General features: G+C 42.1%; 1 protein-coding gene across 6 annotated transcripts; it reads left to right on the forward strand.

Annotated features, from left to right (window-relative positions):
• Positions 1-6,112: 6,112 nt before the first annotated feature.
• KCNG2 (potassium voltage-gated channel modifier subfamily G member 2) lies at positions 6,113-59,158 on the forward strand. 6 transcript variants are annotated; one of them, XM_081873431.1, is made up of 3 exons: positions 6,113-6,133; positions 44,381-45,213; positions 55,904-59,158. In XM_081873431.1, the coding sequence occupies exons 2-3, from the start codon at positions 44,458-44,460 to the stop codon at positions 56,726-56,728; spliced, it is 1,581 nt and encodes a 526-aa protein (XP_081729557.1). In that variant the 5' UTR covers positions 6,113-6,133; positions 44,381-44,457; the 3' UTR covers positions 56,729-59,158. The 6 variants fall into 6 exon arrangements, with proteins under 6 accessions (XP_081729557.1, XP_081729552.1, XP_081729554.1 ...); XM_081873426.1 differs by lacking the exon at positions 6,113-6,133 and adding an exon at positions 7,247-7,588; XM_081873428.1 differs by lacking the exon at positions 6,113-6,133 and adding an exon at positions 7,931-8,086.
• The last annotated feature ends 1,790 nt before the right edge of the window (positions 59,159-60,948 follow it).

Genomic DNA, 60,948 nt, shown 5'->3' on the forward strand with positions numbered 1-60,948 from the left:
TACTGATTTAAATGTCTCCTTCTCTAATCTGTTGCCACTGCTCTGAAGGTAGTTTTGGAATGTTCTGTTATGATCATTATAAAGGCAACCTGCTGCTCTACAGGTATTTATGTGTGGAAATCAGAAGCAGACATTGCAAAGGAGAAAAATAAAAAATTCCAGGTTTATTCAGATAAGTATAAACTGAGTGATTGCATCTGATGTTGAAATGAAGATCAAATGCAGGAAAGATGTTGTATTGTTTGGTGTCCTGCAGTGTATTAATAATATAAATAAGTCAGTTGCCTTGCTTGCAGCAAATAACATAGTCAAAAATTTTGCTGTCTCTGGATGTCTGTTGTGTACTGTGAAATGTACACAGGTGGAATTTTGGAAGCAGAGTGAGGCTTCATGAAATACAGGATGACCTTGAGTATCCTGATCTGAAGGAGTCCCTTAAAAATCCCTAGGCTTAGTAATGATGTGTGCAACAGAATAATGCTGACAGGAGGTCCTAAACATTACATTCTAAGTTATAAATTAGTTAAGACACTGGAAGCAAGATTGAAGATGATGCCTCCCTCTGGTCACTTTCATATTAAACTTTAAAGACTTTACATTCTAGAAATGTCCATGGAAGTATTCTTGCCACTCTAGAGTGTCTGATTTCTCTCATAATAATTTTTTTGTTGATGCCAATGTCTATACTACCAGATAGTCCAGCAGTAGTTTAAACATATCAGGGAAGTGACATGAAAGAGAAAATATGGAAAGATTCAGTTGAGGCCCTAGTTCTGTCCCCTCAAATACAGAGTTGGCTAGGGCCCTTACCAAATTCAGTTTTCCTCAGCAAAATAAAGAATGTGAAATAGGATGTCAATGATGGATAGGTTGGGAAGTCCATACAAGACTATGATAAGATGATGAACGTATGTAAAAAATAAACTGGAAAATGCACAAATAATATAAAAGAAATGATTTCACTTCCTCATTTACTGCTTGAATTCTGAGTAAGAATTACAGGGAAAGTGCATGTGTATGGACATTATAGGGGATAAACATTACAGAAGCAAATATGCAAGAACTCTGTGAGGTAGGAAAGTATGTTTCATCTACCTGAACATGCTTGTGCTCTCTATCCTAACACTGTTCACTTAAAAATTGTTAAAGGTCAGATCCTAAACCAGCCAACTGTTGTTCCATGTTTTGGATCTGAAGCAAGGTTCTCACACCTCTGTATTATTAGTAAACTCAGTCTAAGAGTTGCAGCCACATACCAGAAAAATTAATCTGTCTTGAATGGTAGATTTAGTCTGTTGTGGGACAACCTAAGAGGAGGGGAATTGGTTAAGAGCCATCCGCTAGTCTCTAAATTATGACAAATGTTTTTTTCATTAATATGTAATACCTGAGTTTAAACAGCACTTTTAGTTTTGAGCAATAGTTCTTTTCCTCCCATAGCAATTCAACATGAAAATTCAACTACACCAAATGCACAAAGAAGCCTCAGAATGTTGCCATGACTGAATACTTTAAGTGAAGCACAGGCTAAAATATATTTGGTATGGTTTTAGTTTACCAAACTGAACATTCATCTTCTTATTTCTGGGTTGTTGAGTATTTGATTCTTGTGTTTATCGGATAAGGACAAGTGATTGTGATAGCTATAACATACTTCAATATGTTATTTGCTGTGTGGCAACCCGTCTCTTAATGATTCCTGAAAATATAAATCTACTGTGTATGACAGTAAGAAAAAATATGCCACTATGATTGGAGTAAAAATAGCCTGGATTTCTATACCTTTCACAGTTGCAAAGAAATGGGAAGATTCGAGACAAGTTTCTGTCTCTCCTGTGGTTGCATTTATGACCACAGTAGCAACAGAAGGACTCCGTTCTGATGTCTGGTGAAATGGAATAATGTTTGCTGTAGTTTTATTAATCTCCAGTAAGCAAGTTCTCTCCAGTGGTTCCCATGGCTTAAAAGTCAAGGTGTTTAAAAAACCAAATGGTGGCTTCTTTCCTTAGCAGTGGGAACTGCAATTACATAATGTACAGTTCCAACTTAAAATGTAGTTTCCTCCACATGGCCAAATGCAAATATGAGAACGTGTGGAAATGCAAAAATGGCTGTATAGATAGGGTTTTTGATTGTATAGATAATAAATAAAAAAAACCTGACACAATAAACATTTGGGAAAGATTCACTTGTTCAATGGATTTAAGTGTTTGTATGCCTACTACTTCATAAAGTGTAATGGAATGTAAGTAACTGAATATACCGTATGTTAAAAATGTATGCCTCAAAGTGCAAAAGTAGTTCAGCTGTAATATGGGTAAATTGCTAGCCAAACATTTTACCTTCAAAATCCAAACCAGTATATGCTTGCATAACAAGCTGCTCAGATTCACTGACGGGCGCAGCAATAAAACAACTAGCACATTTGCAACGTTAAGCAGAGTCCAGCTTGGGTTTTAAATTGGATGGGGAACCACAAGTTGAGATTCCTGCATCGCAGGGAGTTGGACTAGATGACCCTTTGGAGTCCCTTCCACCTGTACGATTCTGTTGTTCTGTGATTCTATGCTCCCTTGTCTGCAGTGGGAGCCGAGTTGTGGCGCCTATGAGTGTCTGTGCCTGCTGGTGGTGTTGCATGTGGCTTCAGTTTGCTCATCCGCTGGCGACAGCTTGCCCTTTGCCTAAGACAGCGAAATGGCTTGTGCTGGCCTTCCTCCAGATCCCCTTACCCTCTGAAGTGAGCCGAAAGAGAGCATTTTCAGAGGTGGCACACATAATTTGTAATCCTCTCCCCAGCAGGGTTTTCCTGGTAACTACATTGCTGTCATTTTAATGCCAGGCAAAGAGTCTATTATTCTCCCACTTTTAAAAAATATTTCAAGCCATGGTTTGAGTTCTATCTTATCTATCTTTATCCGCTGCTTATTTTGCAGCTTTTTTGGTGCCGTCACTGGTTGCATTATTTTTTTATTGGCACTTGATCAGAAGGTGTCAATGTGGTGCAGTTGTTGAAATGTCAGTCTAGAATCAGAAAGACCTGAGTTCAGATCGCCATCTAACCACAATGCTCAGCGTTCACCAGTTCTCAGCCTGGTGAGAATCTGCTTTACAGGGTTTTTTTGAGCATAGAATGGGGTAGGAGAACCATGAATGCTTTCTTGGGTTCGTTGGAGGAAAAATGGGGTATAAATGAAATAAATAATCTTGGAGATGGGACCAAAAAGGCATTCATATTTAACTTTCCATATGTTCTTTATTACAGTGATACACAAGTTTCTCAACTAAGGTGCCACTATTCTGGATAAGATCTGAGAGAATATTCACTTAAGTCCTATCAGTTAAACTTTCTCATTTCGCTCTTCTTTGAAGGCGACTTAGTTCAGATTACCTTATAGATGATATATGACACCTGCAAAGTTAAATCAAATATTTGGATTAGATACTTTTATGTGCTAGAAATGTAATGCTTGACAGGCAGGCTTTTATTCTGTTTTGTGTAGGTGTTCTTTGATACAAATATGATGGTTTCAAGTGGTTAATGTGACTGCTATTTATGTATTTATTACCTAAAATTGTGCTGCATTTTTTTTTTTTTAAAAAAAGAAGCCTCCACCTGCAGGGTTACAGTCTAAAAGTAAAAGTAAGACACTTTAAGGAGGAAAAAGGAAGGTCAATTGGGGAAAGGCCGGATGAACAGATGTTTCCTGAGGTAAAGGCAAAGGGACCCCTGACCATTAGGTCCAGTCGTGACCGACTCTGGGGTTGCGGCACTCATCCCGCTTTATTGGCCAAGAGAGCCGGTGTACAGCTTCTGGGTCATGTGATCAGCATGGCTAAGCTGCTTCTGGTGAACCAGAGCAGCGCACGGAAATGCCATTTACCTTCCCGCCAGAGCGGTACCTATTCATCTACTTGTACTTTGACGTGCTTTTGAACTGCTAGGTGGGCAGGAGCAGGGACCGAGCAAGAGGAGCTCACCCCGTCGCGGGGATTCGAACCGCCAACCTTCTGATCGGCAAGTCCTAGGCACTGTGATTTAACCCACAGCACCACCCATGTCCCTGTTTCCTGAGGTGTTGTTTAGTCGTTTAGTCGTGTCCGACTCTTCGTGACCCCATGGACCAGAGCACGCCAGGCACTCCTGTCTTCCACTGCCTCCCGCAGTTTAGTCAAACTCAGGCTAGTAGCTTCGAGAACACTATCCAACCATTCGTCCTCTGTCGTCCCCTTCTCCATGTGCCCTCCATCTTTCCCAACATCAGGGTCTTTTCCAGGGAGTCTTCCCTTCTCATGAGGTGGACGTTTCCTGAGGTACTCAGAGGTAAAAAAAATTAAAAAGAGGAATAGAATCTGATGCCTCTCAGGGCTGCAAGGACATTCCAGGGCTAGAAAGCAGCAAGGGAAAAGGGATAAAAGGAGAGGAAATACAGCAATCTTAGACTTAGCTAGAAGATTGTTACATATAAAGAGTCTGGGCTTAAAGATAAAGAGCAGGAGTGGGCAATATTTTTGCTGCCAAGGGTCTGCATGCTGGCAGACAGAGGCTACTTGGATATACCTAATTCAAAATAAAGACTAACAGGATTCAAATTTCACCATGGCTACCTCAGGTTTTGCAGTCTACTTAGAAGTAAGTCCTAATGAGTTTGATGGTTACTCTCAAATATATACACAGAAGGGGTTTGGAAGTACAGTGGTACCTCGGGTTACATACGCTTCAGGTTACATACGCCTCAAGTTACAGACTCCGCTAACCCAGAAATAGTACCTCAGGTTAAGAACTTTGCTTCAGGATGAGAACAGAAATCGTGCAGCAGCAGGAGGCCCCATTAGCTAAAGTGGTGCTTCAGGTTAAGAACAGTTTCAGGTTAAGAACGGACCTCCGGAACGAATTAAGTACTTAACATGAGGTACCACTGTACGAAAGTTTATTACAGCAACTATTCTAGGAAGCATACAGTAAAAGTAATTCCTTTCTTTAGTACAGACAGCACATACGCAATGCTATCCATTTGTTCTCAGTCAGATGGTATCCATTTGTTCTCAGTCAGATGGTATGTGTGTGGAGAGGAAACTTATTTTCCCCAAGCCATAACACTGGGGATAAAGTAAACTCTCATCAACTCTGATGAGATGGAAGAATAAGGCCACATAAAATGAAGCTTCCCCACCTGTGATATAGAGCAGTATGGTAGGCAGTAGGTAGAAGCAGCTTAAACTGGAGATGAATTACCAAGGGAGTTCAGAGGAGAGGAGAGTATAAATATTTGAATGAGCAGCAGAAAATATCAACCAAGCAAGAGCATTTTAAGACAGTGGCTTAAGAGTAGAAACAGCAAGACCCAAATGTAAAATGTTCTAATAAGCAGTGAAGGAAATAACAAGAAATTGAACTAAACTTGCAGTAGTGGCTCTAGAATAAAGAGAGGAAATTCTCAATATATTTACCAACTGAAAACAGCAAGACTTGCTTGACAAGACTATGGGCAAAAGGAGGTAAGATTCCAAACCTGAGAACAATAAGCAGCCCTTATGGTATCATCAAGAACAGGCTGAGATACAGGAGAAAGAGAAGATTTTTAAAAGCCAGACAGTGGGAATAAATACTGCTGAAATTTGATGTTTCCGTACTGATTTTAATTACTGTATGTTGAAGGTAATAACTTGTAAGTAATTTTGCAAGTTATTACTAACGTGGCTGCAAAAATTGTGTTGGCAGGAAATGTGATTCATCCCTACATTATAGAAAGGCTTTTCAAGGTTTGAGAAATCGCACAAATGGACGAGCTAATGGATATGGTTCACCAGAGCAACGGGGGGAGTTGTTCCTGTTGAATGGTATAAAAAGCTGACTCCTTTTAGCTAGAACTGGAATGCCAATTGTAATACCTCGAAAGGTCATAGGCACCTACTTAGCATTTCATAAACGATTGAAAAACACGCAGACCCAGTCTCTTGCATGTTAGATAATGCCCTGCAACCGCTTGAACTCTCAGAGGAATGTGTCTCACAGCAGCACGAACTCTCCAGGTATGTTGTATAACTTTGAGAGTGGTGGGAAAGCAGTCGAGAGAGCTGCAGAGCCTGGGGCCACCACGCTTGTGACACGAAGGCGAGAACATAACGGCATCAAGTGAGACTAATTGTTTTATTCAGTCTCTTATGAAAGAAAAGTCTATTTAAAATCTGCAGACCTGTAGAACTACTTGCTGCATTGGGGATGGGTGGGGCCTGTCAGGCTCAGGTGTTAAAACAAAAAGCTACAGGATCGTGGTCAGGTTGAAAAAAGAGGTTGAAGGAAATTGGTCATGGCTTCCTGTTCGATGTGGCAGGGCGAAGGTATATGGTCATGTTGTGGCTGCTTTTCTTTATTTGGGCACACGTTAAGTCCTGTATAATGGTTTAATTGACACAGAAATGAAAAATGACTAAATGTATTTTGGGGGAAAGGTTCAACATGTCCCCCGTCCCCCCCATGGGGCTATATTGAAAGCGAGGAGAGCACTTTGAAATCTCCTTAGGTTAATGATTAACTAACTGATGGTTGTTTCTCTGGTAGCTAACATGTGAGTGTTGTAACCTGAGATCATGTGAGAAGTACTGGGTTGCAAAATCTCCCATTGTGAAGTGTCTTTTCTCCCAAACTCAATGAATGTGTAAAAGAAACTCTCCTGAAGGGAGAGTAAACAGTCTGGAGGCTGGTATGCAGGCTGTGGGGAGAGAGAGAGAGAGAGAGAGAGAGCTTTGCTTTTAGATCAGCTTGGATCATTTTCATATTTTGTAAGATGCTAAGCCTATGCTGGAAATCGTATGAATATTTGGGACCCGTTTCATTTGATGTTTTCTGCTTTATTTCAGTGAGTTCTGCCAGTAAAGGTTTGAATATTTTTATGGGTGTGGACAATGAGGAGCGTTTCTTATGCTTAATATCTGCAACACGTTGAGTGCTCGTCCAGAAAAGTTGAGACCCTCCAGTGCTATGCTCACGAGGCGCTTTCCTTCTCGTTGCTTAGGACTTCGTAGCAGCGGGGGAACCGCCAAAAAAGCCCCTTCGGGGCGCGCGGGAGGAGCGAGCCGCCCGCTTTCCCGCCCTCGCCGGCCTCCTGGGGCGCACGCAGCGCTCGCGCCCTCCGCAGCCCGCCCAAACGCGCGCCAATGCCCGGCGAGGCGCCCCTCCGGCAAGCGCGACGTAGGCGCCGCTCCTGCACCCGACGGCCTTCTCTGCGGGGCTTCTCGCGGCAAGCGAGTGTGCGCGCAGAAGGCGGCGCCTGAGGCGAGGGGGCGCGGGGCGGCGTCCTGCTCTCCCGCCCCGTTTCTGGGCTGCCTCCTCCGAGCCGGCAGGGCGGCTTCCTGCTCTTAGTGCCCGGACGGGATTGGGGAAGCACCTGCAGCGCGCCGCCGAGAGGGTGCAGCTTGCCGGGGCTTGAAGCGTCGCGAGGAGCCTGGGCAGGGGAGCGCGCAGCCTCGTCCCTTCCTTCCTATCCATCCGCGGGGCAAAAGGAGAGAGAGGGGAAAGTCCGCTTTTGGTTGCTGCCGGAGCTTGGCGAGCGGCTTCGCAGCTAAGCAGGAGAGTTGCTGGAAAGTGGAGGTGAGCGAGCCAAGGAGCCGGCGCCGAGGCGTGCGGGAAGTTTGGGTAGGAGCTGCGAATTGGCCAGATCCGTTAAAAAAGGGGCTCCGCGCGCAGCCCGAGCCTTGCGGCGTGATTCCTCGGCTGCAAGTCCCGCTTGTTCCCGGCGAAGACCTCGTAGCATTGCAGCCTTAAAGCGCGAGGATCGTGCCGTAGCTTAGCTAAACGGGCTAGCTATGTGCATGAGATCCGGTCCAACTTGATTTCAAAGAGAGAACCAGTTGCAGCATCTAAACGCCTCCTGCTTTTTTTAGGTTACCAAGATTCTAAGAAAACCCCCAAGTGCTCCCTTCCTTCTTGCCGGGTGCAAGGAACTGGGTGGCGTAGATTGTAAAGCCGTTAGCAGGGACTTTCTCTGCTATTTTTCCTCTCTTGAACTCCTCCGATTCCTGCTGAAATGCAATGCTGTGATGCATCGCCTGTTATCAGCCTAATGGTTCATCACATGTAATAAGTCGAGTGAGTCTCCTTGCTTTCTTCTCAATGCCTGACCTCCGTTCCTCGTTAGGCAGGAAGAAAGCAAACTTCAGGAGCTGCTATAGTTGATATTTTGCATTCTGGCTTAATAGACAAGGGCATAAAACAAAATAGAACCAAAAAGTGAGATTGCTTACTTTCTCTTTTTTTCCCTCCAAAGACCTCACTTTACTCAAAATCTGCTCAGTGGCAGGACCAAGGTGTGTGTGGTTTAGAATAGATAGTCGCGTCTTGCATGGTATCTTTAGGGTGGTCTTGAATTCCTTTGGGACGGGGTGGTGACTTGTAGTTTCTGTGACCCAGAGCCAAGCTGCTGTCAGGTTCTCATCACCTCCTCCATCCATAAGATAAATTACTGGTACTAGTAGATGCCAGCATGGGAAATGGCACCCACTTTACCCCCATATGAAAGTAGGCTTTCCTGGAACTGTGATAGGTAAATAAATTAAAATGGTATCATATAATTTATAAGTGTGATACGCATTAAAAAAACAACACACGGTTGCATGATGAAAAATTAGTGGGTTTTATTTTTAGAATGAGACCGCTATGTGTGTAAGCTATAATTGATCATCACTGTTTTGGCTTTCAGATAATTGGGCTTGGTTGTCATCAAAGTGCCTTTTTGTTTTCCTAAAGTGAATTTGCCTCTGCATTTTATAATGTATGGATGAGCATGGATGAACCAAGTGACTCTTAAGAATAAAACTTCACTTTTATCAAATTTAGGAGAAATCGGTCATCCTTAGAACGGAAGAGCTCAGTATGTTTTTCAACAAGGGGTTATGGTGTTTTCACTTGAAAACTAGATGCCAAAATACTGTGCATATTATGCTTAGTATTTATAGAATATACTTTCTGGTTGCATGCACTGTGTTCACTGTACTGTGTGTAACAATATAATTTAAGATTTCATCTCTGTCGGGAATCTAATGCTTGTAGTTTAGCTCCCTTGTGTCCATTGTTTAAGGTCTCATTTGAAATTTAAGTGACAAAGAGGACTTGAACTTGTTTTGTTTGAGAAAGCCTTGTAAATGGTAAGAGCTAATCTTTCAAGAGCTGAAAGCATAAAGTCAGCTGCTTATTTATATTCAGGATAAACTTGTTTCAGTTATTCTGTACATTGGTGTATGTGTACATGAGACACAGTCCTTTTTTTGTCTTGGTCAAGCCCAGGTAAAGTTAAGGGAGACCTTAACTTGGTTTATGTCTTAGAGCAGCTTCTCAGAATTTGTTCCCTGCATGAGGTTGCCACCTGCAGAGGCAAGCAATGTCATTATGGCATATATATATAGTTGCACGCCACCCCAAACTCTTGAGTGGTGCAATATTCCAAGTTCTAGGTGCTTACACAGGGATCATGTTTCCTTCAGAATGAGGGTCAGTGGAGATGGTCTCTTTATGATACATGGTTTATTTACACATACAGTGGTACCTCGGATTGCAGACACTTCGGGTTGCAGACGCTTCAGGTTACAGACTCCACTAAACCCAGAAATAGTACCTCGGGTTAAGAACTTTACTTCAGGATGAGAACAGAAATCATGTGGCGGCAGTGGGAGGCCCCATTAGCTAAAGTGGTACCTCAGGTTAAGAACAGTTTCAGGTTAAGAACGGACCTCCAGAACGAATTAAGTTATTAACGTGAGGTACCACTTTATATACAACCTGTGATGGGGAGGATCACAGCATTAACACCCCAAGAGGGCCTTGTTGCCCCCATAGTCACAGCCTTGGATTCAAACAGAAATCAAACATCTCTCTGGCTTCCCAGCTTGTTGTCCCCACCCCCTTCTAGCTTCTAGCTCCTATCACTCAATTCTCCACTCTGGCCTTATGTCTTTCTAACTACCAACAAGTTGAGGGAGGGAGGGGGCTCACCTATTTGCCCTCTGGTGCTGAGCCACTTCCTTTGTTAATGGCCTATTTCCTAGGCTATATACCCTCACCAGGAATTTCAATCCTTGCTTATATTTTAACACTTGTAACTCTTGCTGGATCCAGAGATTAGAAGGGTTGCCAGCATACAGCCTACTCCCCTCATCCCAAACTCATACCACTATCATAAAAAAAGGATCCTGGCTGCTCAGTCCTATGCAGGTCTACTCAGAAGTAACGTGCATAGGGCTAAGTAAGGGTGTAAAGGACTGTGGCATAAGTTTGCCTGTTTAATCATTTATGACACATTCTGATTTGACAATGGTGTAACTGGAAATGAGTCTAGACTCAGTTTCGGAGATGAGATTAAAATTAGCTGCGAGAAAGCAATTGACTTCCATCTGACTTCATGGACCATTTTACGCTAAGAGTTTCTCCAAGTGTTTTTCATGCATATCCCCCCCCCCCTCCCCGCAAGGCCCTCTTCTAGTCATTTTATAGCAAGCAATCTTGACTTTGTACCTGCATCTCCATTTTCACGCTCCTTGATGTTTCAACAGACTTTGCTTGTAGAGTATGTCAGATCTCACAAAGAGATATACCCCCTTCTGTAGTATATGGGGGGAAATGTTTTCCATGTTATGATACAAAACATCTTTCATTTGGTAATATCTGTTTATTACCTCAGCCAATGTATTTTCACAGTTGTCGATCCATTGGCAAATGGCATTTTCCTTTTATGGAAAGTTATTCAAAATTTATTTATTCATTTTTTAAATTCCCAGTTATCTCCCTCTTTCTCCCAAGAAGCCCAGGCCAGTGGGCATAATTTTATTTTATGTTTCTTTTCCCACTGTAGGTTAGGATGAAACATGGTGCCTTGCTCAAAGTGTCACTGAGATCTTCGTGGCTGAGCAGATCCCAGCCTGATCCAACACTTTATGTGCGATCATTCAGACTTCTGGTGACACCACACTAGCTCTCCATTTATGTATTTTATTATTATTCTACAAAGTCCTGAGTACAATTCACAGAGCAATCCTGTACATGTCTACTCAAAAAGAAACTCTGCTAAGTTCAATGAGCCTTCCTCCCAGAATGTGGATACAGGATTTTAGCCAGATCCTGCAGTCCTGTAGCCCCTGATATGATGATCCAGCATCCATAGAAAGCTTCTTCTTCTCCAAGTTTGGAGAGAGAGACCCGATATTAGATGTTCTCTACCTACCGCTGCAGAAACATGCATGGGTCTTTTTCTACTTACATTGGGGTATTCTAAGGACACACCAGGAGGAGGCTTGGATCGAAAAACACAGAACCAAACAAGAGATGAAACTATGCCAGCCCAGGAACTGGCATATTTTATTTCCCTCTTGTTCCCAGTGGGAGGAAAATTGTTAACAGTCCCACCACCAGCATCCACACAATAAACAGAAAAGGATGGTCCCCTGACCTCACTTCCATCCTGCAAGGATGATAGGTCCATTGGATTGCAGTGGTTCAGCTACCTTTGGTAGTCTACCCTTGCACTGTTAATGCATTTTATTTGGTGGAAATGCCAACGAATGACAGCAGAAATGAGAGAACATGCATCAGAATTTACACACACTGTGCCTAATCATGTGGAATGGAAAAACAATTTTATTCAGGTGTTTTTGCGCTTTTTTTTCAATTAGTTTTCTTTTTCATACCAGTACATTTCAGATGAGAAAACATGGAGCTCACAACACCTTGAGACAGAATATTCTCACTTGATATGTTTTGTTTCAAGAATGAGCTTTTCATTACTTTTTTTAAAAAAGGTAAACCTTTCATTTTTCAGAACTGAATATGGCTTAAAAATTGGAATGCAGTAAAATATAAGATTGAAAGACTGCATCAAATAAACAAACATGTAATATAATTTAAAATATAACAGCAACGGGAACACAGTGGTATTGTCCCTCCCCCCAAAAAAGTTAGCAATACTTTAGAATGGGGGTGGATAACTTGTTGTCCTCAAGACTCCCATTCCCATCAGTCCCAGCCAACATGGCCAATGGTCAGCGATGATGGGAGTTGTAGTCCGATAACATCTGGAGGGCCACAGGTTCCCTGCCCCTATTTACAAGGTAAGTGGAATGATGAGAGGGAAAGAATTACTTTCACGCAAGATCAAGGAATTAGATTTTCTTTGTGTCTCATATAACATTTGAAGATGGGCATTTAGACTGTAATTCTATAATCTTGGAGTAAGGTCACTGAAAACGAGGATTGCTAGATGATGTAGGATTGTTCTGACATAAAATCCCAGTTCATCCTTGGGTGTTGTCTCAGGGTCTTCTTATATTGCGTAGTTTCTTGAGGCCCCTGGAGTGGGGGTAGATGTAATAATTGGCAGTTTTTGTGGTGCGTTCCAGATAGCATTGTCCTGTATCAGGTCTGTAGTTTCGTAGCATCCAGCCCACAGTATTGAGCTCCTGCAAAGGTGCAATTTTGTTCGTTGGCTCACCCATTGCCTCAGTGAGCAATGTAGGAGTAATGGGGACATTATTGGTTAGTGCCTATAGCATCAGTTGAGGATAGTCGCTTTTCAGCTACAACAGCTCTCACAGCAAATTAAAAAGGAGAAAAATATTATTCTTGCATTAATTAACATTAGCGTTTGTTAACATTAGTGTTATTTGCAAACCTAACCAAGATATAGAATAGAAAAGATTGAACAGTCAGGTGGTAGCTCTGTCCTTCTGGCTCCTCCAGAAGGGTGTTGAACTCAGGAAGCCAACTGCAATCTCTTCAAGAGTCTCAGCCTGCTGCTTTTTTTGCACACATTAATTAACTTAAATATTAATTAGCTTAAATATATGCAGTCTTAAAATAGATCATTGCTTGCAATTGCCAATGCAGTTTTAGGCATGTCTATTCATTGGTGAGTCCCAGATATGTGTGTGTAGGACTGGAGTCTTAAGAATATAGTCCTGTGCATCTTTACCTAGCAGCAAGTCCCATTGAACTTAAGTGGGGCTTACTTCTGAGTAGAAGTACACAGGATTCTGCTGCATCTAGAGTGTGCTGCTTCTTACTGGAAAATTGAGTGCAGGTTAAAAAGGTGACAGCCCCAAAGAGAAAGGAACCCACTCTTTAATGTTTGAGTATGACATAATGGGTTTAGAAAATTAATGAGAGCTGCCTGATGGAAATAATAAGAGTAATATCCAGATGGCAGGCTGGATCTGCTCTCAGTTTACTGTTTGCTGAATGGGAGGACAATTGGGTACTTTGAAAAACAATTTTGTTTGCTTTTGTTTTATTTCCTGTATTATTCTTTTCATTGAGCCTGTCCTTGCCCTGTCATCGTGGCCATTCTCAGTGTTGATTTATGGGAAACTAGTATCAAGTTATATTGATTTAAATCAGGGGAGTTTAAGTTATTGACTTAAATCCCAAAGAAAATGGGACAGTTTAAAGTTCTGATTGAAATCAAGTTTCTAGATTTCTGATTTATATTTCTGTACTGAGTAGGGCATCCTAATGTATACATATTGCTTGCCATAACAAGTAAAACATATCTGCTTGCAACTAAACAGAGATGTTATATTATCCACTACAGAATATTGATATCTGCAGAATTTATGTATTTGCACTGCAGAATTTATATCTGCATCCTGTAGCAACTTGATAGAATTTTAAAAGTAAAAAAAAAAAATCTGATCTAGCGTGTTTTAAAGAGATTTATTTGTTTTTAAATTGTTGTTTATTTATCATTGAAGTTCTATTTTTGTTCACCCTGGCTAGTGGAGGAGGAAGACACAGCTTGCTGTAAATCAGGATAAGCAGTGGATCTGTTCCTATAAAGGACGTCTTTATTTATTAATTTTTGTCGTTTGTATCTCAAGAGTTGCCCCAGTAATCTGTAAACCACTATGGTGCAGGTATGAATCTTTTATGTTCTTCCTGTCCAGCAGTATCTACAGTACTTGAATCTACATCAGAGAGAAAGAGAACAGATGATCTCCCAAATTCCACCTAAAAAAAGTTCTGCATGTATTCTATTTGTGTGTTTCTTTCTTCTTCTTTTTTTAAGAAATACTTTCAGCTTTTAAGTTAACCTCTCTCCAGTATAAGCGGTATAACATATCTCTGGGGTACACTGAGTATATTAATAGTTTAAGGCTATATAAAGTTTTACACATAAATTGATGCATATAGTTATGTTTGGTTTACATTTCTGAAGTTTTCTCCACCATCGTAGCATCTAGAGACTTAATTATTTCTGAGGAAAGCTCAGATGGTGGAGAACAAGGCAGTTGCTTCAGAGAAGTGCTGATACACTATATAGCCATGCACAGGCTGCTACCAATCCCTTGTTATGCAAAGAGAAGAGAACAAAAAATACACATAAAAGGCAACACATTGAGGCTGAACAGATGGCCCCAGGGAGACAATTTAGAGTAGGACCTATCTCATGAGGGTGTTGCCTACACTGGGATTGCAGGACCCTGTACAGCACTAGCCACAATGACTATTCTTAAACAATTTGCCAAGTGTGGCAGGAGAGGATGCCAAGTGTGGCAGAGAGATTCAACGGCAATCAAAGAAACTCATATTTTTTGGCTGTACAACCAGAAACAGTATCCATGCCTCTCTTCAAGAGCGTGAGCTAGTCTACAGTTCTCCATGACATATTGTTGTGAACAGGGTTTTTCAACGCTGACAAATATGAAAGATGAGAAAAGAGAAAGCCTTCTTTATATTGATGAGATGAGAGTTTCTTTGTCTCAAATTAGACCTAATATAAATAAGATTACCTGGCAAAAGTAAGCTCACACCTCTCATGGGATTTATATACATAAGGTACGTAAGTAAGAGGTTTGTTTATAATTATATTTGGGGAATGATACATGTTCTTTTGTAGCTGTTTGGGTTTATACTTTCTGGGTATCCCGTGATCATATTATAAAGTAGTTGTGTTCTATGTTATAAATCAAGCACTTATAGGAGTTGTTTGTTTTCCAATGTATTTCTTTCTTATCAATAAAAAAAAGGTGTGACATGAGCAAATTTTTATTCTGAAAGTGTGGCCTAGGAAAAAAAGCTTGAGAACCGCTGGACTGGAGAAGGGGAACCTGTGGCCCTCGAGATGTTAGTAGACTCCATATTTCATTGGTCCAAGCCAACATGGCTACTGATCAGAGATTTGTAGTCTACCAACATCTTGAGGGTCAGAGTTTCCCAATCCCTGCTGTAGATGTCATTTCCTATATATATTGCTCAATTCTTCATCATCAAGGTTCTGCAACTGAAACAACCCTCATGACCTTTTAGGCCTAATGCCAATGTTGCAGACTAAAGCATGGCTTTGAACTGAGAAGATTATTTACTTAATGAGGTCATAAATTGAAGTGATATTCAATGGACATTCCTTAGTTGAACATTTTTATTTAAAGTATAGCAATCAAGATGATTGCCTCTGATGACTTTAAATGTTACTTTGTCCTAGGCTGACCTTTTGAGGAAAGATGCTAATCAGCAATGGGAAAATAATACTAAAACACAGAGCTCCAGAAAATAAATGTTGAGACGGGGCATATGTATCACAAATTCATGTCACAATGTTGTAAGGGTTCATCCTTTTGTTTAGGATGACCAAAAATTGCAGTATGTTTCCAGTATAGTTTGCAAAACTATCTAGCATTGCAATCATTACCAACCAATTTCCTCAAAAAGTTAAGAATACCCAAAGTTGACCCTTCTTGAATTTGATGGATATTACAATTCTTGGCATCAGCCAGAGATTTTAGAGTATGATCCCCCCTCCTCTGACAAATACTGCTACTTCTTAGCAGTTCAAAAGCATGCCTGTGCAAGTGAATAAATAGGGACCGCTGCGGCAGCAATGTAAATGGCGTTTCCGTGCGCCAGTAGTGGTTTAGTCATGCTGGCCACATGACCCAGAAAACTGTGGACAAACTCAGGCTCCCTCAGCCTGAAAGTGAGATGAGCGCCGCAACCCCATAGTCCAGTTGCCTTTGACTGGACTAAACCGTCTAGGGGTCCTTTACCTTTCCCTCCCCCCCACCTTATTAACAGTACTGTGAGGCTTTTGCGAGGCTGTTCCAGAATAAGTAATCTGATAATTTCTTACCAAAAGTGTAATCAGTATTGCTGAATCATAGAATTGTAGAGTTGGAAGGGACCTCAAGGGTCATCTAGTCCAACCCCCTGCAATGCAGGAATCTCAGCTAAAGCACCCATGACAGATGGCCATCCAACCTTGGCTTTAAAACCTCCAATGAAGGCAAGTCCACAACCTCCTGAGGGAGACTGTTTGCGCGTTTTAAGAGCTCTTACTGTCAGAAGGTTCTTCCTGATGTTTACTCGGAATCTTCTTTCTTGTAACTTGAAAACAAGCTTGCTCCATCCTCTGTGTGACAGCCCTGTAGATATTTGAAGATGGCTATCATGTCACCTCTCGGTCTTCTCTTTACCAGGCTAAACATACCCAGTTCTATCAACCGTTCCTTATAATTCTTGAGGTTTCTAGACCCAGCTTGAGAATTACTCTACTATAGATACCGGTATTTTTGCGTTTTTGGTTTTTAGTTCCTCAAGAAAATGTTTTATGTTGTACTACAGGATGGTTTCTTTTTAAAATGACGCAATACATTGGGGGGGGGATTGTTTTCAAGAGTTTCATTCTTTTTCTGTTTGGTTTTGAAAACTTTTCTAACACCTCTTCTATTTCCTCTTCTATTTTGTTAATGTTGTTATTAAGAGCAATCCTCTCCGGTTGTAATCGAACACTGTTGCCATATCATATTCAGAAGGTTACAGATGAGTATCTTTTTATGTTGGGGCGGTAGCTGACTTAGAATAACCCATGAATCCAACATCTGCAGGACTCTCTGGTAGAGACCCCTATTAACCTTGATAGTACTTCTTGACAGATTAGTTTACTGGTAAAATAGATCAGCCTTCCTTGATGTTGTGCCCATCAGCTGTGGCGGCTGGGCTTGGTGGGAGCTGTATTTCAAAACATCTAGAGGGCACCAGGTTGGGAAAGGCTGTCTTAGTTCACTGGCACAATCATTTTGAGATGCCCTTTCACACTTTGTCAGAACATGTCTCTCTTGACGGAGACAGCTGAAGCAGGAAGAAAGACAACTAGAGCACAAGTAGTTCTCATCTTTCTCTGAAGCTGGCCAATTGCTAAATATATCATTTTCGAAAGACTATGCTGTGGCAGTCGTGGCTGCAAAGTAACTTCCCTTCTTGGCTGCCAATATGTCTGCAAAGTCTTGTACAGTAGAGCTGTTTAGTTGGTAAATGAAAGAGAGAGAGCAGACCAAATGTAAACAGAGCAGACAACAGCAGCAAAAGACAATACCTCAGAATAATATGGAAAAATAGGACGTTTAACATTGGACATCTTGCTGTTTCACTAAATTTGTATATATTTTTTCAGTACCACCTTGAAGCTTTGTCATTGTGTTTGCTTTTTCCAGTTGGTGCATGACCTGGTAAGACCCAGCACTCTTCATCTGAACGTTGAGTCATCATCTGTTTGCTGGAATGAATTTGCTGTTGATGGTGCAGGCAAAATCTTTTGAATTCATTTCAGCTTGGGAGTCCCAAGTTAGGATGCAGAGTTTGAATGTTCTTCACCTCAGTTTTGTCCTGTTCTTTTGGATCATTTCCAGTCTGCCTCTCTCTTCCTGAAGCAGACTCGATTGTGGGGTAGTATGTGCCCTGAGTGCTCACTGGAAGGACAGATCATGAAGCTGAGGCTCCAATGCTTTGGCCACCTCATGAGAAGAGAAGACTCCCTGGAAAAGACCCTGATGTTGGGAAAGATGGAGGTCACAAGGAGAAGGGGACGACAGAGGACGAGATGGTTGGATAGTGTTCTCAAAGCTACCAGCATGGGCTTGACCAAACTGCAGGAGGCAGTGGAGGACAGGAGTGCCTGGCATGCTCTGGTCCATGGGGTCACGAAGAGTTGGACACGACTAAATGACTAAACAACAACAACATGTGCAACTTAATGGAGACTGGGTTCTTTGCTGTCTGGGGTTGTTAATGCCTCATTAAGAGAAAGGAGGAGGTCAGCTTTGCAAATTCAGCTCTGGCTCAAAAAACTACTCTTGCCAACTGTGGCCCTATCGCCAGCCTTTCCTTTTTGAAGCAGACTATTGAACAAGCAGACGCTATTGAATTGCATCAGGTTTCTAGAACCATACCAGTTTGATTTAGTAGTCTGGTTATGACCTGTTATTGCCTTGATGGAGAACCTTTTCTGAATTCCAGAATCCAACCAGAAGAGGGTTCAAGTTAGTTTACAGTAGCAAAATGAACACTTTTGTGGCACCTTAAACTTAACACATTTACTATGGCATGAACTCTTGTATTCCAACCTGTATCAAATTCATCTCCACAAATCAATCAGAGTATCATATTCAATCAAAAGCAGGACATCTGATCTATTATTTGTTTATGCTCTGATAACCCAGTAATACTTAACAAGCTGCCCTGGGACTTATCTTAACTGGCTCACAGCCCACAGGGAGCATATTGCTCTTGTACCTTTTGCCTACTTCTCTGACAAGCCATAAACCACACACAGAGTGCAGATCCTGTCTTGAATAATAATGGTATCTTCCTTCTGCCACTGAAGTATGTTTTATTACACACACACACCCCGAACAGCATATCAAAAAGTATTGGCTCTACTCAGCACAGCCTAGACTTGAGCATGTTCCTTTGGGACCTTGTGAGAGGAACAGATAATGTGTGTGTTTTCTGAAAACTGCCATTCCAAATCTATATAACTTTTACCATCTTCTGAGTCATCAAATGTCTCTAGTTGGCAAGTCATGTGGATGAGCAGAGGTTCTTTGAGTGTTTCATAAGGTTGCCTGTAAAGCTAGTTTTTAAGTCTCAGCATTGTCTTTTCAGTTTCCCTCTTTCTCCATTATATGCTCTCTGAAAAGTAGAATATTGGCCATCACTTTTGCAGTGTTGCCTTTCCAGTTTCACTTTGTGATAAAGGTAATAGTTTAACACAGAGGTTTTCAACCTTTTTGAGTCCACAGTTCCCTTGACCAACTACATGAAGCCGGCACTCCCCCTCCCCATAAGATTTATATTCCACTTGATTGTCAAGAAAAACTGCAACTTTGGGGTCCACAAAGCAAAGCATAGCCAACTAACAATGGATTGTGGCTTCCTGGGGGCTCCACAGCTCTTCTGTTATCCACATCAGGCAGACCCCCCCCCCCCGGTAACTTGCCTTACATGGCCTGTGGGCTGGATTCTTCTTGGTCACAAGTTGCAGAAGTCTGTTAAAAAACCATTGCAGTGCGGAGGCTTAATGACCTGGTTGTATTGCAGCATGACCTGAATAGCTCTAGTGTATACCAGAGACCGAAATAAAGAGGCAATACTTGAGTTTCACCCTTCATATGTGCTGGGTGCTGCATCCTTTGGGTTTGGCAGAATGAGTACAGGAAAGCTAAAGAATGTCTAGTTGGACTTCAGAGAGTTCCTTCAGTAATTCTATGAGGTTGTGAAGTAGAAATGCCTGATTTATTCAGAGTCTGTGTTGTCCCATGCTTTCTGCATCTTCCACAGTTAGAGGTTCCACAGGTAAAGAGCACTGGAGCTTTATCATGTCTTTGTAATGACTTACATTAGATCATAGGATAGCATCAGTTGCTGAAAGAGAGTGACAGCACCTTAAGAATCTTCAGCAACAAACATTGGTAAAATACAGCCCATCATCAGCCAGATTTACAGGCATATAGCCACATTTCTTTTATTAAAAAAAAACACAGATCAGACAGTATATGGAATTGTGATAATTAAATTATTAAGCTATTCACAGTGATAATTCATTAAAACAAATAATTGTTGTTTGTAACCAGGCAGCTTGACACTGGTAGGCTAATTAACACAATTAGCTTTTCTCCAATTCAGTTTACAAGTGATAGTAAGAGTATCCCTCTGGAACGAGTATATGGTGTATGTGCGTGAGAGACTATTTATTGTGGAGATGGGACAGTTAATTGTGCAAATGAGAACAGGGGTGGGGATCCAAATGCAGAATTAAGTCTTTTGTCTTCTTTAAAATCTTAATTTTAAGATTAAGTGCACAAACCTATGTATATTTACTTAATTAACTTGATTTCAGTTAATTGTGAATAGGAGTGCAACCATATTTTTTTTGGCCTTGGATTCTGTTGTCTTGTTTCATATTAAGTACACTGAAAACTTGGCTTTCGCCCAAGAGTGGTTAGTCTCTTTTCACAAAATGCCTTTGATGATATTATAAACGTTAACTCTTGGGAAGTAGATAGGATGTCCTTAGAGGAATTCTTTAAAGTCTGTTTAGCTTTTAATTTTGATATCTAATATGCTTTCTTTTAGAGTTGCCAAAGGCTTCCAGCTTCCAGTGTTTAACAAGAACATTAATAATAATAACTTTATCAGTGAAATGTAGGAAGACCTACATACCTGGTTATATTTCTGTGTTATTACTGATATACCCTTTACCCTCTGCAATAGACGACCTTGATCTGCCCTCTCTTCCATTCCCCACCTGCCGCACTGGCTTTTCTTATGTGGTATTGACATATCCTCATATGAACCTCAAAACCAGGTTTGTTGACAAGCAGGACTTAGGAAGGCCTCATTGCAGTCATACTAAAAAGTTTAAAAGTTGCTCTCTAATTTATATAAATGTGCATTTTAAAGTTCAGGATGTTTACCTTTAATGCTGCTATTACATGATGCAGACTTCAAATCTAATAATTTTTGTAGATGCAATAGCAAAGAATATTGGTTCCAAAGGGCAGGGAAATAACCACACCAGCTTCAGGGCAGTGCTCCTTTTCTTCCCTGTGCTGGGGGTCCCTAAATCTGCTCCAGACATGCTCCTGAAACTCGCCTTTCTATGGAGCATCGCCAATGGAGCATCCATGGTGGCAGAGCTTTCCACTGCCAGTTAAGGGAAAATACCAGCAGCAGAACACCCTCTCTGCCCTTGGAAGGGGAGGGTTGCACCCTAACTTATATAGAGCACCAGCAGATACATTGTTTTGCCCATTTTATTTCTCTAATTCTCTGCAGTCAGCACATCCACAACATTCTGTACCAAATCATAATGGTATAGGTTTTTTTTTAACTCCAGTAAGAATTTTTGGAAATAATAAAATAGTTATCTACTGTAGTCTCATAGCTGTAAATTATTCAAACCCCCTGAGCTTTATTATCCCAATAAGTCCATCCAGTAATTTTAATAAGCATTGTATTTATCCAGCGTTTGCTGTAGAATGCTTATTTAAATCCCACAACACGCATATTTGATACAAACTGTCAATAAAATATAAATAAAATCTATTACGTAACTAGATCTTCATCTTATTCTCTCACGAAGACCATTTTTTCCCTGTTACCTGAATATAAGAAAATCACAAGTTGGATCGAAAACTGTTATATATTTTAATAGAAAATGTACAGAGATTTCAAGAGAAGTCATTTAAAAGCTATTTCCTAAAGGTACAACAAAAGTGAATGCCAAAAACTGGCTGCAGGGTATATATTGCCTCAGTGTTTCCATCTGCAAGGGAAATTGGTTTGTGTCTTCATATTTGCTGACTGGAACTTTGTAGATAAAATATTGTTAATAATAACATTGGACTCTGTTAACAAATGACAGAATGTTTTGTGCTCCCACGTATAAATTTTAACAAATTTAGCAATAATGTAAAGACGTAAAAGAGAAAGTGAGCCAGAACATACAACTTGGTTTAGGATCTAAGGGCACAGACCTCATGGAAACAGAAGGTCTGGGAGAAAATATAGAATTATCATATTGCCTGCTTTAAATGGTTAGTTATGGGGGATTGGCAGAGACCGGTTAACAACAGTCGCTTAACCCCTGAACATTCTTTGGTGAGAGAGATTGGCTTGGCTGAACTTTTACCATCATTCATTCTATGTCTTCAACAGAATAGTCCGAAGGACTTTTCCCAGGCAAGACCAAATGTTGGAGATTATTGTGCCCTCCCTTTCTTCCCACATCAGTCTGTGGCACCTGTGCAGATTCCTCTCTTCTGGTTAATCATACAAGATGTCCAGGAAAAATAATTATGGATAGATTGGAATGATTAATTTGTGTAGTCATCTATACACAGATGGTGTTAATTGGCCTGCAGCCGGATGCAAATTTACAAGGAATTCACATTGCCTTCTTGTAAGTCATTTGCAAGAAATAAATTAGAATAATGATAAAATGTGAATGACTCTGTGGTTTACACAATAAAAAAATTCCTTCCAGTAGCACCTTAAAGACCAACTGAGTTAGTTCTAGGTATGAGCTTTCGTGTGCATGCACACTTCTTCAGATACACTGAAAAATTTTTTCAGTGTATCTGAAAATTTTTCAGTGTATCTGAAGAAGTGTGCATGCACACGAAAGCTCATACCTAGAACTAACTCAGTTGGTCTTTAAGGTGCTACTGGAAGGAATTTTTTTATTTTGTTTTGACCATGGCAGACCAACACGGCTACCTATCTGTAACTGTCTGTGGTTTACAGTTATTTAAAAATGTTACATGTGCTCTTCATTTAAGCATATAAAATTACTTGCACAAGAACAAGCGGCCCCCTTGTGATACTGTAAATCCTCACCGGCCTTTTTTGGTCCAGAATTCTTTGCTCCAAGCCCATTTTGTACTGGCTGGTTAGCAAGTGGCAGCCATTCGCTGCTGCTGGTGCTGGAGGCAGGATTTACACTTTCTCCCTCCCCATATATATTAACATTTAACTCTGGAAAATATAATTGCTTTTGGAACAAATCCTACTCAAGAGGGAAATTGAAGAGCAGCTGATAAAACCCTGAAATGAAATTAAAGCATTAAACCTGGTTAGTTTTGCAGATTTTTTCTTTTCAAGTTCACACACTGTTCTCTCTGGAGAACACAGAAGTGTGTTGACCCATAATAGATTGTTTTCATGTGCTAATAGCTTGGCAAGTGCGAACTTAATATCTGTTTCTAAGACTTTCCAGATAGCTCACAGTCATATTGTTAGTCGTCTCTGAAAGTAGCTGCCATTGCACATTAGTCACTATACAGTAGTTAACTTCACCATAAAAGCTAAAATAAACTAATAACAGTCTTCCTATTTGTTCCTTTCCTTTGTCAGTAACCTGGTTATTGCCTGTCTGCCTTCCTTGGCTAAGCCACATCAATCTAAACCAAATCTGCTTAGAGGAGACAGCAGACCCAGGCAAAGTCACAAAGATGACTTCACAGTGACAGACAGAAATTGGTATTCACATAGATTTTTCATTTTGTTGAATGCCTGGCCTGTATACAACTAACAGTCCTTTGGAAGTTCAGGTTATCATACTGTACCTTGGCAAGAAGTGCTATAAAAAGGATGGTAAATTATTATTTTTTAAAATTAACATTTCTATACTGTTCTTCAGCAGAGGATCATCACAGGGCTGTTTACAATATAAAAACGCAAGGCTCAGCTGTTGCTGTTCCTCCTCCTTCATTACTATGTTCTGCAAAATAGGAAGCCTAAATTCTGTGCCACAAGAAAATAATAAGAATAAGAATAAAATAATAATAATTTATTATTTATACCCCGCCCATCTGGCTGGGTTTCCCCAGCCACTCTGGGTGGCTTCCAACAAAACATTAAAAATACAAGAAAACGTCAGACATTAAAAACTTCCCTAAACAGGGCTGCTCTTAGAATAAATGATGCAGTTGCAGTTATTGTATATGCAGATATACTTATTTGTGTAAACTTTTAGCTCCCTTGCTCTCTACGATTGTTCTGTAACTGACTGAATGGCATTCAACTCAGAGTAGATCTGTTGAAATTAAGAAGACTAACTTAGTCACATTTATTCATTTCAATGGGTATAATCTGAGTGAAACCTAGTGGGTACTACCCACTGTATTTGCCTTCAGTGGCTGAACTTTCAGAAGGCTTGTCGTCTGGGAATTTTTCTTAACCAGCTGCCAGCACCAGTCACTATTATGTATCCAGCTCCTTATGCAACAGACACTCCTGGTCATAGGGATAATTGTTTTACTAACATTCTCTCACGATTGATAGTTGATTTTAATAGGTTTCATGTAAATGTGTGTGTTCTTAGCTAAAACCTTCCTTTGCATTGTGGTGTCTGGTGTTCTTACGTTGTCCTTTATACTGTACTCTGTTTAGAAGTGAGCTACATACATACACAGACCACAATATAAATGTAAAGCACTCTTATACTACTTGAAGAATCCTGGCTTCTCCCAAAGACTCTCCCAAAGACTCTTGGGAATTGTAGTTTGTTAATGGTGCTGAGAGCTGTTAGGAGACACTTAACAAACTACAGTTCCCAGGTTTGTATTGGGGATACTGTAGCATAAGTGGTATAAGATTGCTTTAAATGTACTGTTTGGATGTGACAACAATGTGGGTAATGCTCACATTTTGTATATAAAGGCCATTCAGTCCACTGAACATTTCTTCAGGACAGAAGTGGGAGAGCTGTAGTCTTGATTTCCTCCATATGTCAAAAGTTTCTTGTCTCAGAAGAGTAAGCAGGCTTGATATGGAGCTGAGTTTTGGCCTAGTTCTTTCACTGATGTGCAAAACCATAACATCTGAGCAATGGGACTAAGAAGGGACACATTCAGCCCCAGCCTGTGAACTGAAATTCAGAAGAAAAGGTTTTAAGAAAGTGCCAACAGCTTCTTTACTTAACAGTAGCATGTATTTCAGTTTTCAAACTCTTAAGGTATGTTTTACCAATAAACAGCATCTGTTGCAATATTCTTTAAACAATAAAGGAAAGAGTATAATGAGTTCCTTTCTTTTTTAAACATGGCTAGTTGCTTTTGGTTGTTTATAAATAAACTGCATAGATGGCAAACTTTGCAAGTTTGCATCTGTGTAACAAGGGATATAAATTTAAAACTGCTAATACTGTATTTATAAAATTCTTTATAAAACCTGGGCCCTGTTGGACTGTTGCTATGCATTAATCTGCCACAAACTTTTTATAAGGACTTCTGTATTACAAAGAATTCTAAAGTAAATCAATTCCTGACAGATGCTGAAGTATTGTGTACTCTCCTCTAATGCTGGATTGAGCAGATGAGACCAATAGTGGGTCTAAGGGCTGCAGACGGAAATGAGGGACAGATGTCAACCTGGGAAGATCCTAAACCTCTGCTGCTTATACCCATGCATGAGAAAGGCTTCAGGGATAAACCCCGAGGAAAAATCCATAATTTGTGAATAAATCATGGAAAAAATGAAAGATTGGGCCAGTGTGGAGGTTCTTAAATAGTAACTACCAAATATGCTGTTCAGAAGAGTGACTATTGTTTCCTTTCAGACTTGTTCTATGTCAGATTTCTTGCAATGTGCTGAAGCTTGTGTTTATATTATATTCTCTTCATAAAATGGTCTACTGTTAACATAATCATGAATAGTTAATAGGTTTCCATTGTCATTTTGGCAAAATCATGAGAATGCTAGAAGTTTCTAGATATTTCCCCAGTGAGCAAGAACAAACTGGGCCAAGTTAACTCTCTCTTAGCTTTATCTTATCTTTCTTGTGAAGGCAACGAGCATGGGCAGGGATCCATCTACGTGTGCCGTCTAGTGTCCCTTGGAGCAATGGCTAATAAAGCCATTTTTACAAAATGGGCTCAATAAGGCATTTTTAAAGTGTAGTTTAAAATGCCTTATTGAGTCTGTTGTGACGTGGGGTTTGTGATTTCAGCTTTCTTGACATAATATGCTGGAGACAGTTCTCTAGTAACACTTCTTTATTAAAGCAACAAGACTAAGACTTGAGGAGGGGAGAGCTACATTTATAGGGACAGGGAACTAGCTAGAAAGGATACATTTTGGAGGGAACAATATCAGGCAATCACACTCCTGCCTTTTGGAGGCAACCAATAAGACAGAGGATCCAAATACAGCAGCTTAAATGAACCAATAGTAGCTGTACCCTCTGGAACCAAAAGGCAGTCACTTTACCCTAATGCAAATACAGACAATAATAATACAGATATAAAATCCTTTGACTCAATACACAACAGAGTCTACCTTCCATTAGTAGTATGGCTTTCCTAGATTACTGTACAATAACAGGATGATGTATGGTGTAGAAGGCACACACTCAAAGATGGCTCTCAGACAGGAGTTTTTGTCTAGGCCTTGATAACACACACACACAATCACACCCTTACACTGTGCTGGTAAAGGTTTGGGTTAATAAGAAGTGCCTGCAGCTATAAAACAGGGGAAAGGGGGCTGGTGAACATTTAAGTCTCCTGTGTTAGTTTTATATGTAATTCATATAGGAAGGAATTTGGGTGGGTTTTTTTGTTTTGTTAACATGAGGAAGCATTAAAAAATGCCCAACCTCCTGCTGTCTACTCTGATATCACACCTTTGTTACCTTGTTCTGCTGATGGTGTAGTTTATAAGTCCTTAAAGATCTTGTACTAAATAGTTTGTTGGAATATATATAGAGAGTGCTATAGTTCTCTTATAATGGCAATGGCGCCCACCTGCATTCCAGTGAATTCTGGCTGAAAAAAAGCCCTGGAAATCAACCAAAGTACCTGTGAACCTACTGCAAGGTGAACAAAAAGATCTGGATTGTTATATCAATTCTGTATTTCCTTGGTTTATATTGTTTAGCAATCATAGTTAGATCTCAGTTTCCTATCAGTTATCTATCAGCTGGCTTAATTATCTTGTTAAAAATTATTTGTTGATACGACTGATGGACTCAGATGCTTCTTTGAGAGGGCTCCAAATCAAAGATAGACACTTCTTAAACAGAAGTTTTAAACTTAGAAAACTTTATCACTGAGCAGTGAGGTACTATATGGCTTGTATATTATGGGAAGGCCAGCTGTGTGGTTCAATTTTGTGAAATTATGCCCCTAGGTATATCTTTGCAACCCCACTCGAAAAATGATTGTACAAGCCTCGTGAAGGATGTATATGGAGAATAGCGAGGCAGCTTTTGACCTGCAGATGATTGCTGATGATGATTCCAGTTTGACCATAAGATCCTTCAGGGAATTTGCAAGAGATTAAAGCTGGAAAGAAAAACAAGCTTCTCTTCTTTACGAAATGATTGCCTTTGAGCTAGAGATCTCCAAGACATACAAACTAAAACAGGATGTTATTTATATGAAGCTACTTTCCAAAAATGTTATGGCAATCTCTCAAATAAAGCTGCATGCATCCATTGTCTCTCCCCACTGCCCCTGATTTTTTCCCTTTAAAAATTCTGAAAATCGTGTTACCAGCCATCAGTAGCCTGAGCGGCTAGGCTACAAGACTGCCAGCTGCCTTGAATGAACATGGAGCAAGTTGTCCTGGGAATAAGAAGGCTTGATGTCATTCTGTCACTACCGGAGAGAATTATGGAGAAAAAAAGCACGGCTACCCCCTATGCTTACATAGGGAAAGCTATTTTTCCCCCCATACAGTCTGGCCTTGGGAGAGATGGGATGCTCCTAGGTGGACTTACACTGTGTTCATTCAAGGTTAATGGCAGCAAGGAGTCCTCTGTGCTAGCTGCTCAGGGTATGAGCAGCTATTTTCAAAAGTTTTAGAGAAAAAAATGGGGGCAGAAGAGAGGCAGCAAGGACTAGATTTAATGGGTCTGCCCTTCCTAAGTAGCCGGCTTTACTGATTTTTTCCCTCCCCTTTGTAGCCCCCATGCTACTTTGAAAATCCCTACCAAACTTTGCAGTTTCTGTGACTGCAGTGAGAGGGAGTCAGCAGCCTGAAATTGGGAATCTTGCATAAGGAGGTACAATATTTTGGGATTATTTCCCTTCCCACTGTACCTCTGCATGACACATCTCTGGCCACCGTGTCTGATAGTTCCTCCTCAAATCCTTGCTAAATTGGGGGGCACCCCTTCTCATTCTGCTCAGAATGGGCCCTTAATTTCTTTCCAAGAGTTTTGTCCTGAAAGCTCCACTCTGTGCATTGATTTTTGTAGCCATCTATGTTCTGCGTCCAGGACTGTCTTCTCCCACATGAATATACTCAATTTTAAGATCCCTTGAGAAGCTCTTATTTGGGTCGCCCACCCCTACCCCCGATGGTGGAGTTATCAGAACTGGACCTTCTCAACCAAGGCTTTAGGAATTCCTCTGGTGGGGTGAGGGAAATTAGACTGTCTCCAGTTTTTTAGTTTTTTGAGGATGTTTGGTGTGACTTGAGTTCAGAGTACAGAGTTCTCTCTGCTGTCGATCAATTCTCTTGACTTAGTGTTTTGTATTTTATTATGTTTTAGTTGTTGCTTTAATACGTGTTTGGTATTTAATGCTAGTGTTAGGAAACCTCTGAAGACACACGGTTCTCCTTGGCCTTGAAATGCTCTTGTTGAGCTGCTGTTGTTTTGTGGTTTACTGCTGGTTTTATCTATTTGTTGTGTTTTATTGTTTGCTTTTATCTGGTAAGCTGCTTTGAGAGGGCTTTTGCCCTAAATATCTTCAATAAATAACTCAAGTAAATAAGCTGCCTCTTAGCTCCAAAAGGGTGGGGGGAGGTGTCAGTATTTTTGAAAACATTTGTTTACTATTCCACAATAATAATAAAAACGTTATGTGCATGTGTAGGATATAGCTTTATGGCAATGTTGGAGAACCTGTGGCACTACAACTTGCATTATTCCTATCAGCCATGCTGGGAAAGGGCTGATGGAAACTGGAATTCATTGATATCTGGAGGGCCACAGATTTATCATAAATCATTACTTCATCAGAAAATCTGAAGATGATGATAGGGGCAGCTTTGCAGATATTTGATAGAAATAAAAAGCAAGGCTAGGAAATGAGAAATGTAATGAAGTAGTTTATGAATAGCAGTGAACTTACGGTTTTGGACAATTTTAACTATAGTGCTTACATAGCATGAAATTAATAATATTAAGTAGGCAACAATTGTCCTTTATCCTTTGAATATGACAGTAGCTTCCTTGCCATCTCATTGTTGTAAGGAATAATTCATTATAAATAGTTGCATTTTCACTTGTACAGCTAATATATATGTGAGATAAATATATTTAATGGCAAGTTAAGATGGTAAATAAGAATGCACGCTGGGCCCACATTCAGTTTATATATTTTTTGTTCTCAGGGTCACAAATACGAGAATTAGTAAGACTTTGATGTTAGAAAAGGGGAAATAGTAGCACTGGATCTTAGTAGAGGAAATTTCACAAAATGATAAGCAGTGCTGTTTAAAACGATAAGAATGGCAGTGCAGAGAAAGCACCGGATTTTCTTTTAATCTCCATTTTTTATTTGTAACAACAAAGAGATAGTAGTATCAGAAAATTGGGAATTATTTTTATGCTATTTTAGACCTAAGCTGTATAAAGAAGGCTGATCGTCGAAGAATTGATGCTTTTGAATTATGGTGCTGGAGGAGACTCTTGAGAGTCCCATGGACTGCAAGAAGAACAAACGTATCCATTCTTAAGGAAATCAGCCCTGAGTGCTCACTGGAAGGGCAGATCGTGAAGCTGAGGCTCCAGTACTTTGGCCACCTCATGAGAAGAGAAGACTCCTTGGAAAAGACCCTGATGTTGGGAAAGATTGAGGGCACAAGGAGAAGGGGACGACAGAGGACGAGATGGTTGGACACTGTTCTCGAAGCTACAAACATGAGCCTGACCAAACTGCGGGAGGCAGTGGAAGACAGGAGTGCCTGGCATGCTCTGGTCCATGGGGTCCCAAAGAGTCGGACATGACTAAACAACAATTTCAGCTGCTACTGTTTCATGGTGTCCATCCCTATCTGAATTTCTCAAATAAACTGTATTTCATTAGATTTAATAATAACTGCATGCCTGAATAGAACATATTTCTGCTGTATCTGAGCAACAGGCATGTGTAAAAGTAGAATGAGGTCTAAGTGAATGCCAGCAAAACACACACATTTTTTTTTCCTATTCATGGTCCTTCCAACAAGAAAACGTCTGCAACTTACTCAGGATACAGAGAAAGTATCAGTCCCTTGAATGCTCACCCTGCAGCAAAATATGCTTTCCATTACTGTTTATGTAGAAGTGAATGAGCACTGTGTTAAATGGGTGAGTAGTGATTTGACAGAACATGGTGCATGTTTGCCCATGTTACTCTTCTTAGTCAAGCATCATACACTAGAGGTATAAGCAGCTCTTTGTTAAGAATTCTTTTGATATTTTTTATCTACTACGTTGCTTTTAAAAAATCAATAGTGTATAGTCTGGGGTTTTGTCCTTTATCTAGGATTTAATTTCTGGAGTTTTTGCCTGAAAGACTTCGATTCTTCTAGTATGTCATACCGTGGTGCAGCTGCTGCTGCTGCTGGAAAATTAAGAGTGCTTCAGTTGATTTTCTTAAAAAGTTCTATCCTCCTAAAACATTTTAGATCTACCTGTGTCCCAGTGGGAGGCATCTGCTATGCAGAAAGCTAGGAGCTTGATTGTAGGCACCCCATCTTTGCATTCATCTCTCTCACTTGAGATAAGATCCTTGGTATTTTCAGTGTCGATTTAGGATTGGAATGGAAGCATGCAGTGTTTTAAGTGGGCCCAATAATGTGAATATCTGTTGAGTAAATAACATGAATGTTCTGTAGGTAGGTAGGGACACCCCCCCCAAAAAAAAAACCCATTCCGTAATATTCTGTAGGTATATCTATTTGCATGGATGGATAAAATATTAATTTCATAAAACTGCATTGTTGTGATGATTCCATTTTATTTTGAGCCTGTGGCCTAGCTAAATTGGAAAGGCCCCTGCCTACCTTTTACAGTATAGAACTAGCTGCTTTCAGGTACTGCATTTAGTGGGTGTTTGTTCCAGAACACTGAAAAGATTAGAATCCATAGTGAGCACTGTATTCATTGGGGGGGGGGGGGAAATCAGCTAGGCCAGTGTTTCCCAACCGGTGTTCCGCGGCACACTAGTGTGCCGCGAGACGTTGCCTGGTGTGCCGTGGGAGGGAGGCGGGCGAGTCGGGCGGCGAGAGGCGGGGCGGCGGCGGCGAGCACACGCGGGGCGGGGAGCGAGCTCCCTCCCACATCCCATCGCCCCGTGCTCCGCGCTGTTGTAGGCCAGCCCTGCGCACCCGGGGGACCTCCCCCCGAGAGCGCAAGGCTTGCGGGCGTCAGCTGGCAGCGCGGAGCACGGGGCGCCCTTCGGAGGACGCCCCGTGCTCCACGCAGGTGTCCGCAAGCCTTGCGCACCCGGGGGATCTCCCCCCGGGAGCGCAAGGCTTGCGGGCGTCAGCTGGCAGCGCGGAGCACGGGGCGCCCTTCGGAGGACGCCCCGTGCTCCGCGCTGGTGTCGGCCAGCCTTGCGCACCCGGGGGATCTCCCCCCGGGAGCGCAAGGCTTGCGGGCAGCAGCCTGCAGCGCGGAGCACGGGGCGCCCTCCAGAGGACGCCCCGTGCTCCACGCAGGTGTCCGCAAGCCTTGCGCACCCGGGGGATCTCCCCCCGGGAGCGCAAGGCTTGCGGGCGTCAGCTGGCAGCGCGGAGCACGGGGCGCCCTTCGGAGGACGCCCCGTGCTCCGCGCTGGTGTCGGCTAGCCTTGCGCACCCGGGGGATCTCCCCCCGGGAGCGCAAGGCTTGCGGGCAGCAGCCTGCAGCGCGGAGCACGGGGCGCCCTCCAGAGGACGCCCCGTGCTCCACGCAGGTGTCCGCAAGCCTTGCGCACCCGGGGGATCTCCCCCCGGGAGCGCAAGGCTTGCGGGCGTCAGCTGGCAGCGCGGAGCACGGGGCGCCCTTCGGAGGACGCCCCGTGCTCCGCGCTGGTGTCGGCTAGCCTTGCGCACCCGGGGGATCTCCCCCCGGGAGCGCAAGGCTTGCGGGCAGCAGCCTGCAGCGCGGAGCACGGGGCGCCCTCCAGAGGACGCCCCGTGCTCCGCGCTGGTGTTGGCCAGCCTTGCGCACCCGGGGGATCTCCCCCCAGGAGCGCAAGGCTTGCGGGCGGCAGCTGGCCGCGCGGAGCACGGGGCGCCCTTCGGAGGACGCCCCGTGCTCCGCGCTCGTGTTGGCAAGCCTTGCGCACCCGGGGGGCGCATGGGGCGCCCTGAAACAGAGGGTTCCCCATGCTGCGGACTGTAGCCTGCCGCCGGACGCGCGGGGCGCCCTGAAGCAGAGTGCCCCTCGCGCCAGGCAGACATGGGCCAGCCCCACAAGCTCGGGGGACAGCGGGGAGGCGCAGCACCGCCATCCCACTGTTCCCCGACCTGGTTTTTTGGGGGGGAAATAAAGGGAAAAAAATTTTCCTTTATTTCCCCCATCAAAAAAGTAGGTGCGTCCTATGGGACGGAGCGTCCTATGGGACGAAAAATACGGTACTTACTATTTCATAATAAAGTAATTATAAAATACTTTCTTTGTGTTTATTTGATTCCTATTAAAGAGAGTTACTTTATATATAGTCAATATAGGCACAGAGTTAATTTTTTAAACATTTTCTAATGGTGGTGTGCCTCGAGATTTTTTTCATGAAACAAGTGTGCCTTTGCCCCAAAAAGGTTGGGAAACACTGAGCTAGGCATGCATACCCTCCAACAGCCTGGGAACCAAAATTAGGAAGATCCTGAGCGAAACGAGACCAAAAATCAAGAGGAAAAAATGAGCACATTTCAGTCTGGCGCTCTGGACTGAACGCTGGACTGAAAAATGGGCTTTTTTTCTGGACTGGCATTCAGCTGACATGTTCCAGAGTGCCAGACCAAAAAATGGGACATTCCAGGATCCAATTAGAAGCTGGGATTGGCTTCTGTAATTTCGGGATGTCCCACTTAAATCAGGACTTCTGAGCGGTATGGGCAAGGCAATCTTGAATTGTTTTGTTTTGTAGGCAGATGAAAGAGGATATTGGTAAATATTTAATGAAGAGGAAAATTAGTCAAAATCTTAATAAAGATACTGAAAAATGAGTATATGTGATTAGATGATATTATGATGAGGGCTCCTCTGAAGAGGTAAATGGTTTTGATAGGTTTAGGATGGTAACATTGGGTTGCAACTGCTAAGATTGCTGTGATCCTTTGATTGGTGATTAGAAATCACAGGTGTATTTGGGGAGTGTATAAGAAACATTGCTTCGCAACCGCCTCCTTATTTTTGAGGCTGAACCTATGCACATTTGTCTTTCAGTCAAGGCCTATATTTTCAGTTGGAACATGCATCGCTTTATTTTGGGTTCCAGTGAGGGATACTTCCAATCTAAGGACTCAGCTAGATTGGTAAAGAAAAAGTGTTTTACAGTGGTGCCTCGCAAGACGAAATTAATCCGTTCCGTGAGGCTCTTCGTATAGCGGTTTTTTCGTCTTGCGAAGCAAGCCCATTGACAGCTTAGTGGATTAGCGCTATTAGCGGTTTAGCGGCTTTTAGGGGATCAGCTGATAAGCGGCTTAGGGCTTAGGAAAAGGGGGGGGGAACCCCGCAGGAACTCGCAAGACATTTTCATCTTGCGAAGCAAGCCCATAGGGAAATTTGTTTTGCGAAGCACCTCCAAAACGGAAAACCCTTTCGTCTAGCGGGTTTTCTGTCTTGCGAGGCGTTCGTCTTGCGGGGCACCACTGTATATGCATTGTATATGTGATATAACACTGTGACTCCAGATGGCGCTGTGGAGTCCCATCTTTCCCTACCAGATTTCCCTGTATGAGTTTACAATGCATTTAACGGAATCACTTCTTTGACATGTCTATATCCAGCCTAGGAACCCCTTTTAAATTTCTCCAAAAGTATATAGATAAAAGTCTCAGTCCTGCAAGGTCTGGTGCTGTGCAATTTTCATGCATTTAAAAGGTATTTGTGTCAGATATCCAAAGTGTCTCAAATTCATATTCTTCTCTAGGGATAGCCAACATGGTACCTATGGGTGCCTGTAGAGGCTTTCTCTTACACCCTTGGTGCCCCCTCTCCCTGCTGAAAATGGAAAGAAGGCTTGTAAGAAGCATTTGATTGTGGCTGACAGAATAGGTTGTGGTGAATGTAGTGTCCATGGGAGTTTATCCAGTTTGGAAATGGGCCCAAAGGTTGGCAACTGATACTCTTCTCTATTGGACATAATGTGAGCCTGCTTGCTTATTTGCTTCTCTACGTTTTACATTTACTGAATAAATAATGGTATTTACAAGCCTGCAGCTTGGTTTAGAAAACAGGAATGGAAAAGATAAAATTTAATGCATTTCTCATGCCTAGTGCAGTCCTCGTTTTAAGAGGTTATGTGTGCCTCTTAAACTGTGTAAAAAGTACACAGGACTGTTAAGATTAAGACCAACATTCTTATAGCCAGTCCTGTGTAGCATTTATGTCTAGCTATTCAGATTTATTTAGAATGGTTAAATGGGTTTTAATTCAAGCTGTTGTTCTTTATTAAATATGGCTTTGTGCATTATGAAATGTGGATTCGTAAGATTTGTGCATTTCCAGGGGGAAATAACCCTACCGTCCACCTCTTCTGTAACCTGGTGGAATGGCTGCTGCTAGGTGACGAGTTAGCGAGAGGTAGAGTCAAAGGCCGTTAGTGTCTCAGCAGAGCCAGTGGAATTGTCCTGCTTCTTATCTCTTCCTCTGCGGCAGCCGTCTTTGAGAGGTGGGCTTGGGAGGGAGAGTATATCACCTATTATACAAATGGCAACCGCAAGAATGCTGGTTGGTTATAATTTGTAAAATAGTAGAGTTATGGTTCAGTCCCTGGAGTTTCACAATTGACTTCAATATAGGATGTAGGCTTTAATTGTTATGGCTCAATCATGAATATATTTTACTAGGAAATAAGCTCTGCTGATTTCCCATCAAACATCATATTCTACATGTATATCATCTTTCCTCACTGATGCATTCTTCCTAGAATTTTTCATGAGATTACTTGCCTGTTGTTTCCCTTCCCACTAATAGTGACAGCTTCTGTACATACACTGCTAACCACAAAATGATCTTGGCTTATGATAATATGTCAGACTTCCGGTTTGCATTCTTTAGTTGACCACCAGAGGTTTAGCAGAATGCTCTTTCTGCCCACTCCCTTTTGAAATAATTGTAAGCTTATCCACTTTTATCCACTATTTTCCTTGCGCTTTGGTTCCCTCATAGATCTTGCAGCTATCATTTACCACCACAAAAATGCCCCCATAAGCACTACACAGAGCTAGCAATTTACTGTAGGAGTTTCGTGAATCATAAAATACGGGAAGGCATTCACATCTCTCCCTTTTTTTACAAAAGGAAGTCATTTCAGCTTTTACAATGTCAGCTAGCTTTATAATGTGCACTGCTAACTATATAGAATCAGCACACAGGGTTCCAAGTACTTTTCTGCTGTTTTTAGTGAAAGATTAGGGTGCCCAACATTTAACTGTTTTTGTTCCTTCTGTCCTTGCATATGGAAAGTTCATTAACGCCATATCGGTGACTTAGATTTTAGGTTAAGCTAATAGAGCTGACACATATGAGGCAAGCAGAATCTTAAAAAATCAGCCTATACAACAGTAAGATAAAATTTACAATTAAAATTATTCATTATTAAAAATGGGATTAAAAGTGTGTCATAATTTACGTTCCTTAGGCAAAAGCCGCAAGTTTTCTGCAGGTGCTGTTTAGGTTTTTAATATTTGTCCTAACTAGGGTTGGGGAAATTTTTTTGATTCAGTTCACATATAAAGGTGAACCTACCTAATTCACACTTTCTAAAACATAGCCATCCTTCAACATTCATGCAATGCACTTCTCCTGCCAAAGAATGAACCTGCTGAGTTAAGCCAGTGGCCCATCTAGTCCAACATCCTGTTTTTACAGTGGCCAGTCAGATGCCTGCTTAGAAGCCTGCAAGCAGGACATGAGCACAACAGTACCCTGAACACTTGCAGTTCCCAGAAACTGATATTCAGACGCATACTGCTTCTGACAGTGGAGGTCGAACATAGCCACTGTGGCTAATAACTGTTGATAGCCTTGTCTTCCATGAATTTGCCCATTCCTCTTTTAAAACCATCCAGGTTGATGGCCATCACTGCCTTTTTGTGAGAGCGAGTTCCATAGAAGAAGAGGAGGAGGAGTTTGGATTTGATATCCCGCTTTATCACTACCCTAAGGTGTCTCAAAGCAGCTAACAATCTCCTTTCCCTTCCTCCCCCAAAACAAATACTCTGTGAGGTGAGTGAGGCTTGAGAGAATTCAGTGTGGCTAGCCCAAGGTCACCCAGCAGCTGCATGTGGAGGAGCAGGGAAGCGAACCGGTTCCCCAGATTACGAGTCCACCTCTCCTAACCACTGCACCACACTGGCAGTCTCAATTACAAAGCAAATAGTTTAGCTATGCCCTGCATGAATAAGTACTTCCTTTGGATGTCCACAAGTTCTGGTATTATGAGAGTGGGAGAGAGAATTTTCTCTATCCGCTTTCTCCATGCCATGTGAATTTGTTACCAAGGGAGCCAGGATCTCTTTACACCTTGGGCACACCAATGAACTTCTGCCCACCAAGGAGATAGCTGTATATGTGACGGACAGTGCTAAATACTGGGGTAGGGTGGGGTGGAAACCTGCACCTCTGTTGGCAATCTGCACAATTGTTTTTTTAGTTTTAAGTTACTTTATGGACAGCCTAGGTTTTCTTTAGATAAAGGAAAGGAGGAGCAAAAACGTGTACAAAAATGCACATACGATGCTAAAGTGTGCATAAAAATGCATAGTGAAGATAGCATTAAAAATGCATTATATTAAGGGAAATTGCTTTGGGAAAAATATGTGCATTAGGTAAAATTGCACACAGAAAGGATATATTAGGAGTAATTCACCCTAAAGTGCTGATCAATTTTCATGAGAACTTTTTTTAAAAAAACAAAATGCATACTGATGTGCACATTTGGAAGAACTGATCTTCAGATTGGAAAAATGAGAAACAAGAATTGACCAATTTATCCACCCCTAGTTCCAACTCAAGAGCTCATTTCCCTGCTTAACTGATTCTTATCAGGAGTATGAAGTAGGAGCTTTCCGAGTTTTCCTTTCCAAAAAGGGGAAAGTGGTGAGGTAGCCAGTAAAAGCATGGTGGGGCACTGCCACTCACTTTACCTCTAGCCAGTAGCATCACTGCTTCTTCTCAAGAGACAGAGAACCCTTGCATAATTGGTGGTCCCACTGTAAATAGGATTGTTCATGCAGCCTAATTTGCATGCAGGCTGTTTCAGGTTCATGAGAGCCTGTCTTGCTGCTAGGGTCAGATGAACACATTTATGTTGTGTTCCAAAACCTTTCTCAAAAAATTGATTGGATGGGGCAATCTGTATTTCTCCCATCTACAGACATTTGATTCAGACAACACACTAGATGTATGTGCATGCATGGAAGGATAAGAACTGTCTCTAAGAACAGGTGAGAGTTTTTGAGTTTGTCTACTTAGATTTTCCGGGTCATGGTTGCTGAATGGATGTGTGTGTGCCTTTGGTACAGATTCCTCTGAATGCATCTCTTTTTTATATCATGAACTAGGTCTCACATTATGGTACAGCATATCTCTTAGTAACATCTGTTGAAAAGAAGGTGCTTGGCTGGTTTTTTTGTTTGAAGGAATTGAAAGCGCAGATTATTTTCCCCCAATTGTAATAGGATTTTCAAACATGACACCATTGATGGGGTGAGAGGAATAAAAACCTTGGCAAGCATGAAGTGGGGCATTTTGAACTGACACAGAGTGATTTCAATATGTGTAGCAGAACAATATATGCTTTTTGAGAAACAACATATCCTTTGCAGCTGAAAATAAATGCACAGAAACAAAACCCTGTCACTCACAGAGATTTTTTACAAAAAAAGGCCTCTATAACAGGTTCAGTTTGTTATTTCTAAAGAAGAAATTATGATGTTTTCTTCCATCCTATTGCATTCCAAGTTGGAAGTGGAAGGCAATTTGACATATTTCCAAACAGATGAATGCTCTTTGTATAGAGGGCATGCCCCTTTAGTAATGAAGCCTTGAAAATTATACTTGAAATGTGAATAACCAGCTTGTGCTTTGTGAAAAATCCCTGATTATTCCTTGAACCAGAAGATTTGCTTCTAAACTCATCAGTTACAAGGTAACCTTCCTATTTCAAGGGTCCCTGGAGAATATGACATGCTGACAACTTATGCCCTGGTGTTGCTAGAATGAAGTTCTACCGCCATTTGCAACAATGAGGCATTTGCCTAGCTATGTCTGCCTGAAGCATGTTCTTTTGGCCTTTGGCCTGTGGAGTTCTGCAGAAACACAGCCATGACCTCTTCTCACTTGTTACAACCACAAATTATTAATTAGCCTCTGGTTCCAACTCCAGCAACTATTGCAGGGCAGTTGAAATGTGGCCTTTTGGAAAGGGATTACACTGGACATAGCAGTGGCACAAAGCTCTTTGAATGACTGCTGTAAAACCACTCTACAAACTCACATTCACAGACTTTCCTTTCCTCCTCCTCCTCTTCTTCTTCACATTTTTCTAATGTGGCATCTTCTTCGAAGTAGTTTATGCCTACAAGACTCACTCTCAGGCAGTTGTTTAGTGGGTGAGCATGTGGAGATGTTTACTATGGTTGGTGACTTCTCAGAGGCCGTGACATTGCGCTTCTAACAAATGAAGCAAGTGAGGCTTTTCGTGAGGCATATTGATAAACTTAATGGAAAAGCTTCACCTGCTTAATTTGTGTATGCCACACTATACAGTAAAAGGTAGAAGATGGTTGTTAAAAAGATGGCGACCTTAGTCTGTATCTCAGACACACTGAGATCACAGCTGTCAGTCGTCAAGTGTCAACCAGTCCTGGGGTTTCCATGATGTTAATATGGCCCAATTATATTGGCCCAATACAGATGACAACTCACTAAGCAGTAAGGTTTTCCCTGAGAGAAGTCAAAAAGTGGAGACTTGCTCTAACCCATAATAAAATAATTTAATGCCCTAATGCTCAGATTACTAGATTGAGGTTTGCTGTAGGAATACCTCTAAAGTTACTTTTCTTGTAAGTGGTGCGTGATAGAATTATTATATGGTAGTATTTGGTGCTGTTATGCAATTGTATCTTGGGGAGCAGTGCCAAAAAATAAAATAAGCCCTGCTAGCATAGATCTGGGCATGTTATTAGTACAGGTATCTCTACTTGTAATCCATTTCATTTGCAGCATCCTATATGATACACCTGGAAGCTTTTGCATTTTAGGTTAGTGATGCAACTTCAGTACTACCCAAGGTTTGTCCTCAAATCACCGTACTTTTCTGTCTATAGGACACCCCCATGGATAAGACACCCCCTAATTTTTGGGACTCAATACAGTGGTGCCTCGCAAGACGAAATTAATCTGTTCCGCGAGTCTCTTCGTCTAGCGGTTTTTTCGTCTTGCGAAGCAAGCCCATTGACGGCTTAGCGGCTTTTAGCGGCTTAGCGGATAAGCAGATAAGTGGCTTAGCGGCTTAGAAAAAGGGGGGGGGAGGAAAAAAAACCCGCAGGAACTCGCAAGACATTTTTGTCTTGCGAAGCAAGCCCATAGGAAATTCATTTTGCGAAGCACCTCCAAAACGGAAAACCCTTACGTCTAGCGGGTTTTCCGTCTTGCGAGGCATTCGTCTTGCGGGGCACCACTGTATTAAGAAAATGGGGGGAGATTATCCAGAATGGGAGAAATGCCGGAAAAAAGCTCACCCAAATTCCAAACGCTTGCGATCGAACGCAATGTAGAAACCTCCTATCATATTTCCGATCGACACCAGCAGCCGCCAGTCCCACGCCCAATTGCCGCAGCAGAGCCCAATCACCAGCTGCCATTGTCACAGCAGCGCCCAATCACAAGCGGACATTGTCACAGCAACACCTAATCACAAGCGGACATTGTCGCAGCAGCGCCCAATCACAAGCGGACATTGCCGCAGCAGCGCCCAATCACAAACAGACGTTGTCGCAGCAATAACACCAGTGACAATCTACTACTCAAGACAGAAATCATTTCCCTCTGCACTACCCATGTTTAAGACTACCCCAATTTTTAAGTGTTGTTTTAAGGTAAAAAAACATCGTCTTATAGACGGAAAAGTACAGTAGCTTCTGTGATGTTTCGCTACTGCTAGGGCATGAATCAATCAATGTTATGACAGTGTGATATAGAAATTGCTTATTGTGAGTAATAATATTTCCTAGCTGATGCTGTTATATGACACTAATCACTGCAGGCTACCATATACTCTGAATGAACTCTCCTATTTCTCTGGAGAGAACTCCTCACATTCTGGTTTTTATGTATGTTTCATGTTTGTGGCTTTAAATCACAACAAAATAAACTGTGTTTTGAAATGCATTCTGTTCCATGGGACTCTTGCTCATAAGCTTGAACAGGCTTACGGTATATTATATTCTGATGTTAGAGAAAGAATTGTATTTGTATGTTAACCTGCAATTTATGTATCTACTTTCAAGCTTGTTTTAGGTTAGTGTCATATTAAGAGTAGAATGGCTCTTATTCACAGACATTTGCCTTGATCTACCAAAAGAGATTTGTATGTGGATGCAGGCTTCCATGTATGCGGCTGATAAATATAGCACTGCATTGGTATTCATATTGCAAAGTTCCTCTGAGCCCAACTGAACTGTTTGGATGCTCCTTTTGATCTAGATTAAGGGGAAGTAACATGAAGAAGTTAACTTCAAGGTACAATCAACATGTTAGGTAAAGGTAAAGGGACCCCTGACCATTAGGTCCAGTCGTGACCGACTCTGGGGTTGCGGCGCTCATCTCGCTTTATTGGTCGAGGGAGCCGGCATAAAACTTCCAGGTCATGTGGCCAGCATGACTAAGCCGCTTCTGGCAAACTAGAGCAGCGCACAGAAACGCCATTTACCTTCCCGCCGGAGCGGTACCTATTTATCTACTTGTACTTTGACGTGCTTTCGAACTGCTAGGTTGGTAGGAGCAGGGACCAAGCAACGGGAGCTCACCCCGTCGTGGGGATTCGAACCGCCGACCTTCTGATCAGCAAGTCCTAGGCTCTGTGGTTTAACTGGTCAATTAAATGTTAGCAATGCAATGGATTATTATTATTATTTTTTCCAGATATAGGTACTCCAAGACTGAAACTCGTTTGGTAGGAAGAAAAAGGGCCAGAGTTCCATGAGAGTCCCCATCTTCTCTGGCTATCCCTGGCTAAAGGCAAATAGCAGTTCCTGTATTTTAGAACCAATGTGGTACCCTCCAGATGGATTTGAACTGCAACTTCCATTTTCCCTGACCACTGGCTACATTAGTCAGAGATTATGGGAGTTGTAAGCTAACATCTGGAGGACTCTACCTTGGCTACCCCTGCCTTGAGAATATAGGTTGGGGCCATAGGTCAGTGGATGTAATTTTGCTTCCCACCTTTATATTTTGAGTCATATTTGGCAGCAGGAAACATTCCATTCATAACAGCAACAAGTGCTTCAGCAACTTTTTAGCTTTTCCTCCATGCCTGTGTTTTTAAAATATTGGGAATTAAATTATCAAGTGCCTGAGGTTGTCGAGTGAAGATGTAAAACAGCTGTAGATCTAATGCATTTTTGTCATTAAGTTTATATACACAAATGAAAGACTATAATCGTCACTGTTTGTGGAATGGAAGTAGCAAGCCAGACATACCTGTAAAGTAAAATATACACACATCAGCATTCATGCCAAAACAAGATTGTTTACCATATTCTTTTGGTGTTTAGATACATGAACACTTGTTCTAAGTATGCTGAAATGGAAAAAAGAAATCATGTTCTGGTCTTCTCAACTCTTGAGATACAATGCAAGGAATACATTGGAAAGATGGCACCCACATATTTAGCTCTGAATATTTTATCTTAGACGAAGCATGCAATTGTGTTGACAGTGCCCTTTCCTAATGTAAGTTGTCTGGACTTGTTTGTTCTTCATGCACTTTGCAGTTATGACACTTGCTGTTTCCACTCCACTTGTGCTCTGCATTGTGTGGCTTAATTGGTCTAGGGCAGCTTTTTGTCTCTTCATTAATACATTTATGTTGTCACAGTGACTAAACATTATTTCGTCTTGTGTAGTTTAAGCAAGTTTAGGTAAACATTATTGTTTAGATGGTTTGATTAAATTACTTTAAATGTTTAAAATATTTTTAGTACATGTACAAATAATATTTTTAAAGTAAAGAATACACAATACAGTGGTACCTCGGGTTAAGTACTTAATTCGTTCCGGAGGTCCGTTCTTAACCTGAAACTGTTCTTAACTTGAAGCACCACTTTAGCTAATGGGGCCTCCTGCTGCTGCTGCTGCCGCGCCGCCGGAGCACGATTTCTGTTCTCATCCTGAAGCAAAGTTCTTAACCCGAGGTACTATTTCCGGGTTAGCGGAGTCTGTAACCTGAAGCGTATGTAACCCGAGGTACCACTATATAATAAATCACATTCCACAAACTTACATCAGTATATCTCACTAGTTAATGGATGGTTAAAGTACCTTTTGTCATTGTAGATGAGCTTTAAGGACCACTTACTGATGGTGAGTGGTGACTGCAACCCAGGATGATCGCAGTCCGAGCCAGGGACAAACTTTTGGTCCCACACGGCCTTGCGGGGGGACAAGACTCCCTTCTCCTCTGGCCATGTGGGTTGCTGGGGCATGTACCGTATTTTTCGCCCTATAGGACGCACTTTTCCCCCTCCAAAAATGAAGGGGAAATGTGGGTGCGTCCTATGGGGCGAATACAGGCTTTCGCTGAAGCCTGGGGAGCGAGAGGCTCTCGCTCTCCAGGCTTCAGGAAGCTCTGCGCAACCCTCCGGAGCCCGGCGCGAAGCCGCGTCGGCCTTCGGAGGGTCGTGCAGAGCTGCCTGCCCTCCCGGGCTCCGCACAGCTCTGCGCATCCCTCCGCAGCCCGGCGCCAAGCTGCGCCGGCCTCTGAAGGGTCGCGCAGAGCTGCCTGCCCTCCCGGGCTCCGGAGGGTTGCGCAGAGCTGCCTGCATTAGGAAGCCTCAGTGCGCCCGGGCTTTGCACAGCTGTCCGCAATCCTGGGGAGACCGGCGCGGCTCCCTAGGCTTGCGGATAGCAGGCTCTTCTGGGGGCTGGGGTCGGGGGAAGCTCGGGCCTCCCCTGCGCCAGCCCCGTGCCTGGGGGGGGGAAAATATTTTTTTTTCTTTCTCCCCCCCCCCAAAAAAACTAGGTGCGTCCTATAGGGCGGCGCGTCCTATGGGGTGAAAAATACGGTATTTAAATGGAGCTATCATGGGCAAGTAAAGGGGCATGGCTTTCATTGTGGACCTGAGTGAAGACTTCAGCCCCTAGTGTTCACTTGGGTCTGCTCATGAGGCGTATAAAGAAGCATCACCCAGACTCACCAGCTCAGTTGGACCTGGATTCCCTATCCTCCCATCCTATGTAGCATATGGTCCTGCCTGAAGGTGAGAGGGCAGGTCCTTCATAAGACCTTTCTATGGAAATAGTTGGTTGCATATTCAGAACCAGGGAGACAAATTGGGCCTGTCAGGCAGTTTTGCCTACCTCATGGTGGGTATCCTTGGGCTGGAGCCTTAATCTAGGAGGGGGGGCTGGGAGCCCACCCTCTCCTGCTTCAGGTAATTGGGGTTAACCCATTAAAGGGGTCCAGGTGCAGGTGCTCGCCAGATGTCCAAAGGAGGCCAATGAGCCATGGAAACACACACCCCCAGCTGAATGACGGTCTTAGAGGGATCACCCGTATTGTCACATAGCGATTCTTAACCCAGGACAGACCCTGCAAAATATTAAACCAGCAGTCGGGCTGAATGATTCAGGATATAGTGGTACCTCTGGTTATGAACTTAACCTGAAACCATTCTTAACCTGAGGTACCATTTTATCTAATGGGGCCTCCTGCTGCCAGCGTGAGATTTCTGTTCTTATCCTGAGGTAAAGTTCTTAACCTGAGGTACTACTTCTGGGTTAGTGGAGTCTGTAACCCAAAGTGTTTGTAACCCGAGGTGTTGTAACCCGAGGTCCCACTGTACATACCCACTGCCTATGTCAAAGCCTACTTACATTTGTAATCAATAAAGTTGTGGTCTATTTGAACCCAAGATGTTTGTCCAGTGTGTCTATTGTATCATCCCATGCTTTGGACCTTGCTGGCTGCAGGTCTCCTGCTCCTGATCCCGCAAGCTTCTCTTGCAAATGATGTGTCATTGCTTATTTTATGTGCTACATTCAGATGTTCAAAAATCCTGTTTTCCTTTTCTCTAAGGGCAATAGGAAGTTAGAATGATTGCAGCAGAGGTGCTCAAAGTTTTAAGAAATGCAGATGAGATTTGTTTTGTCATATAAAAATGCTAACTCTGCCACTCTTGCTTTCTTTTTAGACTGGCCTTTTGTGTCCCCACCAGTCAAGAAACTACCATTTCTTTGAATAGGCTAGGCACCCCCATGAACGTAACAAATGTATCAGGAAATGGCATTGCTCCCTGGGCCCACAGATCCCGAATTCACCTCATATTCTTACAACAACTTGGAGACGCTTTGCGAAGTGCAGGCAAAGAAAGGATTCTTCTACAAAAAGGCCACACTTCTGCGTCCTGGGGAAGACTTGTGTTGCTTTGCCCACCGAGAGGACCGAACTGCGTATGTGATCATCAATGTAGGTGGCATCAAATACAGAATCCCATGGACCACATTAGAGAATTGCCCCTTGACCAGGCTTGGGAAGTTAAAATCGTGTAACAACTACGAAGAGATCATGGATATCTGTGATGACTATGATGTCAATTGCAACGAGTTTTTCTTTGACCGCAACCCGTGTGCCTTCAGGACCATCATGACTTTTGTGACGGCTGGGAAGCTCAGGCTCCTGAGAGAAATGTGTGCCCTCTCTTTCCAAGATGAGCTGGTTTACTGGGGGATAGAAGAGGAACACCTGGAGTGGTGCTGTAAAAAAAGGCTGAGACAAAAAGAGGAAGAGATGGCGGAGGCTGCCCTGTTTGAAGAGGAAATGCTAGCTAGTGAAGAGCCACAATGTGCCTTCGAGGACAGTAGCCGTTTGCAGTTCTGCATGAGAAAGCTCAGGGATATGGTGGAAAATCCTCACTCGGGGATCCCTGGAAAGATCTTTGCTTGCATATCCGTTTCCTTTGTTGCCATCACTGCAGTTAGTCTCTGTATTAGCACCATGCCAGATCTCAGAGAAGAAGAAGACCGGGTAAGTGAACAGAAATGCATTTTATAAAAAGTAATGATGCTGAAAATAACATAAAGTGCTGGTGAAGTTTCCACCTCATCCCCAGCATACATCCCAATTGGTGCATCAGTTTCTGTTTTCTGTAGATGAAACCTAGTACATTATTATGGAGATACTAAATTTCAAAAATTAGTTTGAGCAGATGTCTCCCAAAGTTCTGTTGCCTAGCTGCTGCTGTTGTATTGCAACCTTTGGTTGGATCCAAAGGTTCTCTTCTAGTGACAGAAAGAGCTTTGAGAAATTGAAATGCCGTCTATGTAAGCAGAGTTGACTGAGACTTGCTCCTTGATCCAACGTGTGTCTACTAAGGCTGCATACACACAACAGTTCATTCTAGAATCAGTGGAGACTGAGTACTTGCATGTGTACAAAATTCTGACAAGTTTTAAGTGAATTGTTTTTCAGAATTCTTACTTAAAACCTTACAAAATTTAATATGCTGTTAGACCTTTAAAATATCCCCTTCTAAATTGCTTACAAAGTTTGCCACTTCCCTCAGCACAAAAAAGACCACACATTTGATAAGTAAAACGGTTTACTTACAAACTCTTCAAAGTTCAGATTTCATAGGCTTTCCTATACAGCAGCAAGAAAAGACAGGCAGTATAACTTAGGTTCCAGAATGGTAGGAGTTTCTAAATTATTTGTATAGAAACACAAAGATGGCTTGCTCCAAGTGGTCTAAGCTTGGAGCATTCTGCTTAGACCTTCTTACTGGTAAGGTTCACAGGGCAGAAGGATGGTGGAAAGTGGGAGAACAAAGAGTTTGGTAGCCCTTCCTCTCAATGTGAGCGGATGTGACCTAGCTAAGCCTAGTAGGACAGCTTGCTCTATGGTGCTTAACCCCTTCATTCATTAATCAGTGTTAAGCATGTTGGTTATATGAGGCTGATTTATCCCACACATACAGCCTGAAGCACTCCAGAGGTGATTATGTCCTCGGGCAGTGACTGCTGACAAAGTTTCAAAAAGTAATTTCAGGATAAAACAAATTGTCTATGATAATAAGCTGGTATAAAAATGTAATATCCTTGAAGCAGCATATTATTGTAACTGATGGTGACAAGCAACAAAGGGCAAATAGTTAATTAATTAGAGCAGTGATAAACTGCTTATTGATATGCCAGGGCAAAGCATAAAATGGAACATCGTTTTACCACATATATCAAAATCCTAACCTGTTGCTGCCATACTACAAAGGTTTGATTTTCAGGGGTCTGATTCTGCTGTAAAGGGGCAGCTGGTGGCAGAATCTCATGTAACTGCAGATTAAGCAGCAGCCATTGACGTGTTGTCCTGTGAAAGTGGGGGCAAGACTCATTTGCTTTTTCAGACCTGTGGCAGCCATCTAATACTTAAGGTGGTATTGGGAAACTAATACAGTGGTGCCTCGCAAGACGAAATTAATCCGTTCCGCGAGTCTCTTCGTCTTGCGGTTTTTTCGTCTTGCGAAGCACCCCTATTAGCAGCTTAGCGGATTAGTGCTATTAGCGGCTTAGCGGCTATTAGCGGCTTAGAAAAAGGGGGGGAGGGAAAAAACTCGCAAGGCTCGCAAGACGTTTTCGTCTTGCGAAGCAAGCCCATAGGGAAATTCGTCTTGCAAAGTGCCTTGAAAAACGGAAAACCCTTTCGTCTAGCGGGTTTTTCGTCTTGCGAGGCATTCGTCTTGCGGGGCACCACTGTAGAAGAGATAGGCACTTCTTAATACTTTTAACCAACTAAGCAACCTCCTGCCTGCTTCACTTGGTTAATAATAATGGCTTGCTTTTAACTGTCTTCTGACCACTGTTTTACACAGCTGAGAAACAAATAAATATATTTATTTGTCTGTCTGCTGTTTTGTTTTGTTTTGTTTTTACTAGTTTAGTACATCTTTTCAATATGCAAGTTCTGATATCTTTTTTTACCAAAATGATTTGGCTTTGATTACCTGTTGCTTTTCAAGAAATACTGACCTCTGCATCTGGTTCTGAATAGCGGAGAGAAAGAAGAAATTTGGTTAACAAAAGAAACTTTGCATTTAACGTTCACCAATTCCTCCCCCAAACTAAGGCTGAAAAGGAAAGAAAGAAGAAGCTGCCTAGCTGGCCTATTACGTATGCAGAGAAAGGTACTGTGTGCCCATATCAGCGTTTATTATAATGGGAACAATGCTGTTTAAGTAACATCTGTGCAAAGGAGCCTCGCTGCTAGATTCTCTTCTCAACTTACAAGTGAAAAACTGTTGCAATTAATGAAATTTTAATAGGAATATGTGGTTCAGTAGTCTTGAATTGGACACTGTGTTAGAGGAGGAAGATTTGTAGGTATTAACCATTATAACTCATACAGAGAACTTGATACTGTCGGATTTTTTATTATTATTATTTTTTGCATTATACTACACATACTTTATTACACTTCTTGTTTTCCTGTTTTGTGCAGCAGCCATGGTAGGAGATGCATGTGAAAACAAGTACTCTGTTTTAAGAATTGGGAACTAGAAGCTTTGCTTCATAAAACAAGCACAGACCTTGTTTCACATCCAACTGGCAATTTTACTAAAATGGTTTCTGTTGTTTATATATCATTTTGATATATAATCTACTGTAACTAAGTGAATCAGTTTAGGCTATAATTTGAGGATCCAAGAAGTCAGAAATCTGTGCCCTGGTATGTCATAAAAATATGTGGAACTGCCTTTAACTAAGTAAACCTGGACTCAGCTCTCTAATGCAGTTCTCTAGCCATGCAGTGTATACAGAACTGCATATACTGGGGTGAAGTGTCCATAAGAATGTGTATATTAGTGAAAATAACATGCAAAAAGGCATTATTTTAGGGGAAATTGCATACAAAAGTGTATGTTGGGATAAATTCTCATGCAAATGCTGGTTAATTTTCATGAGGACTTTAAAAAAATCTCAGACTGATGTGGAAATGTGGAGAATTGAACCTAGGGTTCAAAAAATGAGAAACTGAAGTTGGCATATTTGTGCATCCCTACCGTCTTCATCTGTTTTGGTAGACCATACCTACAAAAATAATAGGAAGTGCTAAAGTACCCTTTACCAGTACAATATACGGACAAATCTGCGCTCCATAGAAAAAAAAGGATCTGTTTTCTGACATGAATGAGGATCACATAACCAGAGTCAAAATGTGGAGGAAAAAATCAGATATGGAATTATGAAAAACATTGATGATGATGAGAGGCAGGACTATGATGCTGAAAGCACTTCAGAATTCAGACCGTCGGAAGCCAAAACAAAAATTATTACAATTTGGAAGACAATTGGACTTTTTTAAAAAGTTTTTTATTTTCATTGGATTTGATTTGATATGTTAATTAGATGTTCTAATTGGAAAATTAATAAACGCTTTAAAAAAAATAAAAAAATACCCTTTACCACAACTAAGAGCTGGGACATAGTGCTATAAGGACTTGTGAGAATACTGCACCCAGGCTAATATGGATTTAGGAGTTGCCACAGTGTGAAAGCAGCTCTGTCAAACCAACCTTGCAAAGAAAATGACAGCCTAACATTTTAGGCAAGTGGTTGCTTTATAACCTTTGTTGAGAAAGCTCCTGTCAATTTGTGTCTTTTCAATGGTAGTGCTGGGACTAACAGAAGAGGGAATGCCTTTGCCAGTATTGGCACAGAAGAGCGAGCCAAAGCCAAAGCTCGCTCCAGTTGTATGTTTTCAGTCATAATGATTGGTTGCTGCTTAGTTTCATGCAGTAGGTCACTCATGAGCCAGATGACTCACTTGAAACAGACTGTATCTAAGAGGAAGTGTTAGGCTTCTAGTTCACTGGCAGGAAGCATGGCTTAGAGCCTCATCCTTCTGGCTTCAGCAAACATTCCTGGATACAAATTAAACTACAGAGGGTACCACAAATATCCAGGACATTTTGCCATCTTGAAACTGGAAACTTGATTTTAACGGGAGAGATATTGCAGGAGTGTGGTTTTACTGATTTGATACTGCTTCCCCACATCTCAGCCCCACAAAGCATTTGTGCGATGATCTTGGACACGTAGATCTTGATGGCTGGATTGATTAAATTCTCCACCCTCAAGTGGAAGAACCTGTATAGCTGTCCAGTAGAGGGGACAGATACAGTGGTACCTTGGGTTACATACGCTTCAGGTTACAGACTCCGCTAACCCAGAAATAGTACCTCGGGTTAAGAACTTTGCTTCAGGATGAGAACAGAAATCGCGCGGCGGCAGCAGGAGGCCCTATTAGCTAAAGTGGTGCTTCAGGTTAAGAACAGTTTCAGGTTAAGAACGGACCTCCGGAACGAATTAAGTACGTAACCAGAGGTACCACTGTAATAGCTTAATTGCATTCACATGGGGTTTCCTTGAAATCTTTTCATCAATAAGTAATCCTAGGTATTTAAATATATGTACTTGCTCGAGTGTATGACCATCTAATGTCCACTTGGACTCGGTAACCCTCTTACCGAATAGGGCAACCTTAGTTTTGGCATGTTTAACTTTTAGGTGTTCTTTTTTACAGTTGGCCAGATTTGACCAGCATCCTTCTGAGTCCAGTTTTGTTGAAAGAGAGCAGGACTAGGTAATCAGCATAAAGCAAAATGGACACTTCACTGGTTTTACTGTACAGAACTAAAGTCAATGAGAGAAAATGTTTTTCTGATATGGGTTTGTTGACCATGCTTACAGTACTTCTATCTAGCATTCACTTCAATTTTCTAATTCTCCTTCTCAGTTCAAGCCTTTAAATATGAACATAATTATGTGCCCACATCAAGACTTGTCATAGTTTCACAGGGCCAGATATAATCCTTGAGCAGGATTCAACTAATGTCGGGCAGACCCCACGCCCAAGGACTCCTGCTTGCTCAACAGGGCTTTCCCCGCCTCTCCTCCCCCATGTGCTTCCCAAAATCAACTCTAGGAGTGTTGGGAGAACTGCCAGAATGACACACACAGAGAGGGGGTGGGAGATTGTTCTGACAAGCAAGCCAAAACATTTGCCCTGGCAGAAGGGTCACGTTAGTGTGGCAATGGGTTCCTCCTTTTGCATGCTTCTCATCATACATACAACATGGCACAGTATAATTTTTAAACATGAATTGTGAAAATGATGTATATACCTATCCATCTTTCTTTGGGGAAAAAATGGAGTTGGAGACTGGGGTCATTATGGCTTGAGAAGAGACGATAAGATTTCGGGATCGTGGGGCTGCCATGTTCTGAACTTATGCTAGTAGACAAATATTGCAGTTGCCTGGAATTCCTGTGCAGTTGTACAAGCCTGCCAATTAAAAAAAAATCATATAATGAAGAAGGGACAATAGTTACAAAAAGAGCAACTGTGTAGGAGGAGCAGGGTCATGTGGGCTGGTCCTTTTCTTAATTCCCTGTGTGTGTGTGCTGGAGCGGGTGCTGCTGTCATGTGTGGGGATGTTGGGGATGGGATGGCCCATGCGCCCTTGTCTCCTTACCAGCAGGAATGCCTGCATAGTGCTGTTGAGCGACCTGAATCTCACAAAAAGCTAGTACTTCTTGGTAAGGTGCATGGTTTCGTACAAAAAAAAAAGTGGAGCACAAATAGTGGCAAATCACAGGGTGCTGCAGTGATTCTGTCCCTCCTTGTGTCTGTTATCAGGAGCAGATTTTCATCTTCTGATGCGGAGGCCTATGCAGGCTGACCACAGAATCATAGAATTGCTGCAATTAGTTTGAGGGAGAAAGAGGAATGGTGACAAGACTCCACAGCAGAATTTTCTTTGTTCCTATATCAGCTGCAGTTGTACTTACTGTGAAAGAAATCATAAAACTTCATATTTCGGGATTTAACTGGTGACTTTTAGTATGTATATGAGCTCTGTTCAGCTCTCAGTATCACCTTTATTGAGGACCAGGCGTTTTACTCTGAACGGATTAAGGGGATTTTTTTTTTACTGCTGTTATCCAGTCATTATATTATTGGCTCTTGTGTTGCTGTTTAAATGGAAAAAATATCAATTGGCTTAAAACATTCTGAGTAGGATTAAACATAGTTGTTGGGAGAAAGCAAAGGCAATAAATAAATAAATGTGGAGGTGTTCTCTGACAAGTGCTTTAGTTATGTAAGAACACCTATATACAGTAGAGCTCTGGCATATTTTTCAGATGTTATGACTATGCACACACAAGTATCGACCTGTGAAATCTGAGTAGATTTCCCCTGCTCACTATATTTTGCCCATTTTCATGTGCATGCGCCCATTCACTTCTGTTGTATATGTACACATATCTCGCAGTTATGGAGAAAGTGCTATGCGTGCCACAGATCTTCCCATAAGGAAGAATGGGTTTTTTTTTAAAAAAATATCACCAGGCACCTCCATTCATGCTTTCTTCTGAACATATACAGGTTAGGGGATCTCCTCAAAACCCTCCCAGGTGCATTCATTGTCCATGAGTTTGACATCTCAAAAGTACTAGAGCTGTACTATATTGAGGCAGTGAGGAGGTGGAACTCAGCTTGGAGCTGCCTATTTATTATATTTTGTAAGGGCTCCCTTGGGTAATTAGCCCTTCATCCCTCTCCTGTTATATATTTTGTTGGCCTCCAGGGATGTCTGAATATCACTAACCTTTGCAGAACCCTCCGCAGCAGAGTGTAGCTTAGGATTCTCCAATTTAAAGCGAATGTTTGTTCTATCAGATAACAAATAGTGTGTATTAACACAAACTCCAGCATCCTGTAAAATGTTCAGAGTAAGCACCTGGAAATTTCTGGCTTTAGAATAGATTCAGGCCAACCAAGTCAGGAGGTCACAATTCTTTTGTATAAAATGTAGTATGAATGTAAGACAAGTGGATATAAACCCAAATCCAAGCTCCACAAAATATACAGTAGAACCTCATGTTACATACTGTCCTCCTTGCAAACGCTTTGGGCTACGAGCTCCGCTAACCCAGAAGTAGACGCTCTCGGTTGCGAACTTTTCCCCAGGATGTGAGCGGAAGCCACACAGCGGCAGCAGTGAGAGGCACCATTAGCGAAAGCGCGCCTCATGTTATGAGCGGTTTCAGCTTAAGAACCGACCTCTGGAGCGAATTAAGTTCATAACCGGAGGTACCACTGTACTTTAATTCAGCAGGGGAGAATTCCACCCTTCTCTGAAATATTCTTTATTATATGTCCTCAACTGACCAGACCTGAAATGAAACTGAAATTAGGATATGATACAGGTGGTTGCGGGTCCGTATACTTTTCAGTAGTTGAACAAATTCTTTCCTCTTCTCTGTAAGTGTTGGGAGAAATGGATGGTAATCGAGAACTTTCAGCTCTTATACTGAATAAACTTTGGTTATTCAAACACCTTTTATATAAGTAAAATCTAATACTTTATTTGGAGCTTGATATTTGGCACATAACCATGATGCAGGCACAGCTGCATGTTATAAACCTTTCTGCTGACATATTTGTGACATAGCTATGTGCAATATGTGTCAAGTTTGTTCTTTTGTGCTCCCAAAACTGGCATTATAACATTGCTGGCAACTACTAAGCACATCAAGTTAATTCAGAGATACCTGGCCATGTGGTAATTGAAATGGCTTTAGTATCTTGCTAAACAAAAACATACACTGGTTACTATTTCCTTTGATATCAGGTCTCCCATGGTATGGGTACATTAGTATTATTATTTGTATACAGTATTATCTGTACATTCATATGTGGTGCCATTGCCTCCACTTGGTGAGTTTTTGGAACAAAGACTTCAACCACCTGACACTAAATACTGTCTTCTGGAACCATCCTTGGAAATAAGTCCAGCACCACTGTAGGAACATGACCCATCTCACACAGGAGGACACTATGGTCAATGATATCAACAGCTGATGAGACAACTAAGAGTAACAGGGTTGTACTTCTCCTGGGCCTCCCCTGATAAAGGCCGTTCATCAGGGCAACCAAGACCAATTCAGTCCCAAACCTAAGTTTGAACCCAGATTGGGATGAGTCTAGATCAGGGTGGCCCAACCTCTAAGTGGGCCGCAATAATACTTTGCCACGGGAACTCATGGGCTGCACACTGCTTTGTTGTGCAGCGGGAGGGAGGCAAAAATTTGACACCTTCCCCAGCCCTCACGCTTACAAAGCGGTTTAGTGGGGTGCTGGGCTTTGGGAAGGAGGTGCAAGGCTCTGGCAGGGTCCTAAAGTGATCCTGTGTCCTTCCCAAAACTGGGAATGTGCAAAATGGGCTTTGGGAAGGACTGTAGGACCCTGTCAGAGCCCTCATGCCTCATTCCCAAAGCCCAGCACCTTGCTTACCCCTGCTTTGCAAAGGCAGCATGAGGGCTGAGGGGACATCAGATGTTGCCAAGGCCATCAAAAAAGGCCTCAAAAGCCACACGCATTGGACCATCTTGGAGACAAATCAGTTTCCTCCAGGAATGCCTGCCTCTGTGGCACCAGGACTGTCCCAACTACCGTACCTTGTCCTCGCTTGTGACCTGGCAGTAGTTGTTAAATACCTATCAAGTTCAGAGCATTTTTTTCAGAAGTGGTCATACCACAGCTTCATACAAAGACACCATACCCTGGGCACACCTCCCCCAGCCTCTTAGCTCACCCACAGGGTAGAGAGCTTTATTGTAGGGATACAAGAAAGTATTAACTCTGCTGTTCAGTCTGATATCCCTGTTTGTTGAGGATAAGACTATTAGTGGCTTCAACTCATGATGGTTGTACAACCTCCAGCATCCAAGGTTGTATGCCTCTGAACACCAATTGCTGGGTACCATGAATTGAGGCTGCCCTGCTGATGTGCTTCCCATGGTCAGCTCCAGTGAAAGTAGGATGAAAGTAGGTATTACATCCAGTTCATCAGGGCTCATTTTATATTCTTAAAATACATGCATCTCTCTTCACCTGAGGCAGAATAACAATTTATTATGTGAAATTTGTAAGTGAAAACAACTCATGCTTATCATCCTAATAAACTATCTGTCATACAATCTATTTACTTTCTGGAGGTGATTAACACTCCTAGGGAAGTTAATAGCAAAAAAGCTAACAGTGAATTGCAACTATATTTGGAAGTGGAAGAGCAATCACAGAAAAAATCATCGTTATTATTCTTCATTGGTGCTTAAGTGCTGTGAAGGTGAGTTTGTTTGTTGCGTTTCAAACGAGGGCATTGTTCGTCTTCTAGTAAGGAACTGATAATCACTCATTCAAGCAAGGTTTTGCCCCAGAGATAAAATAAAATAGCAGTGATTAGTTTTAATTTATATATTGGAGGGGAAATTGTTCTGTAAAACAGAACTAATAGAGTTCTGTTCTCATAGAGAAGCACTCTTTAGTACAGCAGCACTTTTTAGTACAGGATAGTTGTTCTCAGCTTTTTTGCAGAGGGTCAGGACTCATGCATGAACTGCGCTCAGTCTCTTGCCTGAACATGAAACACACTATTTCTGTGTGCTACTTTGACAGTGCTTTAACACTCATCTGTGGGATTTTGACTTGGGGAAATAGCTGCTATAAAGATATGTAAGGATTCAGCAGGGGGTCTTATCAACACTAAGGGTTAGAACGCCACCTGCTCCCCCCCCCCAATGGGGGCAGGTAGAACTTTTCTAAAAATAAAGCATTGCCTCCAAGACTAAATCCTGAAAATGTAGGGCTTGCAATAAAGAAGGCGGAGCATCTCTTTAGGGACGAGGTCATTGCATATTCAAGATCATTACAGTTTTAATTCTACAGGAAATTACTTGTGTATGACATTCGAAAAACATGCATATGCACTGGCATAGCATGGGCTTCTCTGTGAATGTAGCAACCGACAACAAATAATGTTGCTAGCTAGGATTCTATATGCGCAGAAATGGAAGGAAGAAGTGGTTCCAACCAAAGAAGAATGGATAAATAATGGACTATGCAGAACTGGCAAAATTAACAGACTCTAATGATGAGTGTTTTATGGAAGAATGGATGCCTTTATTGGACTGTTTAAAGAAATGCTATAGTATGATGTACTTGTGAGCAGGATTTGAGCTATGAGTAACAGAAGTAATTTGATTATATTATTGTGGTTATGATTTGATAGATAGAAGATAGGCTGCAACAGAAGGGAAAAACAATAACTCCATGGGAAATGGGGGTGGGATGTCGACAAAAATGACGAAATCATGTTTTGACTGTATAATAATAATAATAATAATAATAATAATAATAATAATAATAATAATTTATTATTTGTACCCCGCCCATCTGGCTGGGTTTCCCCAGCCACTTTGGGTGGCTTCCAACAAAGATGAAAAATACACTAAAATGTCACATATTAAAAACTTCCCTGAACAGGGCTGCCTTCAGATGTCTTCTGAATGTCAGGTAGTTGTTTATCGCTTTGACATCTGATGGGAGGGCGTTCCACAGGGCGGGCGCCACTACCGAGAAGGCCCTCTGCCTGGTTCCCTGTAACTTGGCCTCTCGCAGTGAGGGAACCACCAGAAGGTCCTTGGAGCTGGACCTCAGTGTCCGGGCAGAATGATGGGAGTGGAGACGCTCCTTCAGATATACTGGACCGAGGCCGTTTATGTTATGTATATGTTAAAAACGTTGGAACTTAATAAAATAGAATTGGAAATGTTGCTGCTGTGCTATGTGACTCTTTCATTTTCTGTCTTCTCCACAGGGTGAATGTTCCCAGAAGTGCCATGACATCTTTGTTCTGGAGACGGTCTGCGTGGCTTGGTTTTCCTTTGAGTTTGTCTTGCGCTCCATCCAGGCAGAGAGCAAATGCGCCTTCTTGAAGACTCCACTCAACATTATAGACATCTTGGCCATCTTGCCTTTCTACATCTCTTTGATTATAGATACAGCCTCTACCAAAAACACTGACAAACCTGGGGGTAGTGGCGGTGGCAGCGGTGGTGGAAACAAGTACTTGGAGAGAGTGGGCCTTGTCCTCCGCACCTTGCGAGCCCTCCGTATCCTGTATGTCATGCGCTTGGCCAGGCATTCACTGGGGCTGCAGACCCTGGGGCTTACTGTACGCCGTTGCACGCGGGAATTTGGGCTCCTGGTCCTCTTCCTTTGTGTCGCTATGGCACTCTTCTCCCCACTGGTTTACCTGGCGGAGAGTGAAATGGGAGCCAAGCATGAATTCACCAGTGTCCCCAGCAGTTACTGGTGGGCTGTCATATCCATGACAACTGTTGGCTATGGCGACATGGTACCTCGTAGCATTCCCGGCCAGGTGGTCGCCCTGAGCAGCATCTTGAGTGGCATTTTGCTAATGGCTTTCCCTGTCACGTCCATATTCCACACTTTTTCCCGCTCGTACATCGAGCTTAAAGAGCAACAGCAGAGAGCTGCTAGCAGACAGTACCATCATGTGGAAGAAAGCACCAGAACTCTGAATGAGGACAGTTCCCAGGAAGGAGATGCCACATGTTCACAAGAGGTTGATGTAGAGTTGGCTCACGCAGAGACTGAACAGGGAACTAAGAGTTGCTGACTCTAGTGAAACTGAAGTATTGTAGGAACTCCATGGGAACGAGGGCGAGTAGATATTTGCCGTATCTGAAACAGCCCCTGAACTGCCCATATCAGGGTACTCAGCCAAACACAGTGTTGGAGAAAGACTGCCCTTTTAAGCATTGGCTTAAGTGACCAATCCTGTTTCTTAAAATAATACTGAAGACAATTCATCTGCAACATCCTTAGAACACAAGATACTTTTCAGCACTCAAGAGTGATCTTGAAGGAACAGCAGTTTAAAAGACAGGTTTCCACTGTGCACATAGGGGGGAATAACACTGCAAAAACAGTAGTGTGTATGTTTTTAAATAAGCGCCCCAAATTCAGGGTAAAGTACATGTGCCATAGGACTGGGAGCAAGAGATAGATTGCACAATAACATTTTTTTCCTAAAGCCTGTACCACAGGTGGTTTCATGGTTTTGTAAAAAGTCATGGAGTATTGCACAGAAAGGGTTAAAGGTAAATTTGAAAGTATGGGGACAAAGGGCCATTTCTGACAAAAGCTACCCCTAGTTTACCTCTCTGTTTAATTTTTTCTTCAATAGAACGAAAATCAATAACCACAATTCTGGCTGCCTGCTGACAGGTCTGACGTGTGCTTTAGCTCTTTATGCATTATTTAATAAAACATGCAGATTTACCACAGTAAGCTTTTGCATCCTAGCTTGGATGGCAGACGTATACAATATGTTCCTTTTTGCTCAGATTTGAATGTATATTGTTTTAAAATGATGCTTTTTACTTCCAATGTTTGCTATCTTATTGCACTTCTCAGGAGGTGGCGCCCATTGGTGCCAAGATTTTCAAAACTGAAGAAAACATATCTAAGAAAGGTCAGTGTCTGGTTGGAGGACATTTAGTTCCTTCCCATCATCCACGAATAACTAAAAGGCAGGGTGCCCCCCCCCCCAGTACATAGAGTTTGTGAACATAGGTGAGGAGGTAGGAAAAAGAACAGGGAGATGATACTACATACTGTATAGCCAGGGCGGTTTGTAGTCATCCGCCCTCCCGCCAAGGGTAAGTAGGCATGCCAAAAACTCCCATTTGTGTGTATGAGAGCTGTTTTTCTAATGCCTAATTGCCCCACCAGGATGGGAAGCACCTGGTGGGAGAATGCGAGAAGGATGAGGCAGGAGGGAAGAGAGATTAGGTATGTGGATGTGAATAGAGGGATAGGGCAAGGGATGCAAGAGGGAAAGCCAAGCCCTCCTGTTGCCTGCTCAGCCCTTGGGGAAATAAAGGTTCCCCAGCCCCGATGTAATAGGAACAGTAAAGACAAGTGATGCAGTATTATTATTATTTATTAAATTTATTAGTAGCTTTCTTGCCATGGCAACTCAAAGCAACAATTTTAAGCAAAAAATGAACACATGCCTACATTAAATTAATAAAAGAAATCTAAAAAACCTTTCTGATTGATTTTTTTAAAAAAAGTAGATAAAAGCTGTAGGTAATTAAAAGCCAAAGGCGTAATGAAAAAGGATTGTTTTTTCTTGGTGCCTAAAGACATGTAATGATGGTCCCAGGTGAGCCTTCCTGGGGAGAGCATTCCACAAGCGAGGAGCCACTACTGAAAAGGGCACACAGTTCTCATGGTGCAGAGGAGAGCATATGAAAAAGCTGAATTTTCAATGTTGTGAAGATGCACAGAGAAGAAGCACAAGTCTTTTTGCTTCCTGTATCGGTGATATGCAACAGCTGCTGTTATGATGTAGAACAAAGACTGAAAGAAGTTATGCTCTAGTAGGATTGAGAAATTCATTCTCTCTCTCTCTCTCTCTCTCTCTCTCTCTCTCTCTCTCTCTCTCTCACACACACACACACACACACACACCCAACACCCCAACCACAAAAACAACAGAATACCCCTTTCTCACCACAGACTTGGTTACATGTGGAGCATGCAAACAATTTCTTCATGGCTGTCCTACACAGAGTGAGCAGTAGCGACAGGAGTCGGTACTCTGCTATTTTCCTACTACAGTCAAGCAGCAGTTTGGCACACATCTTAGTTGCCATGAGCCTCACCCCATCACCCTACAAAAGCAAGTGCTTCAGATCTGAGCAAAAAAAATAAGAGCATCATCAGCCTTGGGGTTGTTTTTTTTTAAAGTTTCTAGTGGAGGAAAGTAGTAACTAGTAAGGCAGATGTTCAGCTTCTCTTCAGATGAGTTAATTTGTGGTCAGCAAGGTTGTGAGAAAAATGACATTCCAGATCATATTCAGGACCATGGAAGTCTATTGATTTCAGGTTTTTTTTACTAACAAAATAGCTACTGTTTTTCAAAATGCTTCTGTCCTTAGTAAATAATAATCATTTTAAACATAGCTTTGAATTAATATTTCCTGTTTCTCATTACCACTTGTTCCAAGATATTTGGAAATAAAATTCTCTTGAAGCACCCCCATCTAATTGTGCTTTCTTCTTTTACTTACGAAAGCCAATCTATATCGTGCATAAACCAAACTCCCAGTTTCTTGTCCTGAACTTTAGATGCTTTTATTTAATGTGTAAGACAGTTCTGCATATCCTAAGTACTGGGTGAAAGCCAATCTTTAGGGAATTCTCTTTGGTGTATGGTTTTATAAACAATATGGTGCTTCTTTTGCCGTTTTGAGATTAGCACAATTTTGGGTGGGTGTGTTTTTTTTAAATCCCACTAAATCAGAATGCTAACATAGGCAGAGAGACAAGGTAAGCAGCTCATCCCATGTGGCTGCTGTATTTACACACATCCTGTAGTTGTGAGGAACAGCACCCATAAGGTTGCAGCTGTCGGTGAAGGAGGCAACCAGTTAACTGGCCAGTTTAGTCCTTGGTACAACCCTTGTCCTGTATATTTTCTTTAAGGGCCACTTCACAATGTTCAAATCTATATGTTAATTCTAAACAAACCAAAGACGTTTAAGCTGGGTTGGGAGGGAATCAGCCAAAAGCCTGCACAAAGCATGGAGGGTGTAGGAGGGACAAGAATCAGTGCTGGAGCTGGAACCAGGTATATATAGCAGAAAGGCAAACACTAGAGGTGCAGGCTTCACCCTGTAATAGAAAATCCCACATCTTGTATATGCAGCCTAAGTTGTTCCATGCAATCGGGCTCTACTAAATACCATGGTGTCTATAATAATAAAAGATGAGAGTCTTGCTCCAGCTGATCTCATCTCCATGTTCAACAGTAAGGATACCTCCAGACATGATGTTTTCTGTGGGTCTGAATCAGAGTACGAAGTGATCAGCAGCCCACAAAGAGTCTGGCAGTATAGGCAAAAGGGAACAGTCTCACTGCACTTGGTGTTAAACTCAATAGTAAGTCCCAGCCCCACCCTCCATTTTGCGCACTCCGGTGGCTCATCTGGTCCCTGAGAAAGGCCTGTCTGAAGCGTGCCCCAAAAAATGATTGACATTTCTATTAGCGCCCCTCAGCCTCTCCTATACAGAGCAAATAGACACCAATGGAAGCCTTCTCTCAACCCTATTTGATTGCCATGCTGAACAATTTTTTGTGGGAGGGAGAAAGAAGGTGGAAACGGCAATTCCAGCCCCCTTTACCCCTGGCACATGACATCCATGAGATTACCACTAAGAATTCAGCCTCCAACCTTAACATCTTTCCCCATTCCAGTCCCAACTGTTCCTTGTCGCTTTTCTTAATTTGCAAACATCTTGAAATTCATTTAGGCTACAATTAATGGCTCAGATCATTATGTTTTCCTTGCTTTTAGACATTGAGGGAGTAACTTCCCACTTTCCTTTGTTCTGGTAATGTTGGGCATCGTGTTTTCCTGCTTCCACAAGGCTCTCACTGTTGCAGGAATTTAATAAAATACTTATTTTTTGCTGCATAATAGCAGCAGCTGCCGCTTTAATCCACACAGTACTATGCCAAAGGGAGCCTTTGATAATAGCAAGTGGCACAAAACAGCACTGTCTCCATTCCATTCAGTGCTCTTGATAAAAGAAATGTCATTTCCCTGTTTTATATCCAAAAAAATGTTGGCCGAATTAAAAGCTATACACTTGTTTGTTGAATGTAGAGGGAAAATAAACAGCAAGCCACCTCGCTTTTCAAGATATTGTGCTGAGCCACTTGGCTTCTCAGACTGCAAACTTTTTTGGATGCAGGTTTGGCCCGTACTTCAGACCCTAGGATCAAGTAAATTTGCCAGGGGCTATAAAGGGATTCTAGCGTTC

Source organism: Podarcis erhardii (genome assembly GCF_964252035.2).
Source record: "Podarcis erhardii genome assembly, chromosome: 8".
Classification (NCBI taxonomy): domain Eukaryota; kingdom Metazoa; phylum Chordata; class Lepidosauria; order Squamata; family Lacertidae; genus Podarcis; species Podarcis erhardii.

What these genes read in the sequence shown, in the direction of transcription:
- KCNG2 (XM_081873431.1), top strand. Translation starts at nt 44,458, where the DNA reads ATGTATCAGGAAATGGCATTGCTCCCTGGGCCCACAGATCCCGAATTC. An exon ending in TCAGAGAAGAAGAAGACCGG is followed by an intron (nt 45,214 to 55,903) that starts GTAAGTGAACAG and finishes TCTTCTCCACAG; the next exon opens with GGTGAATGTTCCCAGAAGTG.